This window comes from Cnephaeus nilssonii (genome assembly GCF_951640355.1).
Source record: "Cnephaeus nilssonii genome assembly, chromosome: 4".
NCBI classification, from domain to species: domain Eukaryota; kingdom Metazoa; phylum Chordata; class Mammalia; order Chiroptera; family Vespertilionidae; genus Cnephaeus; species Cnephaeus nilssonii.
Window position 1 is genome coordinate 108,782,662 of NC_137075.1, and position 65,613 is coordinate 108,848,274.

The window sequence follows — 65,613 nt, forward strand, 5'->3', positions numbered from 1 at the left end:
CCTGCCCTCCGCCTACACGTGCTCCGTCCACAGTGGCCTCCAGCGGCCCCCCAGGAGGCCCCAGGGGCGGCACCAGCAGCTCGGCCTCCAGGCCTGGTCTCGACGTGGTGGCAGCCAGGCCGCCCCAGGACTGGGACCTCGCGGACGCCACGGCCCCCAGCCCGCGGCCCCCTGCAGACCCGGCGGAGGAGGCCGGCCCCGGGCCCCGGGAGAGGCGGTCCTCCTGGTACGTGGACGCCAGCGATGTCCTGCCCACAGAGGACCCCCTGAGCTCCCCGCCCCCGGCAGCGGCCTGGCCCGTGGTGCTGGGGGACACGCGGGCCCTGGAGCCCCTCCCGTTCTCCAGCGAGAAGCCCCCTGAGGCCCCCACAGCCCCCCGGGGCGTCAGCAGGGCCGAAGCTGACAGCACAGGAGCGGGGCCGGCGGCCACGGCTGCCCTCGGCGGAGGAGGCAGCCCTCCCGCCACAGCGCCCGGCGGGGACGGGGACCGGGAGGACGCCGCCCCAGATTCCGCGCTGGACACGTCCCTGGACAGGTCCTTCTCCGAGGACTCGGTGGCCGACTCCTCGGGGTCCGGCACCCTCCCCAGGGCCCAGGGCCGGGCCGCGAAGGGGACGGGCAGGCGGAGGAAGAAGCGCCCGACTCGGACTCAGGAAGGTGAGGGGGGGCCTCCATCTTGTCCCTGAGCAGGACCGGGTGGGTGGGTCCACGGGGCTCCGGGCTCCGGGCTCCGGCGTGGGGTCCGCTGACCCATTCATGCCCGGACCCGGCCTCTCCCTGCAGCCGGAGGTCCCCCTGCCCCCGAGATGGGGGATGCCCAGGCCCCCGAGCCCTGCAGGTGAGGGGTCAGCGGCGCCTCCGCCCCGGGAGGGGCAGGTGTGGGGCACCGCCTGCTCGCTGCACCCTAACCCGCTGAGCCCTGCCACACCGCCCGCCAGGGAGGCTGCCCGGCGGGGGGCGGGGCGCAGCCACGCCGCAGCTCAGCGCCCACGCAGCCCGGCTCCGCTCAGGGCGCCCGGCGGGGGGGGACAGGCGGCTGAGTGTGTTTGTTTTATTTGAAAGCAGAGGTTGCCCCTGACCCTGATGATAATAAGTCAAAAAGGTTCTGTGTGATCCAGTAAGGTAGGTCCACGCCCGCCTCGCACTAACGCTGGTGGCCCTGGTGGTGGCGCTGGTGGCCGTGGAGGTGGCGAGGACGGCCCTGCCCGGCCGCCCAGACACTAACTAACCCGCTTCGCCCCTCGGCAGCACCCTCTCCCGCCCCCCGCCTGGGCCGCTTGAGGGGGGCATCACCCCACCGTCCCCGGGAGGGCAGGGCCATGCCGCGTGGCTGGTAACCCTCTGCTGTGGCTGGTGCGGCCTCAGAGCTGCCCGCTGGGCACGCAGCCTCGCGAGGGCGGGGGGGGCGGGGCCTCCTGGGTGCCGGTGGGAGCCAGGCTCCTGGGCGGGGGGCGGGGGGCGCCGGGGCCTCCCGGGCCTGGCGAACCGGCTGAGGTTGCCCTGTGCCTAACCCACCTAATCCTGGGCTTTACTGACACCCACCCCACCCCCTGTGTCCCCCAGGGCGACACCTTCACTCTGGGTCCGTCCGCAGGGCATACCCCACCCTCCTTGGCCCTGGGCTGGCCACTCCTGTCCGCGGGGAGGGAGGCAGAGCGGGACGGGGACAGGCTGCCAGGCACCTCGGTGGGGTCTGCGGCACCCCCTCCCTGGAGGCCGGTTGTCTGCTGAGAGCAGGGGCCTCCCCAGATCTCCCCCCTCCCCCCCGCCCCCCGGACAGGCAGGGGCTTTGTCGGGCCCAAGAGGCTACCACATGCAGCCACACGGTCGGGCTGGTCCCTGCTGAGTCCTGGCCTGGCCAGGTGGGGACCCAGTGCAGGGAACCCCGCCCCCTCCCCACCTGAGCTCAGGGCCGTCTGTCCCCACACGCCTCCAGTCGAGGGGCCCAGGGCGCAGAGGTGAGGCCCAGTGGGTGCCAGGGAGCGGGAGCGGGAGCAGGGGAGGGGGCGAGGGTGAGGCGAGCGCACCTCTGCCCAACTCGGCTCCGGCTCCAGGCCACACACCCAGAGCAGCGAGTCCCTTAGGGGCCAGGGTGTGACCTCGTGACCCCATTGCGGGTGCAAAGGTTGGCTGCACCTCCCCCCCCCCCGCCCCCGTGGCTGAGGGCAGGAGCCCCACTTTAATAAAAACAAAAACGTATCTTTATTGCTGTCAGAGAGGAGGGGAGAGGGAGAGAGCGATGGAAACACGGTGATGAGAGAGACGCCCCCTACCGGGGATCCAGCCCGCAAACCGTGACCTCCTGGTTCATAGGTCAACGCTTAACCACTGAGCCATCCCGGCCAGAATCCCACTTTTTATTTGGAAAAACGTCAACCTGACAGGAAATTTGCAAGGAGGTTAAGATGAACACCCCCTGCCTTTCACCCTGGAACGGCCCAAACTTGCAAAATACAGCAACGTGTTCCTTTTTGGTGCCCCCCCGCCCCCCACTTCACTGAGTGACCTCACCGAGCTGCCCCCCGTGTGTCTCCCAAGCACAAGGCCTGTCCCTGGACCAGAGAGTGCCAGGGCATTGACGGGCAGGGGGACAGGTGGGCGGGGGTGGGGGCAGGGGGCGGGGACCGGGGCCCTCAGGCAGCAGCTGAGGAAGGAGGGGAGGAGGTGGCATGGGACCGATGGGCGTGGACGTGGCAGCGAGGGTCTGAGGCACGACCCGGGGAATAGGACACAGGACCCCCCCCCAGGGGAGAGCAGCCTAGACCGGGGGGGGGGAGGGGGAGGGCGCCAGCCCCTGCCCCGGGAAGCCCCGCTGCCGGGGAAGGGCCGGGACTCGGGACGCGGCCCAGCCCTGGGCGGTGGTGACAGAGGGCAGCTGGGGAGCGGGGCCGGGGACCCCGCCGCGGGCCCGGGCGCTGCCCAGCGGGGCTCCTCCTCACCGTCACTCCTGTCCCTCCCGCAGGCCTCAGGCCCAAGCCCAGAGCCAAGTGAGGGCCGCGGGCGGCCTCCACGCAGCAGCCTGGGCGCGCTGCTGAGCCGGGAGCGCAGGGCCGGGCTGGGACTGGGCCTGGGACAACGGAGCTCGTGCCTTACCCAGCCAGGGGCGTGGTCCCCAAACCTCAGGGGCGCGGGGGCCGCCTGGCATCTGGACTTCCCGCCTGGCACCTGGACTGCCCGCCTGGCACCTAGACTGCCTGCCTGGCACCTGGACTGCCCGCCTGGCACCTTGACTGCCCGCCTGGCACCTGGACTGCCCGCCTGGCACCTTGACTGCCCGCCTGGCACCTGGACTGCCCGCCTGGCACCTGGACTGCCCACCTCGCACACCTGGACTGCCTGCCTGGCACCTGGACTGCCCGCCTGGCACCCCTGGACTGCCCGCCTGGCACCCGGACTGCCCGCCTGGCACTTCTGGACTGCCCGCCTCGCACCCCTGGACTGCCCACCTCGCACACCTGGACTGCCCGCCTGGCACCCCTGGACTGCCCACCTCGCACACCTGGACTGCCCGCCTGGCACCCCTGGACTGCCCACCTGGCACCCCTGGACTGCCCGCCTGGCACCCTGGACTGCCCGCCTGGCACCTTGACTGCCCGCCTGGCACCTGGACTGCCCACCTCGCACACCTGGACTGCCTGCCTGGCACCTGGACTGCCCGCCTGGCACCCCTGGACTGCCCGCCTGGCACCCGGACTGCCCGCCTGGCACTTCTGGACTGCCCGCCTCGCACCCCTGGACTGCCCACCTCGCACACCTGGACTGCCCGCCTGGCACCCCTGGACTGCCCACCTCGCACACCTGGACTGCCCGCCTGGCACCCCTGGACTGCCCGCCTGGCGCCCTGGACTGCCCACCTCGCACACCTGGACTGCCCGCCTGGCACCCCTGGACTGCCCGCCTGGCGCCCTGGACTGCCCACCTCGCACACCTGGACTGCCCGCCTGGCGCCCTGGACTGCCCACCTCGCACCCCTGGACTGCCCGCCTGGCACCTGGACTGCCCGCCTGGCACCCTGGACTGCCCGCCTGGCACCCTGGACTGCCCACCTGGTCCTCGTGGTCCAGCTCTAACGCTAGTGCCGCCCCCGCATGCACCAGGCACCCACCGGGAAGGGGTACTGGCTCACCCCCAGGCACCTCAGCTGGCACCTACTTCCCAGTGACCTGGCACCCAGATTCCTCTGGAGACAGCCCGTTACAGACCCCCAAACCAGGGGAGCCAGGCGGGGCTGGAGCCCCCGATGCCCTGTTGCTCCCCAGCTCGGCCCGCTGCGTGCTCAGCTGGAACAGAGTGATTTTAACAAAACATGATTGTGGGCGCATTGCTTCCATTCGTGGTGCCTTGGGGGAGGGGGGGGCTCTGGAGCCCTGGGAGGAGCAGGCTGGCGGGCACTGCTTGGGGCAGGACAGGGTCCCCTTACTCAGGGGAGGGGAGGGGGCCCATGGAGTGTCCCCCCCCGTGTGTCTAGGCCTGAGGGTGGGAGGTGCCTGCCCACCCCGCAGCCCGGACCTGGCGCCTTGTCCACGGATCTCCCACCCGCTGCTCCGGGGCCGCCTTCCCTCTGGACAGAGGAGGCCAAGGGCCCCGGGAGGATGCGGCCGGAGGGGGGGGGAGGCCTGCTGCCTGTGCTGGCTGCCCGCTGAGGCTAGAAGTGGGGGTGTGGACCAGGACAGCCCAGAGCTGGCCCGGCGCGGGCGTGGGCGTGGGCCTGCGGTGCTCAGAAGCTGCGGGTGGACGTGGTGGGGCCTGGCCCTGGTGGGGGGTGACTGGATGACGGACAGGCGGAGGGAGGGAGGGACAGAGGGCTGGGCCCGAGCCACTGAGCGCTCAGGACGGGGGCAGAGCAGGTGGCACACGGCCCACATCGGCCCTCGGGGGGCACCGTGCGCATCCACAAGCCCCGTGTGACCTCAGCAGACGTACCAGGTCATACAATCCTAACCGTGGTCCAGTTTTAAGATACTCCCATCCGCCCTAGCCAGACTGGCTCAGTGGATAGAGCATCAGCCTGCAGACTGAAGGGTCCCGGGTTCGATTCTGGTAGAGCAGGTACCTCGGTTGCAGGCTCGATCCCGGGCCCTCGGTGGGGTGTGTGTGGGAGGCAACCATTCGATGTTTCTGTCTCTCCCTCCCTCTCTCTAAAAATCAATGGGGAAATACCCTCAGGTGAGGATTAGCCAAAAAACAATAAGATACTTCCATCCTCCACAAGCAGCCATTCCCAGCGCCCCCCCGCCCGCCCCCCCCCCCCCCGGCCCTGTCTGTCCATCTGCTTCCTGGACACTTCCTGTGGCCTGCGTCACGCCTTCATTCTGCATGTTTCCGAGATGCCCGGCGGGAGGGTCCCCCGGCGCCGCTGCCTGGCCTCCTGCGCGGGCCTGCGTGGGCCCGGCCGCTCCGTGAGGCTCGGAGACGCTGTGGCGCTGCTCGCTGGCCTTCGCGGGCACCGGTGGTCGGTTCTCCGGGATTCAAGCCAGGGTCAGAGGCCACGTTTATGTTTAACTTTTTTAATTGATTTTTTTTGTTGTTGTTGCTTTCAGAGAGGAAGGGAGAGGGAGGGGAGATAGAAACATCAATGATGAGAGAGAATCATTGATGGGCTGCCTCCTGCACGCCCCACACTGGGGATCGAGCCCGCAACCCGGCCTGTGCCCTCATGGGGAATCGAACCCGGGACCCTTCAGTCTGCAGGCCGGCGCTCTACCCACTGAGCCACACCGGCCGGGGCTGCGTTTAACTTTTTAAGAAACTGCCAAACTGGCTTCCAAAGCGGCTGCACTTCTCATTCCCGCGCACACTTCCGAGCTCCAGGTGAGGCGCCGGCGGGCGTCCGTCCTGGTCGCCGGGTGCAATGCCCCACGTGAGCTGTGGCCCCCAGTGGCCGGGCCCACTGCTCCCTGATGGCAACTGGAGGTCACACAGCCAGGTAGGGGGGTCACACAGCCAGGTGGGGGGGTCACACAGCCCAGGTGGGGGGTCACACAGCCAGGTGGGGGTCACACAGCCAGGTGGGGGGGTCACACAGCCAGGTGGGGGTCACACAGCCAGGTGGGGGGTCACACAGCCAGGTGGGGGTCACACAGCCAGGTGGGGGGGTCACACAGCCAGGTGGGGGGGTCACACAGCCAGATGGGGGGTCACACAGCCAGGTGGGGGGTCACACAGCCAGGTGGGGGTCACACAGCCAGGTGGGGGTCACAGCCAGGTGGGGGTCACACAGCCAGGTGGGGGTCACACAGCCAGGTGGGGGGTCACACAGCCAGGTGGGGGTCACACAGCCAGGTGGGGGTCACACAGCTATGCTAGGGGTCATACTGCCAAGCCGGAGTCACACGGGCCCCAAGCTCGGTGACCTGTAGTGCGTGCCCCTGCGCAGGGCCGCGGGGGGGGGGGGGGGCCTAATTCAGGCTGCGCGTGTGACCGCCAGCTGCTGGCGCCAGGGCTGTTTATGGGCGGCCGGCTCCCGGCTGCTATTTATAGACACGCTCGGCCGGCTGCCACAGCCTCGGCCCGCTGAGCCCGTCCACCCCCGCGGTGTCTCCGTGGTCCCCACCGGGGTCTTCCTCGGGAGGGCTCAGAGCCAGCGCCCCAGGAGTGGGCAGAGGGAAGCGCCCCTCAGCTGCCGCCACCCCAGCAAATCCCTCTGCGTGGCCCCGGCGGCATGCAAAGCACACAAACAGGAACCTCTGGCTCCCTCCTGCTACCCCAGCCCCTTCCTCGGCCACACAGCCAGCTATTGCGCCCCAAATCCCTACCCCCTGGATCCCCGAGCCCCCGGCACGGCCCCCCGGGGCCCCCGCCTCACCGCTCGGCCTTTGGTGGGTTCGGAGCCTCACGCCCGGCCCTCCGGCCCTGCTCCACTGCCCCCAGGGCTGGTCCCGGGACCCCCCCCCCCCCCGCCACCGTCACCAGGAAGCTGTGGACGGGAAGCCGACCCGCACACGGCGGTGTTGATCCCCGACATACTGAGGGCGGGAACCATTGGTGTCCCCGTGCGAGCAGAGGGCTAGGCCCCGAGGGGCCGAGAGACCAGCCAGGGTCAGCCGGCTCCACCTGGAGGACGGCAGGAGCGGGGAGAGGCGCTGGGCAGTGCAGCCCTCTGCGGGCTGACCTTATGCCCATGAGTGACCATGTGTGACCGCCCGGTCCCCGCCCTTCTTCCTGGGAGTGCCGTCCCCTTCCGCCTTGGAGCACCAGGGGCCCCCAACTCTCCGAGCCCTGGCCAGGGGTGAGTGGAGGGGCTCCGGGCCCCTCTGCAGGGACAGAGCCCAGGGAGGAAGAGGGTCTCAGGGTGTCTCCAGGGCCCATCGCTGCCCCTTCTCCATACCCAAGCAAGGGTCCATTTGGGGCCCTGGCCGCCGTGGCTCAGTGAATAGAGCGTCGGCCTGCGGACTGAAGGGTCCCGGGTTCGATTCCTGTCAAGGGCATGTACCTTGGCTGCGGGCACATCCCCAGTAGGGGGTGTGCAAGAGGCAGCTGATCGGTGTTTCTCTCTCATCGATGTTTCTAACTCTATCCCTCTCCCTTCCTCTCTGTAAAAAATCAATAAAATATATTTTTTAAAAAAAGAGTCCATTTGGGCCCGGCCGCGGTGGCTAGGTGGTTGAGCGACGACCTATGAACCAGGAGGTCATGTCCATTCCCAGTCAGGGCACAGGCCGGCTCCCCCCATGGTTGTGGGCTTGGTCCCCAAGTGGGCTGTGCAGGAGGCAGCCCATCGATGATTCTCTCTCATCACTGATGTTTCTCTCTCTCGCTCTCCCTTCCTCTCTGAAATCGATACTAGTAAAAACATACATTTTTAAAAGAGTCCCTTGGGGAGTGGGGAGTGGGGGGTTGGGGGATTGGGGGGGGGGTTTGCCCAGGCAGTGCACCCAGCTCGGAACTCAGCTGATGGTCACACAGCCCGTCCGGGCACCCAGTCCCTCCACAGGCCGGAGGGGGAAGAGGTCTGGCGTGGGGCCTCCCCAGAGTCCCTGGCCCTGCGCATCCTGCCCGCCCCCCCAGCCCCCTGCCCCGCCAGGTTGCCCTGCGAGCACCGGTGGGAGGGACCGAGGCAGCCCGGACGGAGCCCACGTGTGACACCGCACGGGCAGGCACCGCCGCACAGTGTGTCCGGCGCTGGACGCCTGGCCCCGCGCGTGGAGGGGCGCTGTCCTCTCCGCGGCCACCAGAGGGCGCGCGCCAGTCCAGGGGCCGGGCTCGCCGCGGGCAGGTGCGCGCCCCCCCGCCCGGGGAGGCGGGCCCGCCAGGTGGGGCGCAGGGACCAGGCTCGCCTTTTGCAGCCGCACCCCGCGCTGGAGGGGACCCCGCCGTTTCCGGGTCCCCCAGGTCCGGCTCCATGGGGTGGGTGCGCAGCGCCCAGGCCTGCCCGCGGCCGGGAGGGGTGGGGGGAAGCGGACGCCCTCGTGACATTCCCGGGGCGCCCGCGGGAGGGACCCCGCAGCGCGCCGCCTGTCCGTGCGCGCCGTCCGTCCGTGCGCCCCGAAGTGCCCGCGGGCCAACCCGACTCCTGGCGGCGGCGGGGGCGGGACCGGGGCCGGAGGTCACGAGCGTCACGGGCCCGCCCCCCGCCCGGGGCGGCGCCTTTTAACGGCGGGCGGGCGGCCCTCGGCGGGCGGGCTCTCGGGCAGCCCAGCGCCAGCGCCGGACGGGCCCAGCCAGCGGCATGGCTGCGACCCGCGCCTCCAACGACCGGCCCCCGGGCGCCGGCGGCGTCAAGCGGGGGCGGCAGCAGCAGGAGGCGGCGGCGACCGGGTCCCGCGTGACGGTGGTGCTGGGCGCGCAGTGGGGGGACGAGGGCAAAGGCAAGGTGGTGGACCTGCTGGCCACGGACGCCGACATCATCAGCCGCTGCCAGGTGCGCGGGCCTCCCCCCCCCGGGGCCCCCCCACGACCCAGACTCCACGGGGGGGGGGGCTGAGCCCTTCCTCCCAGGGACACCTTCCCAGCGCCACCCCCACCCGCTCACACACGCTCCCCTTCCTGCGCGGGACACCCCTGCCCCAGGGACCCCGCCTTCCCCACCCAGCCCCACCCCCACCCCACCCCGCCGTGGGCCGGGGCAGAGCTATAAATACAAGTCCTGCTGAGTTGGGGACACCGGATCCTCAGGGGGTGGGGTGTGCCGTGGGCATGCCGCTCGCCCTCCAGGGGGGGAGGAGGCGGGGACCCCAGCTCCTGGGTGGTTTGAGGACACCTGGAGACACCCCATTCCTCATTCTGTCTGGGTCTGGGATTGGGCTGGCTGACCCCACACAGGGGTCCTGACACGGAGGGGGCTGGGTGCTGGGAGCCCCGGGGGAAGCCGGAAGGAGGGGGTGACCCTGGGCCAAGAGGAGGCGCAGGGAGGGCAGGCCAGCGAGAACCTGAGGCAGGCAGGGCGGGAGGGCGGGGGAGGGAGGAGCCGGACTTCTGGCCTGGGTGCCCGCGGCTGGCAGTGCCACCGGGAGGCAGCGCAGTCTTTGCCCCCGAGGGCCAGGGCGGGCCTCTGCGCGCTGCTGGGTGACGCTGGGCGCTCCCCCGGGCACTGCCCAGGCCAGGCCGGGGCCGCTGCGCGGAGGCTGGCAGGCAGGGCGCGGAGGGGCGCACACTGCGCTGCCAGGGCCGGAGCCGCCGGGGATGCTGCCGCACGAGGGGCGGGGTGCCGGCTCCCCCGGCCTGTGCCTCTCCGGAGCACCCAGAGGCACCAGCGCTGCGCCCGGGACCGGCTGCGCTGGGCTGGGGGCCGCTGCGAGGGGCGCCGCCTTCCTGCGCTCCCGCCGGAGGCTGGGCTGCGCTGAGCGGGCGGCCTGGCGCCCTGGGTCAGGGAACCTCAGCAGCGGGACCAGCTCTGCCGCGCTGACCCTGGACGCCTGGAGCTGCCGGCCTGGCAGGTCCCCCGCTCTCCGTCCTAAGCCATGGGGACCCCCACCTCCCCCAGGCCCCTCCCCCAAGCCCCTCCCCCAGGCCCCTCCCCCCAGGCCCTGCTGTGTGAGCCAGGAGCCCTGCCCCTCTGTAGCCTGGGGGGTGTGGCCTGAGGGCTGCTCCTCCCTCCCGCTCCAGCAGGGGGCACCCTCCGGGGCACCCCTCCTCCTGCTGTCTGCTCCAGGGACGCAGGCGGGCCCACGGGGGCCTCTCCCTTCACGAAGCGCCTTTGCAGTTACGTGGACACCCTCCTCCTGGCGCGTGGGCTCCCCCACCAGCTGCAGAGATGGCTCTGGAGGGAGCTGGGTCTGCAGGCCGCGCCCACCACGCCCCTCGCTCCCAAGTGCCTCGGACACAACAGGCGGGGCCAGAGTCTGTCTGGGCGGCTCCTGAAAGGGCGACGGCAGGCCAGCCTCCCCCGGCCTGTCCCCGGCTGGGCCTTCCCTCGCGCCAGCTGCATCCCACAGCTGGGACCCTACCGTTGTACCCACAGCTGCACCCACAGCTGGGACCCCATGGCTGTACCCACAGCTGCACCCACAGCTGGGATCCCACAGCTGCACCCCACAGCTGGGACCCCACAGCTGCACCCCACAGGTGCATCCCCCACAGCTGCACCCCACAGCTGCACCCCACAGCTGGGACCCCACAGCTGCACCCCACAGCTGCATCCCCCACAGCTGCACCCCACAGCTGGGACCCCACAGCTGCACCCCACAGGTGCATCCCCCACAGCTGCACCCCACAGCTGCACCCCACAGCTGGGACCCCACAGCTGCACCCCACAGCTGGGACCCCACAGCTGCACCCCACGGCTGGGACCCCACAGCTGCACCCACAGCTGCGCGTGCTTTGCTCTCATCAGTCCTCTGGGCCGTGGTCCTGTCTCGGGCTGGGTTCCTCCTGCTGTTTCCTTCGCCTCTGTGACCTGGCGGCCTCCCTTCTCCGGCCCAAAGGCCTGATGGCCTATGACCCCAGGACTCCTTTGTCCCAGGCCTTGCTCCAGGGCCTGGGGGCTGGGGGTGGGGGGTGGGGAGCAGCTCTTGGTTGGGGTTGAATGAATGGATGGATGGAACCTGCCAGCGGGTCCCACAGGAGAGAAGCCTTGCACAGGTGGGGGGCTCCCCGCTTCCCCCGGACCCAGGTCACCTGTCCCCACCCTGAGCGCCGCCCGGCTGCGCGCTGTTTGCGATCTTGTAAATCCCGCTGCTGCCCCAGCCCAGCAGGCTCCCTGACCAGGGCCACGGCCGCGGCCACGCCGGGCTGGCGGCGGCACAGACGGGGGAGCTGGGGGCGCCCCTCCCCGCCCCATGCTCACTCGCTCCTCCCTCTGTCCACTCGTCCTGCACACGGGCCAGGGCTGGGGGTGGACCCAGGCTGCAGAGCTGGTTCCTGTCCTGAGTGAGTGGGTGCGGACATCGGGGATGGGGGGCAGGGCTGCATCCCAGAGGAGACAGGCCAGGCGGGCGCACTTTGTGGCCTAAGTTGCCGTCCCAAGATCGAGGAGACCTGTGTGGGGTCAGAGAAGGAATGGGGGGTGGGGGCAGCTGAGTGGGTGAGGAGAGGTGGGGAGCCTGGTAGATCAGAGAAGGCCTCCACGCCGATAGTGGGGTACGCAGGGCCAGGACAGACACGAGAGGGCAAGGCTGGGGGCACGGGTGGGTGGCAAGACTCGCACTGCTGCTGCATCCAGGGACCCCCCCCCCCCCCGTGCAATGTGGAACATGGGGGTGAGGAGGGGTGTGGCCAGGTGCCCCCAGCAGGGACATCAGGGCTGGGTGTCAGGGCTGCATGAGCCTTGGGGTGCCAAGGAGGGTGCAGAGGCCACACAGGGCGGGTAGATGCGGGCGGGCGGGGGGGGGGGGGGGCCTGGGGCGTGTGGCATGGTCCAGGGTCACCACTGCTGCTCCCTGGGGACAGGCTGTGCCCGTGGCTGCGCCGCCGGCTGGATGCCTGCAGGCCCGGCAAAGGTCAGGCTGGTCAGATTCCCGAGTGGCCGGCCTGGCCCTGGCCCTGGTCTGGTCCCCAGGTCTGAGAGTGAGGTGGCGCCTTTTCTTAGATCCCTGACGCCAGGGAGGCAGCTGTGTCCATCAGGGACTTTGAGCGGCAGGGACGGGGGGCGTGGCCTCAGCGCCCGGGGAGCCTGTATGGGGCGGGGCCTGAGGGGCCGGGCCGACTGCCAGTCCGGGGCGGAGGGGGGGCGGCAGGCTCCAGGGCGCTGCTGGGCGGCGGGAAGTCAGGGGTGGGAGTCCCCAGGGCTGCCCAGGTCCAGGACGGTCCGGCTCACGCAGCTGGGACCGGGAGACGGAGACGGAGACGGAGAGCAGCCCAGGAGGCAAGGGCCGAGGCCTGGAGGCCAGGTTGGGCCGGGGCGGGCCATCGCCTGTCCCTCCTGCGGCCCCGGGGCAGGCACCCTCTCCACGTGGCTTTCGGAGCCAGGCTGCCGGCTGAGCAAGCAGCCTCGGCCCCTGCTCCGCGGCCTGCCGATGCCCCTGCGGCCAGCGGGCCCTGGCTCTGCACCCGCGGCTCCTGCGAGGGCGGGCTGGGCGGTTGGCCGCAGTGGGCGCCTGTTCCAGGCCCCTGTTTACCCCAGAGGGGCGGTCACGTGGGCACTGGGCCGGGAGGGAGGCGGCTGCCCTGGCCCTGCTGCCAGCTCCCTTCTCTGGGGACCTCAGTCTCCCCATCTGTCCTGGGGACCACGCCCCTCCCCCAGGCTGCCCCTCTGGTGGCAGAGACGGCTGTGGGTGTGGCCTCGTGTGCAGAGAAGCCCCCTGAGGGGGTGACTGTCCCTGTGGGGAGACAGGGCAGAGCCAGGACGCACCCTGGAAGGTAGAGGGACCCCACAACCCGGGTCTGTCAGTCACCCCTCCTGGGGGGCTGAACCAGCACCCAGGCCAGGACCCCCGGCCCCCCTCCCGGCATCTGCGTCTCCCTCCCCCGGTCCCCTAGGAGGCTCACCCAGTTCCCCTCCCAACACGGGCTCCACCTGGAGCCCCCAAGGCCTGGCGCCCTGTCCCCTCTCACTCAGACCCTCCTCGGTCCCAGGCCCCCGGCACCCCCTTTCTCCTCCCATCCCCTGCACATGCGCGGTCCCCACAGCCAGCACTTGGGGGTCCCAGGGACGCCCCGGGCCTGGGAGGCAGCCGGCCGGCCTCGGGTTGAGCTGTGGGACAGGCGGGGCCCCGGGGTGCACACCTGGACAGCTTTGCTGACCTGGGCTGGGTGGCAGGGAAGGTCACACCACGGGGAGGCCCGGCCTCCACACCCGGGCCGGCGGCGTGGGGGCCGTGAGCGGGATGCCCTGCGCCCGGGACGCCTGCGGGATGGGCTCTGGCCGGTGGAGGGCCAGGGCTCCAGCCGTTCATTTAGTGGTTCGGGGGCTGTCCCCCATCTGCCCCTCGCAGCCCCAGTTGCCCCCCCCCCATGTTGGAGGAACTTGGAGACGGGCCAGGAAAGCGAGTGAGGCTCCCCGCTGCTGGGCCCTGCAGGGGGGTGTCGGGGGCTGGGGGATGCAGGGGCCTCAGAGTCTTAGCCCATGACCCCCGCGGTCAGATAGCGTGTGGAGCGGGGCCCACGGTAAGCCTGTCTTGGGGAGATGGAGGCAGGAAGGGGGGGGCCAGCGGGGCTCAGGGTCCGGGGACGGAGTGGACACAAGGGACCGGTCACCGGCTGGGCACCAGCGGGCATGGGCCCCTCCCTGGGCTCTGCTCATCCCTGGGGACCCAGGAGGGAGGGGCAGCCGGGAGGGGTCCCCACCCAGGCCCTGGGGACCCCGGGGCCCTCCAGTGGCAGGACATGGGGCTGCGGCCCGGCCTCCCCCCCCCCACGTGACCTTCCCTGCCAGCCCGCGCCCAGGTCAGCAAGACTCCCAGAAAGAAGGGATCCCTGGCTGCACCCCCAGAACAGGGCTGGCCTCCAAACTGCCTTTTCCTTTTCACTCTTACGTGGAAGGCGTGGACCTCAAGGGGGCACCGGTCCCCTCCCCGTCCACGGCGTTTGGGCCGTGGGGGCTGAGCCTGTGCGGGGGAGGGGTTGGACCCTCCTTCCCATCAGAGGAGGGCCCGGCGTCAGGGACTGCACTGAGCCCCCGGGGGGCATCGGGGGCCCCTGAGATAGTGTGGGTGTTGGGCCCCGCCTCCTTGGGGGAGCAGGCCGCCACCCAGCTCACCCCAGACACGCAGAGCCCACGCCCCAGGGCCAGGTGTGGGCGGCACCTCCCACCCTGGGGGGCAGGGCTGGCGTGAGGCGGGCTCCCCGGGCGGTCCGAGCCCCGGGGCCCTGGGCGCTCAGCGGGTCTCCGTCCCCAGGGGGGCAACAACGCGGGCCACACCGTGGTGGTGGACGGCAAGGAGTACGACTTCCACCTGCTGCCCAGCGGCATCATCAACACCAAGGCCGTGTCCTTCATCGGTGAGTGCCCGCCGCCGGGACCGTCAGCCCGGCTGCCTTGGGGCTGGGCCTCCCTGCACAACCCGCTCAGCACAGCCCCCAGGTCCCAGTCACCCCCAGGAGCCCTGGCCCGACTGTCTGACCTTGGAGCCTGCCTGCAGCCTGAGGGACGGGGGTGACCAGGACTGGACCAGCCTGGCCAGAGGGAGCGAGGTGCCGGCTCCCTGAGCTCCCCCTCCCAGGTGCTGAGCAAGCCCATGTGCACGCGTGGGCGAGTGTGCTGTGCGTGTGCACACCGGTGATGGAGCATGCCTGTTCAGCTGTGCGTGTGTGTGAGCGTGTGTGTGTGTGTGTGTGTGTGTGTGTGCGCGCGCGTGTGTGTGAGCGTGCGTGTACAGGCCTGGCTTCCTGCTGTGGCGGAGCCGAGCCCGTGGGAAGGCTGAGCTTTGCCCAGCGCCCGCCTCGCTCCCCCTGCAGTTTCCTGCCCCCCAGCCCTTGCCCTCCCTGCAGGCGCCTGCCCTTTTAGTGCCCCCGAGAGACAGAGCCACCTCCAGGGCCCTGTGGATCTCCCCTCCCCGCGTGGTCTCTCTCCCTCCCCCCCCCCCGCCCCCGCCAGGCCGCTCCGGGACAGGCTCTCTGAGCTCCCAGTACTTTTCCTTCCGGCTCTTTCTGTGACTGAGCCACACTCGTGACTCATCTGCTCCCACCCTCCCCGGTCAGGAAGCGGGGGAGCAGCAGCCGGCGTGTGCCCAGCGATGGCACCGGTGGCCCCGGGAAGGGAAGCGGGGGTCGGGGGTGGGGGGTGGGGCTGCGAGCAGGGGGCGGAGCAGGAGGTCGCCAGCGCCCCTCACGCGGGAGCAGACCCAGGCCCAGCCGTGGCTCAGGACCCGCGGACGCCCCAGTCTGCGCCCCAGCCTGGCCGGCGGGAGTCCCTGCAGGAAGCCCTCTCAGCACCAGCCTGCCCCCGCCCCCCCCCCTCCCCGCTCCGCAGGAAGCAAGGCCAAGGAGGCGCCCTGGAGGGGTGGGGCGCTTGGTCAGGGCCTCGGGGAGCCCAGGCTGCAGTCCGGGGCGGGGCAGGGGCAGCTGTCAGCGGGCGCCCGGACTCACACTCAGCCAGGGCCCCGGGCGCGGGGTCAGACTGTGCCCTCCGCTCGCCACACTCCCCGGCCCTGCCACCTGGTCCGTTCAGGACGCCCGGCATTTAGTGACCTTTCGCGCTCGGCATGGCTCACGGAGCGTCTGAGTCACTCCCACCTGCACCGGCACCGTCTCCTCGCTGAGCCCCCGATGCCCACCCGGGGGAGGGGCGCCCCGAGACGGTGGCCCTGGTTCAGGGCCTGGGGTCCTGGAGGAAGGGGCCAGCGTCCGGCTTCACCTGGACCCTGACCCGGGCCGCCTGCCGTGCTGGGAAGCTGGTTCCGCGCGCTGGGAAGCTGGTTCCGCGCGCCAGCCGACCCTGGAGGGTTCGGGCCCAAGTTCCCGTTCCCAGGCCGTTAGACATTAAATAACCCTGCGGCGCTCTCCAGGCATAATATGTGTGCCGTGAAGTGTACCCACAGGGTCACCCCAATCACGAACACTTGTCACCCCAGAAGTTCCCGTGCCGTCTGCTGCCCGCCCCCCCACAGCCCAGCCCCGCCCCGCCCCTCGGCTGTCTCTGCACATGCTTCGGGCTGGGCTTGTTTTGATTTGTTTGTGTGTTTTTTTTAATATATTTTACTGATTTCAGAGAGGAAGGGAGAGGGAGAGAGAGAAACATCCATGATGAGAGGGAATCACTGATCACCCGCCTCCCGCACGCCCCCCCACTGGCCTGCAGCCCGGGCCTGTGCCCTGACTGGGAGTCAAACCGTGACCTCCTGGTTCATAGGTGGACGCTCCCCCACGGAGCCCCGCGGGCCGGCCGGGCGGGCTTGCTGTGTTTATATATAGAATACAGGCAGATGAGCGTGCCGTCTCAGCCTCTGCGTGCACAGCCCAGAGGTGTGAAGTACGTCGCAGTGCTGTGCAGCCCTCCCACCATCGTCCCCAGGACTTCCCCATCTTCCCCGACGGGGCCTCTGTCCCATTAAACGCCCCCCCCCCAGCCCCGGGCCCCACCATCGCTGTCTGTCCCCTGGGTCTGACTCCTCCAGGGCCTGTGAGTGGGTCCCACAGCGCAGGGCCTGTGTCTGCCTGTTTCCCTCCGCGCGGCGTCCTCGCGGTCCATCCACGTTGTAGCAGGTGTCAGCGTCTGTCCTCTTCAGGCTGAGTGGCATTCCACGGCGTGGATGGGCCACGTCAGGGGACCCACTCCTCATGAGGACACTGGCTTGTGTCCACGTCTCAGTGGCTGTGACTGTTGCCCCTGGAACGTGGCCGTGCCAATTTCTTTCTCTCTATTTTAAAATATATTTATACTAGAGGCCCAGTGCACAAAATTCGTGCACTTGGGAGGGGGGTCCCTCAGCCTAGCTTGCACCCTTTCGCAGTCTGGGAGCCCTTGGGGGATGTCTCATGCTGCTGCAAAGGCGGGAGAGGCTCCCACCAGCCGTGAGCCTGGCTTCTGGCTGAGCGCGCTCCCCCTGTGGAAGCGCACTGACCACCAGGAGGCAGCTCCTGCATTGAGCGTCTGCCCCCGGTGGTCAGTGTGTGTCATAGCAACCGGTCGTTCCATCGTTCGGTCGATTTGCATATTAGCCTTTAATTACACACTGAGTGGCCAGATGATGATGACCTCTGAACGCATAGTAATCTGGCCACTCAGTGTACATCCTATATAATAAAAGGCTAATATGCAAATTGTCCCCTCCACCAGGAGTTCAACCAGCCAGCAGGCCGGCCAACTGCCCATGTCCCCTCCCCCTGGCCAGGCTGGCTGGACCCCACCCATGCACGAATTCATGCACCGGGCCTCTAATATATATTGAGTGGCCAGATTATTATGCTTTCAGAGATCATCATAATCTGGCCACTCAGTGTATAGGATTGATTTCAGAGAATTGGGGAGAGAGAGAAACATCAATGATGAGAGACTCATTGATTGGCTGCCTCCTGCAGGCCCCCTGCTGGGGATCAAGCCCACAACCTGGACATGTGCCCTGACTGGGAATCAGCCTCCTGGTTCATAGGTCGACAGTCACCCACTGAGCCATGCCGGCCAAGCCGCAGTGCCAATTTCGTGTCGTTGTAACCCTGAGTCCCGGCGTCCGTCTCACTCCTGTCCATGTGTTGCAGGCAACGGAGTGGTTGTCCACTTACCGGGCTTGTTTGAAGAAGCAGAAAAGAATGAGAAGAAAGGTAGGTCCGATCCCGCAGACCCGCCCGCCTGGTCCCGACGCCCGCGGGTCCCTAGTGGCCGTGCTGGCTGGCGCCTCCTGTGGGTTTTCTCTGGTGGCCGGCCACGCCTTCGGGGAGAGTTGTGGTTCCTGGGGGCCCCTCGGGGACTGGAGGCCGGTGGGCAGTGCCCGGGGCCACAGCCAGGGCGTCTGGCGAGGGAGCCCCGTGAGGGTGACCAGGACGCCGCCCCGAGGCCCGAGAGGGTCGGGAAGGAAGCAGAGCTGGGGCCTCCGGCTGCAGTTCAGGCCTCAGGGTCAGGGCAGGTGCAGCACGGACTCGTGGGAAACGGGCGAGAAGCGGGGCCAGCAGGGAGGCCCTGGGGGACATAGGTGCGGGGCGGCTGTGGGTGGGCGCCCCTCGGGTGCGGGTCTGGGACCCCCGCAGGCGGAGAGGCCCTGAGGGGAGGGCCCGTCACTTGCCCAGCACCGGGGACGATCCTGGTGGCTCTGGCAGGAGGGGGTGCACCGGGGAGCCAGCCCCTCAGCCCCCTCTGCGCCCCCTCTGCGCCCCGCAGGCCTCAGGGACTGGGAGAAGAGGCTCATCATCTCCGACCGAGCCCACCTGGGTGAGTGACCCTCTGCCCGCGCCTTCCCGGAGCTCAGGGCGGCCGGGCTCGCAGTCCGGGCAGGTGGGGAGACCTAAGCCCGGGGCCATGGTCCCACGTGTTAGGAGTGGAGCCCCAATTCCAATTGACCCCTTTCTTGTTCCTGATCCTCACCGAGGGTCTGTTTTTATTGACGCGAGCGAGAGAGACGTCGTCGATGGGTTGCCTCCCGTACCCGCCCCGCCCAGGGATCGAGCCTGCAGCCTGGGGGTGCCCTGACGGGAGTGAGCACAAGACCCTTCGCTCACTGGGCGACGCTCCAGCCACCTGAGCCACTCTGAGCCACTTGCCACACCCATGTGCCCCTTCCCGCTGGACCACCTTCCCATGGAGGCCGCGCTGTGGGGGTGCAGCGGGGTCTGTGGGGCCAGCGGGGTCTGTGGGGGGCAGCGGGGTCTGTGGGGCCAGCGGGGTCTGTGGGGGGCAGCGGGGTCTGTGGGGGTGCAGCGGGGTCTGTGGGGGGCAGCGGGGTCTGTGGGGGTGCAGCGGGGTCTGTGGGGGGCAGTGGGGTCTGTGGGGTGCAGCGGGGTCTGTGGGGGTGCAGCAGGGTGTGTGGGGGCAGCGGGTGTGGCTCTGACTCCAGGCCTGTCTCGCCCGGTGCCGCCCGCAGTGTTCGACTTCCACCAGGCGGTGGACGGGCTGCAGGAGGTGCAGCGGCAGGCACAGGAGGGGAAGAAGTGAGTGCGGGCCTGCTGCGGGGGCTCGGCCACGGGCTGGGGTCCTGGGGCCACGGGCTGGGGTCCTGGGCGTGTCCTGGGCAGCACGACGGGTGGGGTCCTGGACCCAGAGCCCCTGGGGAGCAGCCCTCGGTTGCCCCGGCCTCTCTCTGGGATCCCTCACGGGCTGCCACCCCAGGCGTGCACCTGCTGTCCATCCAACATGTCACCGGGGCCCCCGCGGCCTTGACCCCACACAAAGGCCATGCCCGCCCTGGGCCGGGGAGGTGCCCTCCACAGACCCTGTCAGCAGGAGGCGGGATTGGTTCTCACATTCGCACACACGGGAACGCACACTCGCGCACACATGCTGACATGCGTACACACGCACACGCACAAGTACACACACAGCTTGGCCGGACACAGGTGGCGGGCTGAGCCTGGGCCCGGCAAGGGGGGGGGGTGCAGGCGGGCTCGGGGGACCCCGGGCCCCACCACGGAGCTTGGCTCGGCTGCCCTGCCCAGCCCCGTCCCTGAGCGGCCGCGGGAGGAGTCCAGTCGCTCCTCACAGCTGGGAGGCCCTTCCCTGGCATCCGGGGTGGAGTGGGTCTGGGTGCGGCGGGACCCGCGTTCCTGGCGGGCTCCCCGTGCTCACCCGCCCGCCCCTCAGCATCGGCACCACCCGCAAGGGCATCGGCCCCGCCTACTCGTCCAAGGCGGCCCGCACGGGCCTGCGCATCTGCGACCTGCTGGCCGACTTCGACGAGTTCTCCGCCAGGTACCCGGCCGCCCAGCCTGGCGGGGGGGTGTGGGGGGGGTGGGGTGGGGACCGGCTGGTGGGGGCTTGGGACCCAGCAGGGCCGGGACCCGTCGCTGTCCCTCTGCAGGTTCAAGAACCTGGCCCACCAGCACCAGTCCATGTTCCCCTCCTTGGAGATCGACGTCGACGGCCAGCTCAAGAAGCTCAAGGTAGAGGGAGGGCTCCCTCGTGGGGTGCGCCCGTTCCGGGGTGAGCATGGGGTGGAGGCCGGGCTCACCCAGGGCTGGGCCCACGTCCGCTCTGGGGACCCGCCCTGACGAGCTGGGGCGGGAGGTGGAGGTGGCGCTGTCCCAGCCGCGGCAGGAGGTGCAGTGGCCCCCTGCTCACCTGAGGGGGGCAGGGTGGGGGGACAGGGCGATGTCAGCACAGAGCCCTTCTGGAAGTTTCCGGCGGGGATCCCGCTCCTCCCGCCGTCTCTGGGCGGTAGATGAGGACAGAGCGGGGCGCGCAGGGACGCAGTCCCTGGATCAGGGCCACCCGGGACCTCATTGAGCTTAATTCCCCCGCCCGGCCCCACCCGAGGTCCTGGGGGTCGGGCGCCAGAGGATGACCTGGGGGACGCACCTCCTCCCCCGACCCCGCCCGTCACCGAGGAGGCGCTGAGTCTTGCAGACACCCTGGGGGGTCAGGCTAGAGCCCAGGCCCCACTGGGGTGGGGGGATGTCTGGGTGAGCCGGGCGGTCGGGAGCGCTGGGAGCTGGGAGCTGCCGGGGACCCCCCCCCCCGCAGGGCTTTGCACAGCCGCCCCCCCCCCCCCCCCCCCCCCGCGCAGGGCTTTGCCGAGAGGATCCGGCCCATGGTCCGGGACGGCGTGCACTTCATGTACGAGGCGCTGCACGGCCCCCCCAAGAAGATCCTGGTGGAGGGCGCCAACGCCGCCCTGCTGGACATCGACTTCGGTGCGGCCCCAGCGCACACTCCGTCCTGTCTGCGGGGGGGGGGGGGGGGGGGGCTTACCCACCATGCCCTCTGCCCGGAGGGCCCGGGCTGGGGTGATCTGGGGGGGAGGGTCCCGGGCTGGGGTGACCTGGGGGGGAAGGCCCCAGGCTGGGTGATCTGGGGGGGAGGGTCCTGGGCTGGGAGGCCCCAGGCTGGGGTGATCTGGGGGGGCCCTGACCAGTTGTGTCTTGCAGGGACCTACCCCTTTGTGACGTCCTCCAACTGCACGGTGGGCGGCGTGTGCACGGGGCTGGGCATCCCGCCCCAGAACGTGGGCGACGTGTACGGCGTGGTGAAGGCCTACACCACACGCGTGGGCATCGGCGCCTTCCCCACGGAGCAGATCAACGTGAGTCCCCGGCGCAGGCGGGACGCGGAGGGAGGCCGTGCCTGGGTGTGCGACGCGTGTGAGGCTGTGGGCCTGGCAGCGTGGCACCTCGTGGCCTGGTGCTGAGGATGTGCGGTGCACACGCGTGTCCACGCAGCCCTGCTCCCCGGGGGTGCTGCAGGCAGGCGAGTGGGGTCAGGGCCCCCCTTGGCTCAGAGAGGGGTCCTCAGGGGCCCCCAGCCTGCCTGGCCTGGTGTCTGGTGGCCTGAGGACAGGAGGCCCTTGTCCTGAGCTGGGGTGTGAGGGCGGGAGGTGGGGGCGGCGAGGGGTGCCGCGTCCGGAAGAATCTGGCAGCTTTGAGGGGCAGGGGACCCAGCGATAGGGAAGGGACCCCAGGAGAAGTCACCTCAGACCGCAGGCCCCAGCAGAGCGACAGGACAGGCCGCCTGCCCTCCCACCTGCCCCCGAGCGCTAAGGGGAGGGGGTGCGCCGATGTGAGTGCGGGCCCCCCACAGGCCTTCCCCCCCAGATCACCCTGGCCTCCCGACAGAGCCCTCTGGCCCGCTGCCTGCAGGGCGCCCCCGCGGGGGCACGAGGCCTAGGAGGAGGGAGTCCGTAGCGGGGGCAGCTGCCAGCGTGGCCCTGAGCCGGGGGAGGTCGGGCTGAGGGAAGGTGCCCAGAGGTGCCAGGCTCCGTCCTCATGCAGGAGATCGGCGACCTGCTGCAGAACCGCGGCCACGAGTGGGGGGTGACCACCGGCCGGAAGCGGCGCTGCGGCTGGCTGGACCTAATGATCCTGCGCTACGCCCACATGGTCAACGGCTTCACCGCGTGAGCGCCTGTCACCGGGGCCATGCGGGCGCCGTCCACGTGGGCTGACATGGACTCCCAGACCCCACGGTGCCCCTGGACTCCCAGACCTCACGGGGCCCCGGACTCCCAGACCCCACCCGCACCCCCGGACTCCCAGGCCCTACCCGGACACCCGGACTCCCAGACCCCACCGGGGCCCCCGCAGCTGGGCATCAGGGCTCAGGGCCAGCCTTCCCCAGTGGGCGTCCCTCCACCCAGACCCTCCGCACAGCGGGGCCACAGCGGGTGGAGATGGGAGTCCTGTCCGGCCGATGGGGCTGCTGGCGGGCTGATGGGAGGAAGGAAGGGGAGCAGCGGGTGTGGGTGCGGGTGAGGGCCTGTGGGGGGAAGATCCACGAAGCGGGTGCCGCTGTGGCATCGGGGTGCAGGGCTGGGTCTGCATGGCAGCCCAGGGGGCGCAGAGCGGGTGCATGAGCCTGGGCACAGGCGCTGGGCTGAGACCCCAGACAAGGCAGGTGAGGGCAGGAGGGCACAGTGCCGCCCGGGTGCTGAGTGTGCCCGCCTGCCCGCGGAGCCGCCCCACTGCTCGCTGCCCCCTGAGGCGGGGAGCGTGGAGGAGGCCAACAGCCGTGAGCACGGGGCCCACAGCCCCTCACTGAGTCCCCGGTCCCGACAGGCTGGCCCTGACCAAGCTGGACATCTTGGACGCCCTGGACGAGATCAAGGTCGGCATCTCCTACAAGCTGAACGGGAAGAGGATCCCCTATTTCCCAGGTACGAGGGGAGGGGCTTCCCGCCCTGGCGCCCGCGGACGGCCCGGGGCCGGTGAGAGGGGAGTTGCTCGCCCCCGAAGCAGCGCTTGTCTGACCCCTGGCTGCCAGGTCCGCAGCTGAGGGCGCGGCCGGGGCTGGGGGGGCTGCAGGTGCGTCCCACGCGTCGGGAAGGGCTCAGAGGGACCGGCCTGGTGGCAGGTGGGAGGCAACTGGGACCCACCCCAGGCCCTGGGGATCCGTGGGTCCCTGGGTGCCAAAGCCCAGCTCCTGTTAGCAGTGGTGACCCTAAAACTCTGCGAATGTGACCCTAAGAAAATGTGACCTAAGGAAACCCTTCACCCGGCTGTGGAAGGCCTGGCTGGGCTCCCCTGCCCCCCGCCCCCGAAAAGCACGGTTTCCGGATGTCACATGACTTATGCGGCCGGGTCCCAGCTCGCACTCGGGCCCACGGCACCAGCGGCTCCTCCCGCGCTGGCCATGGGCCGCCCTCCCTCCCCCGTCTGTGTAGACCCACCGGCGACTCCAGGGCCCCGGCTCACCCTACTGAGCCTGGCCTTGGAGAGGGCGCAGCAGAAGTGTGGTGTGACCCCAGGGTCAGGGCCAGGGGTAGCCAGCTTGTTCCAGCGTCTTCCATCAGTAACAGATGGCTGGTACCTCTGAGCCCAGGGGTCCCGTTGCGTGGGGCCCCCGCCCGGGAGGGGCGGGGCATAGCTCCTTCAGGAGGTCTTAACACGTTCAAGTCTCAGAGCCACCTCAGTGGCTGAGCGTCGACCTGTGACCCAGGAAGTCACGGTTCGATTCCTGGTCAGGGCACAGGCCTGGGTTTCAGGCTCGGTCCCCAGTGGGGGGCGTGCAGGGGGCGGCCGATCACTGCTTCTCTCTCACCATTGGTGCTTCGACTGCTCTCCCTCTCCCTTCCTCTCTGACATCAATAAGAACATGTTTTTAAAATAAAATAAATAAAATCTCAGAGCCACCGAGCCACCGGCCGGGCGCCCGCTAGAATTTCCAAGCGGCGTCCGTGGCCTCCTCAGCTGAGTCAGCCGGGGTCGTCCAGCAGAGCCCACGGCGAATCCACGTGCGGGTGGAGGTGGCACCATTTGGAAGGGGTACATGTCCCAGGACCCCTCCCGGACCCTGAGGAAACCAAGTGGGGCGACTGGTCGCTGAGCCCCCAGGGAAGAGGCCCCGGGCTGGGGGTCCCAGCTACCCAGCCTCTGCCGGCGACGGAGCAAGGTCTGAGGGGCCTGGCCACCCCGTGTGTGTCCCCAGCAAACCAGGAGATCCTGCAGAAGGTGGAGGTGGAGTACGAGACGCTGCCCGGCTGGAAGGCGGACACCACGGGCGCCAGGAAGTGGGAGGACCTGCCCCCGCAGGCCCAGAACTACGTGCGGTTTGTGGAGAATCATGTGGGCGTGGCAGGTGGGTGCCCTGTGCCCTGCGCCCGGCCCCCCGCCCCTCCCCGCGTGCCCAGCCTGAACAACCTTTCCCTTTCAGTGAAATGGGTTGGTGTCGGCAAGTCCCGGGACTCGATCATCCAGCTGTTTTAGCCGGTGACGGCGGCCGCGGTGCCGTGACATAAGACACAGGAGAGGACTGGGTGGCTTCCTGCTCCTCCTGACGCTGTGGGCGACGCTGACCCTCTTACACGTCGGGACACCGGCCGTGCGCACCGCCCGACCCTGCTGTTTGCAATGAGCCGCGGTGCTCGGGTGCACGGACGTGGGTGGCTCCTTCCTGTCACATGTTGTGTGTCCGATTGGAGCAGGTCAGCAATAAACATCCGGGAGCCACTGAGCGGGAGTGGTCATGCATGCTCTGTTCTCACTTTGTCTTTTATGATTTTTAAAAACATATATTTTTATTGATTTCAGAGAGGAAGGGAGAGAGAGAAACATCCATGATGAGAGAGAATCATGGATTGGCTGCCTCCTGCACACCCCCCACTGGGGACCGAGCCTGCAACCCGGGCATGTGCACTGACCACAGAATCAAATCGTGACCTCCTGGTTCATAAGTCAACACTCAACCACTGAGACACGCTGGCTGGCTGACTTTGTCATTTTGTTTTGACTTTTATATATATACTAGAGGCCCGTTGCACGAAGATTCGTGCAATAGGCCTTCCTTCCCCTGGCTGCCAGGACCCAGGCCTTCGCTCTGGCCGCCACCTTCCATCTTTGCTCCGGCCGGAGCCTTCAGTCTTCTTTGCTCCAGCCAGAGCGCTGCTCCTGTAGCTTCCTCCGCTCCCCGCCCCCGCCGCCCTTTCCCTCATAGCAGGCGTCCCGCCCTGCCCAGCCTCTCCCCACCTGTGTATGCAAATTAACCTGCCATCTTTGTTGGGTTAATTTGCATACTCACTCCTGATTGGCTGCTGGGTGTCGCCGAGGTATGGTCAATTTGCATATTTCTCTTTTATTTGTGTGTAGATATATTTTTTTATTGATTTCAGAGAGGAAGGGAGAGGGAGAGATAGAAACATCCATGATGAGAGAGGATCATGGATTGGCTGCCTCCTGTGCACCCCCACTAGGGATCAAGCCCACAACCCAGGCATGTGCCCCTGGTTTTGACTTTTATTTTATTTTATTTTTTAAATATATTTTATTGATTTTTTACAGAGAGGAAGAGAGAGGGATAGAGAGTTAGAAACATTGATGAGAGAGAAACATCGATCACCTGCCTCCTGCACACCCCCTACTGGGGATGTGCCCATAACCAAGGTACATGCCCTTGACCGGAATCGAACCTGGGACCTTTCAGTCCGCAGGCCAGCGCTCTATCCACTGAGCCAAACAGGTTTCGGCATGGTTTTGACTTTTAAACACTAGACGTCACCAGCCATGCTTTGCTGTGACAGTGGTCTGGGTGACACACATGTTTGATGTCACCAAGCCAAACGGTTTATTTGCTCAGAACCAGCCCGTGTAAGAGAGACCATGGCAGTAAACGTGTTTTCCAAACATTTAGAGGGTTTCGCTCTAGAGCCTGAGTCCACCCTCCCCCCGCCCCTCCACTGGGTGATGGACCCGCCCGCCCGCCCGTGTGTCAGCAGGTGCTGCCTGGCCCTGTGGGTCTCGGCGGGTGGACCGAGCGCTGGTCACGGGCTGTCCCGGCTGTGCCTCTGGCCTGGCTGAGCAGCCCCTTCACAGCTCCTTAGGGTTTGGGGTACACTGAGAGCCGCCTGCCCTCCCGCTGTCAGGGAGAGGGAAGGGACTCCGTGGAGCGGCCCCGAGTCAGCCGGGTGAGACGGGCTTTTCGCGCTGAGCATGTCAGCTGGGTCCTCTGGCGCGGGTCCGAGCCGCGGTGCGGCCGGCTCACCGGCGGAGACGGGACCCTGGGACTTATCATCCCCCACCGCGCCCGGGCCGGCTGGGGGCCTTGCAAGGGGCCAGGAAAACGCGTCTGCGCCCGCGTCCTCGGGCCTCCCCGTCCCAGCAGCTCGGCCCGGGGGGACTTTTTTAAAACGCCGTGGGACGCGGGACAAATTGTTAAAAATCGGTTTTGTCCGGCCAAAAGCAGGACGATCTGGTCACCTTAATGGAGGGGCGACTGAGCCGCCCAGGCTGGAACTGCACACCTGCCCCCGGGCATCCCACGGTGTGAATACATACCATGTCCCCATGTAGATGACACCCCCACTTAGACGTGACCCCAGGAATACAGGGCCCGGCGCTGTCCCTCAGTGGGACCAACCTCTCCCCACCACGCCCACCCCAGCCCCCACTGGCCCCTCCCCTGGCCCCTCCCCCACTGGTCCCTCCCCTAACCTCTCCCCAGCCCCTCCCTTGGTCCCGCTCCTAGCTCCTCCTCTACTGGCCCCCCAGCCCCGCCCCCGTTCCCTCCCCCACCCCCTGGGGACCACCTTCTACCCTCTGCTTCTGGGTTCCGTGACTTCAGATGCCACGTGTAAGTGGTTCAGTTTTACACTTGATCTTAGCCAAAAGGCTGAGAAGCGATAAGTAAGTGGTTCAGTTTTAGAAAGGTCATACGGGTTGGGTCCTAAGCAGGCTGGTTGGTGACCTTATTGTTGTGGGGTCGAACCCTGGAGTCAAAAATAAAACCACCGGAGGCTGCTGATTGATTAAAAAGCAGGCAAGGATTTATTGAGCTGGCCAGGACGGCCGCGGGGCACCACACGCAGGTGGCCACCCTCACGACCGCACCGTCCCAGGTGTAGGCAGCGTCAGGAAAAGTCCTTTTAAAGGTCCAGACCACAAGAATTTTCCTTTGTTCCAAATCCCAGCCACATCCTGCTGGACGTTGGAAAGAAGCAGCAGAACTGAGCAGGGTTAATGATCTCTAAAGGCCATCTGCAGCCTCAGCTCCTGGAGCCTCTGGGTCCGCGGGAATCAGCCCCTGTGGTCCTGGTCCTCAGGCAGGGAGGGTCACCTCTGTGACGTGGGGGAGCCTCCAGGTCCCAGTCTGGGGCTCAGGGAGCTACCCCATTGCTCCAGCGAGCGAGCGGTGCAGGAGCCGGGACGGCAGGGTTAAAATCCAAACAGCAGTGTTTACCTACCATGCTTCACTCCTAAGAAGAGGAGACGGGGACACAGGCACCCGAGGGGCGGCCAGTGAGGACCCGGGAGGAGGTGGCCGTCCCCCCGCCCAGGAGAGAGGCCTCGGGGAGCCAGCCTGTGAGACGGGCTCCGGGCCCAGGACCGGGGCCGTGCCCTGAGAGCCTCCCTGCGGGCCAGGCCGGGGCGCAGCAGCGCCGGCGGACGAGTCGACACCCAACGGGCAAATAGGGCTTCACGTTCGGCTGAACCGTCAGCGCGGAACCCTTTAAATTAAGCGCATTGGGGTGACACGGTTAACAGATCACCGGCGTCTCGCGTCGACTGCGGTATCACAACACACCACCCGCGTGACACACCGACCGCCCGGGGGCGGACACCCCGGCGGACGGGACGTCACCTGTGAGGTGCACTCCGACCCAGGCGGCAGCCCTCGTCACCGGAAGTGCCTGACGGAGGGGCCGGACGGCGCGGCTGTGGGGAGGCACTTCCGGATCAGAGCCCGGGAGGCCGCGCGCGCCTCGCGGCTCTGTCGGAACCGCCGCGCCGGCGTCGCAGGGCCGGACGTCGCGTCAGGCCTTCCCCAGGGACGTCCCGGGCGTGCGCACGTCACTCTCCACCTCCGTGATTCCGACGGAGTGAAAATGAGGAGAAAGGGAAGCACCCTCTAACTCTGGTGGCGTAAACCAGGACCCATAACCAGTTCCCACAGGTGTTTACCAACAAAATGGAAAGAGCTGACATCCTGCCCCGCCCACGCCGAGCTCGCCTCTGCCCAATCACGCGCCGCGCCTCTCGCGAGTCCCGCCCCCAAGTCGCCTTCGGCCTATCCCGCGCCGCGCCCCACGCAGGGACCGCCCCCCGGCTCGAGTCTGGCCCCCAACCGGCCTATCCCGCGCCGCGTGCTCACGACACCGCCCTCTCCCAGCCCCGGCGCGCCCACTCGCCCAGCTTTTTCCCGCGCCGCGCACCAGCCCCGCCCCCCGTGCGTCCCCGGCCTATCCTGCGCCGCGCTGCATCGGAGCCCCGCCCCTTCCCTCGCTCTGGGCCTATTCCCCGCAGCGCCGCGCGCGAGGGTTGGCGCGCGTCTGTGACGTCAGGAGGGCGGCCGGGCGCGGACGCGAACTCCCTGGCCTGCGGCGATGCCCAAGCGGGGCTGCCCCTTCGGGGTCGCGGCCCCGCTGCAGCTCAAGGTCCGCGTGGGCTGGAAGGAGCTGGGCCGCGGCGTGTGCTCCGAGCGTTACTCGCGGGAGATCTACGGTGAGTGCGGCGTCGGGCTTCCTCCCTGCGACGCGGGGCTGGGACGGGCGGTCCCCACAGGCCGCGCCCCCGGGAGGCCGGGGGCCAGCGGGGGCGCCGGGGGACCGGAGTTGGAGCTTTGAGCGGGACGGGAATGCGCCCACGCCCACCTGCGGTGGCCACAGCTCGCACGACGCGTCCCTGCCTCCCCACACGAGCGGCCTCTGCGCGGTGCCGCCTCCCGGCTCGGTCCTGCGGGGATGCCGAACTCGCGCACTAGCCGGTCTGCCTGGCACTGGGGCCCCTCGGGCCCAGCGGGAGGTCCGGGAGGGGGACGTCCTGGGGGCACTCAGCTCCCAGAAGTCCCGTTCCCACGGGGAGGTATTTGAGGAGCGTGCCCTCCCGGCCAGGCCCTGCGGCTGCGCGAGGCGCCGCCTCCGGGAGCGCGGGCCCCGGGGGGAGCCGCAGGGGGAGGGCAGGGGGCCCGGCCGGCGCTAGTCCCCGCAGGCCACTGCGCGGGCGTCCGGGGCCCGCGGAGGAAGAGTTGAGCTGAGTCCCGCAGGGGAGAGGTGGGCGGCGGGGAGGGAGGAGAGGAGGGACGCCGCCGCGGCCCGGAAGCGGGAGGTCAGGAGGACTGCGCGTGGCCGGAAGGTCCAGTTCAGGGTGGTCTGCGAGGGCCGCGAGCTATCGGAGGCCCCCTCCCCGGGCGCTGGTGCAGATGATGCTGTGGACCGTCCGTTGGGGCGGTTGGTGGTGTGGGGCAGCTACAACGTGGCGCTTACCTTACCGAGGGGTCGGGGGCGCAAATTTGTACCCGCTGAGCAGTTAGGAAGTGGCCCTGGTGTTTGTGATGGAATGGGGAGAGGCCTCCCCTCCTGCCGCCGGTCCCCCCAGCCACCAGCGTCCGCGCTGCTCTGCCCTCGCTTCCTGTGCGGGGCTGTGAGCACCGCTGCTGGCCCAGGCCCATGCCTCCCCGTGTGCGTGCAGGGGTCACAGGAGAGCGGGGAGGAGGAGCCGACAAGCTGTCAGCAGCCCCTGCATTTGAGTTCCCTGGTAACTGTTGTGGCCCATTCCACGGAAAGTCACCCGCTTCCCGCAGCTCCACCCCGCTCTGTTGGGGCTCTGGAGGGAGGACGAAGTCTTTGGGGGGCTGGCCCCTGGCGCTTGATCTTGTGAAAGCCCCTGGGTGACCGGCGTGAGGCCTGGTGGGAAGCCACTGCTCCGGGTGCTGAGCAGCCACTTCGGCTCCGGGGTGTCCAGGGCCCCCAGAGGCCTGGAAAGTTCTGAGGCCTCTGGCAGGAGCCGCTCCGCAGTGAGTGACGGGGGTGCACAGGGCCGGGTGGGAGGCCAGCTCGGAGCCTCCGCCTGTGGACGTGGGCCCCATAGCACGCAGCTCTGCCAGTGCTGGACAGGGCTGGCTGGTGGGCGCTGGGAGCAGGGGGGCAGCAGGGAGGCGAGGCCACCTCGAGAGAGGGGGGAGGAAGATGGGCGGGGGGGGGGCTGCAGGTCCGAAACCCCCCTGTGGGCGATGGCGGCTGAGCCTGGGGAAGGAAGGGCGGGAGGCAGAGTGGGCCCAGGTCACGGGGAGCAGCGGCGCCTCCACACCTGGCCTGCAGGACGGCGGGGGGAGGGGGGACGGGACGGGAGGGGGCTGTGCAAAGGCCCCCAGGCTGCGAAGGTGTCACAGGATGGCTCTGTCTCCCCAGAGAAGACCAGGCAGCTCCTGTTCCGCGGGGCCAAGGCCTACATGGACCACGCGTGGGAGGAAGGCTGCGCTGTGGTTGACCTGCCAGAGTCCCCGAAGCCGGGCCCCATGGAGGCCCCTCGGGCCACACGTGGGCAGATGCTGATCGGACCAGACGGCCGACTGACCAGGAGGGGAGCCCAGGCCTTCGAAGCCGGTGAGTGGTGCGCTGGAGATGGACATGGCAGGGGCCGTCCCGCCATCAGGGACGCTATCTGCCCAGCAGGGGCTGGAGCTGGGCGATCCTGGGAGGCCCGCCTTGTGGAGCCTGCCCCCGCTGCCACTCAAACCGGGAGCTGTGACAGCTCCTGACTGCCGGCGGAAGGGGCAGCACCCCACCCCCCGGGGCCCGCAGGAGCGTCCCCCTGCTTCCCCTGCAGCTCCCGTCTGATCTGAGTGGGACAGCCTGGCCGCCTGTTGCTGTGCGCCTCAGGCTGTCGCCTGTGTTGCTGCTCATGGTCCCCGGCCACCCCTGGGTCTGGGCGGGACCCAGGACTCTGTTAACCTGTGACATGGGTCACACATTGAGACGCACGGGACGAAAGCCGAGACCCCCAGGACACGCAGGGCGAAGCCGGCCCTTCAGCACAGGCACCCAGAGTCGGGGGTTCAGTAGCAGGAGTCCCAGACCCCCGGAGCTCCCTCAGGGAGCAGCGCTGTGTGCCGGACCTGCGCAGGGGGCCGTGAGGGTGCAGGGCGGTCAGGTGCGTGAGGAGGTCGAGCAGTGCCCGCAGCCCCGCACTGCGCGGCCCCTGCCCGCTGACCACTGGCATTTCTTCTCACAGACGCGCCTGGGGCGGCGTGCCGGGCCTGCTCCTCGTGCGTGCGAGCGGTGGACGGACCGGCGGCCTGCGGCCAGTGTGAGCGCGCCCTGTGCGGGCACTGCGTGCGCACCTGCGGCAGCTGCGGGGCTGTGGCCTGCACCCTGTGCGCGCTCGTGGAGTAAGTGTTGGATGTCGGAGGGGGCAGGGCGGGCACAGCCAGGGTCGGGGCGTGTGAAGACTGGTCCGTCGTCGGGAAGCCCACGTCACGGGGCCGGCTCTGTTCCCAGTGCAGCCCGTGGCCTGGCCGGGTCTGAGGCAGCGCAGTCAGTCCTTCCAGCCTGGCATCAGGGCCGCGTGGCTCCACTCGGTCTCCCCGCCGAGCACCCCGGCCCAGGCCGCAGGCGCGCGGTGCCTGTCGCCGCCTCTGAGGGCGTGGGCGGCAGAGCAGGACATGGAGGGTGTGCTCGGCCCGTTCCTCGAGTGTGTGGCTGAGTGAGTCCCTCCCCGGCAGCTGTGCTGCAGGAAGACACGTCCCCCAGCCTCGGAGCAGGTCCGTAGAACTGTGAGCAGCTTCGACCCCACAGCCTGGCAGCCAGCCTCGGGGAGCCAGGGGCTGTCTGACGGCTCAGAAAGCCGGGGTGGCCCGGGAAGGGCCCAGGCCCCAAGGCGGCTCCCAGGGACGGGGACCAGAGACGGGGCCCTGGCTGGTGTGCTCAGTGGATAGAGCGTCGCCTGTGGACTGAAGGGTCCCAGGATCGATTCCGGTCTGGGCACAGGCCTGGGTTGTGGGCTCAATCCCCAGTAGGGGGCGTGCAGGAGGCAGCAGATCAATGGTTCTCTCATCGTTGATGTTTCTATCCCTCTCCCTTCCTCTCTGACACCAATAAAAACAAGAGAGATTGGGGGATACTGCGCCGTCCAGTGTGGAGGCTGTGCTGGGAGTCACGCACGTGACTGAGATGCGCCGCTTCCTCCTGCTTGTGTGTGAGCCAGTGGGCAGGGCCTCGTGGCCAGTGGCCGCCTCGCTGAGGACAGGAGCCCGGCAGGAGGGCAGGTAGAGGGCGACCCCTGGGCTGGAACCTTCCTCCTGCCTGCAGTGTCCTCGCCGGACCCCTTGTGCGTGCCCCGCCAGCCTCTGCTTCCCCTCCCGCTGCCCACAGCATTCACGCTGCCCGGACAGCAGGCCTCGGGCCACAGCCAGGGCTGGGCTCTGCTCCCGGCCGTGAGGCCAACTGCCGTCCCCAGGCTCGGGAGCCAGACCATGGGTCTCCACCACCGCCTTCCGCCCCTCGCCAGCTGCTCAGGCATGGCCCTGGCTCCCGGGTGCGGGCGTGTCCCGCCCACACCTACTAGTCGCTGTTCTGGGGCTCCCAGCGAGAACCAGCCAGCTCGCGGCTCTGAGTTCTCGGTGAAGCCTTGGACCCCACGGCCCTCCTTGGTGTCCGGTAGCGCGTTGCCAGTCTCCCGGCCTTTCGGGACCTCTCTGATGAGTTCCCCGCGAATCCCTGGATGCCTCACCGTACCTTACATGATTGATGTGAGCCATCGTGGCCAGTAACCCTCGCTGGACTCCTGGAGGTTCTGTGGGGCCTCCATCCAATTAGACACACAGGTGGGACCCCAGGCAGCTCATTGGCTGTCTCGGTCCACATACCTGCTGGTCGTCGTCCTCACACTCTGGGCGCGAAGTCTGGGATGGGTGTCACGGTGGTTCCTTCAGAGGCCGCGGGAAGGACCTGCTCCCCACCTGTCCCCCCTCCCGGGCTGCCGCACGCTGGGGGCTCCCGCGTCCTGGCGTCATCCCCTCTGCATGTCCTTCTCCCGTGTGTTTACTCAGGACACCCGCCCACAGGGGGGCCCCCTCCTAACTCTACGTCTGCAGCGAACGGCCCCATCTCCAGTCAGGTCTCTGGCCTGGGGGTAGCACCTGCATATGTGAACTTGGGGGACACAACTTAGCCCCTAACGCCAGCTCTTCTCTCCTCCCTGCGATGTTGCAGCTGCAGCGACGTCCACGAGAAAGTGCTCTGCGCCAGCTGTGCCGTGTTCGAGGCCTGAGGGCCGCGCGGACGTGGCCTTCCCGGCAGTGGCCGCCCGTGTCGACGCAGAGGGACCCGGGGGGCAGCTTTCTGTGTGATGTTTTGTACTGATGACTGAATAAATCCTGTATATTTGGACGAGAGGACTTGCTTATGTTAACAGTCCTGGGGGTGCGCCTCCGGGTCCTGGGACCAGCAGGTGCTGGAGGGGCCCACGGAGGAGGCGGGGCCTCCATGCCACTCTGCCAGCTCACTCAGCGCCCGCTGAGCTTCACGCAAGCTGCGTGCCTGGTCACCCAGCGTTACAGACGGGAAATGGAGGTCAAAGTGCATCACCTATCCACCCCCCCACCCCCCCCCGCCAGTCCTGGTGAGAAAAGCTTTATCTGACTCCAGGGCGGGTGACATTGTGCCAGCACAGCCCGGAGAGGGGGTGGGTAACGTCCAGACTTCTGAGATGTCACCGTGACAGCCCCTGGGTGGCCCCGTCAACCCACTTCCTGCCCCTCGAGGCCAGCCTTGGGGAGGGCAGGTTGGGTGGGGACACAGGAGGGACGCACCCTGCTGGCCCTCGCTGCCCAACAGCCCCAGGCCACAGTCAGCAGGCCTGGCCCTGGCAGGACAGTGCCCAGGAGTTCTCTCCCCCAGGTGCCTGTCTCCTGCACCCAAACTCTCCCCGGACAGTGCTGCAGGAGGGTCCTGCCTGGGAGGGGACACAGATCAGGTCATGCTTGTGTCCGTGCCTGTGACCTGGAATATCCCCAAGGCATCTCCCCACCCATCAATCACAAAAGGGGGTCCTGTGGGAGGGAGCCGATCGCACCCTTGGCCTGGCCAGCACCCCCACCTGACACCCCCGCTCCGGCTCTGAAGGCTCCTCCCACTTGCACACCTCACCTGCCCCGCGGAGCCTGAAGCTCATGGGCGGTGTGGCAGTATTTCCTGGTGTCTGCAGTGTGTGGTGTTTCCCGTCTGATGGTGTGACAATACGAAGTGCCATCTTACCCATCCGTCAGCGCACAGCTCGGGGCCTTGAGCACATTCAGTCATGCTCCCAGCACCACACCGTCCCCGAGCTCCCGTCCTGCACAGCTGACCTGTCCCCATTACCCCCCACCCCCGCCCAGCCCAGCGCCACCACCTGCTGTGTCCCAATGGGTCTGACTCCTCCAGGGACCTCAGTGGGTCCCACAGTGCAGAGCCCGCCCTCCCGTGTCTGGCTTATTTCACTGAGCACGACACGGCCCATCTGTGGTAGCAGCTGTCCGCGTGTCCGTCCTGAGGCTGAGCACTGTCTCTGCTGCGGGTGGGCCAGTTACGTCCTCGCCCTGGACACCGAGCTGCATCCACATCTCAGCTGCTGAGGCCGCTGCCGCTGTGAACGTGGGCTGCAGTGTCTCGGAGCCCCCCTTCAGTTCTTCGGGGGGGGCGGTGGCCAGAGGTGGGACTGCTGGGCGGGTGGTCGTTGTGGTCCTTGCCTGAGGGTCCTCGCTGTTCTCCGTGGCACAGGCCCCGGCTGACACGTGGCTCTTCCCTGACCCTGGCCTCCCCTCAGCTGTGACGTGCTGCTCGTGGTGGCATTGTTGCTGCTGTGGTGTGATCCACGGCCCGTCAAAGCCGAGGGAAGAGGACCACCGAGGCCTGAGACACCCCCACCCAGGGCACCGGAGAGTGGGGGGCCGGTGCCAAGTCCGTACCCGTCCGGGAACGCTAGCACCCCTGCAGGGGGCACCCACCCACTTAAGGTGAGGAGCCAGGTCCTCTGGGCCCTGCCAAGTGCTGACCAGTGTTTAGGGCTGGGTGGCGGTTCCTCTCCTCGCCACCAGGTGGCGCCCGAAGCCCGCGTGGCCCCCTCAGCCCCGCATGACCTCCCCCAGCTCTGGGTCCTGCAGGGTCCGTCCTGGCCGTCAGATGACCCCTGGGCCTGGAGCCAGGGGGGCCAGGGACACCCCCTCCAGCAAGTCTAGGTGAGCTGGGGAGTCACCTCCCCTCAGAAGCTGTCCTGGGTGCCAGGGCCAGGACGGGGAGCTCCTCACAATAAAACCAGCCACCAAGTTGAAAAGCCGTTTTTATTGAGGAGTTTGGAGGGAGTCTCGTAATAGTAAAAATACTAAAGTTGATGTAAAAAAACGCCATGGTGCAACGCGGTGTCTGGCCAGGCGGGCGGCGGGAGAGAAGCTTCTAGGACAGGACAGGCGCTACAGGGGAAGCGTGGGGTGGGGCGTCGGGGGGGGTGGGGGGCTCTTCTCTAAGATTAGCCCCGACGCACATGAACAGCAACACAGCGACGGGCTCAGCCGCCTGCTCGGCACTCCTGGCCCATCCTGGTGCCTCCGGGCGGGCGGGGACAGCGGGCAGCCAGGGACAGGTGGCGAGGGGGGCCGAGGGGCGCGGGCAGGGGCCACCGGACCCCAAATTGCACATGGCTGCTGCAGTCCTCAGCGTTTCCTACGTGAATCTCGTCCGAAGGCGAGGCCACGCCTGGAGAACTGGGTGAAATAAATTAAGAAAAACCGCAGGACGGCCTCCCCTCGGCGTGCGTGAGGGCAGCCCTGCCCAGGGCACGAGCGTCTTCCCGCACGTGCTGGGGAGCGTGTTCCCCCATCGCCTCCAGAGAGACATCCACTGAAGGTGGGCGCTGCGGGCTCCCTCCCGCCCCACGGAGGCGGCGGCCAGCCTGTGGCGCCCACGCGGGTCACCAGCACCGGGCTGGCCGCCTCAGGCCGTGCCGCTGGCCGAGTAGGAGAACTGCGGGAAGTGGGGCCTCCGCTCGCTGTCCACACACTCCATGTTGTCGTCTGCGGGCAGGCAGGACAGGGAGACTGAGGCAGGCCCTGGGGGCTCCAGGCGCATCGACCCCGACCCTCCAGTGCCGGGCACCGGGGACAGTGGCCCGCCCTCCCGCCCTGATCAGCACCCGCCAAAGGGGACCTTTCCGGTCAAGGCCCAGGCCCGGGCAGGGGACCCTGGTTCTGTTGTTTCGCGGGGGAGTCGGGGAGCGGGGCCCTCACCTTGGTCCGGGGGCGTGATAGTGATCATCTGGGCTGTGAATTCCTCGTCAAAATACCTGGTGTCCGTCTCCGAGGTGACCTGGGGCTTGAAGGGCGGGCTGAGCTGCGGGCGGAGGCAGGGGCAGGTGGGGAGGGCGGGCAGGTCACAGACTGGCCCTGCACCCCACCGCCACCCCAGGGAGCTGAGCCCACGCACAGTCTCCAGGGGTGTAAACTGTCGCCCACCCACAACAGGACTCTGGGAGGGAGACTGCGGGGAGGGTGGCTGTCTAGGCCCAGGAACCCTCTGACAAGGGTAGGGTGAGACTGCTCACTGCGGCCCCTGCAGGCGACAGGAGGTAGTGCAGCCTAGCTCTGCAGCCCCCACACCCCCACACCCCCTCCCCCAGGCTCTCAGGCGAGAGAAGACACCTCCACTTTTCTTTTTCCTAACTTTCTTGCTCTCCTTCCTGGTTGTCTTATAAACTGGGGAGAAGGGCACCCTGGAAAAGGTGTGCAGGGGACGGCCTGCTCGGCCCGGCTGCTGGGGCTCCCCCTTTGATAACTCAGGGTGGAGGGAGTCACATCCCGTAGCCCTTGGCCCACTCGGGCTGTGGAGCGGCATTCCCGCGGGGGGCCTTGCCGCCCCCAGGCCCAGGGACCAGTGGGCGTCCCAGGCCCCACCGCCACCTTCAGCGTGGGGACCCGGTGCCCAGACCTGACGGCGCCCCGCGCAGGAGCACAGGCACACGCTCCTCCGGGGAACACGGGGCCGCACAGCCATCGGGGAGCGAGGGCAGCCACCCGCCCCGGAGGCCTGGGCTGTGAGCGGGGCTGTGAGCGGGGGTGTGAGCATGTGTGTGAGCACGTGTGTGAGCGGTGACCGCGGCGGGGGTGGGCGTGCACCTTCTTCTCGTACACGTCCTGCCACACGATGCTGGCAAAGAAGCGGTGCTGCATGATCTCCTTGGCGTCCTCGGAGCCCCCTCCAAGCCTGCAGGGACACGGCCGGGTGAGGACACCCGCCACGCCCTCCCGTGGTGAGGCTGGGCCCAGGGACCCCCCCGGCCTCACCTCTGCTTGGGGTCCTTCCTGAGCAGCCCCGACAGCAGGGCCTTGGCCTCGGGGCTGAGCGTGCGCGGGAAGCGGATCTCCTCCATGAGGATGAGCTCGAAGAGCTTCTCGTGGTCCTGGTTGTAGAAGGGCAGGCGGCCGCACAGCATCTCGTACATGACCACGCCCAGCCCCCACCAGTCCACGGCGCGGCCGTAGTCGTTGTCCTCCAGCACCTGCCGGACGCGGCGGTCACGGTCACGGGCGCCCGGAAGGCACCGGTGGGGCTTGGGCAGGAGGGGGCGGGGCTGGGGCTGGGGCGGGCACGGGAGGGGAGGGGAGGGGGCGCGCGCACCTCCGGGGCCAGGTACTCGGGGGTCCCGCAGAAGGTCTTCATGGTGGCCCCGTCCTTGATGCCCTCCTTGCACAGCCCGAAGTCCGTGATCTTGATGTGCCCGTCCTTGTCCAGCATCAGGTTCTCCAGCTGCGGGTGGGCGGGGCCTCCGGTCAGCACCCGCCGCCCGGCCCCGGCCCTCCCGCCCGAGGCCCGGCCCACCTTGAGGTCCCGGTAGACCACGTTCTTCTCCGAGTGCAGGTAGTCCAGGGCCGACACGATCTCGGCGCCGTAGAAGCGGGCCCGGTCCTCGGGGAACACGCGCTCGCGAGACAAGTGGAAGAAGAGCTGCGGGGGAGCCAAGCCTCGCACCACGCCCACCGCCGGGAGGGGCGGGCCCTGAGGGCCCCCCCCCCCCCCCCCGCACTGGGAAGGGACGGCGGAGCCTACCTCGCCGCCGTTGGCGTACTCCATGACGAAGCAGAGGCGGTCGTGCGTCTGGAAGGAGTACTTCAGGGCCTGCAAGGGGCACAGGCTGGAACCAGGCCCCCGCCCTCAGGCCCCCTCGCAGGATGGGCGGTGTGGGCGGGGCCAGGTGTGGGGGGGTCTCAGAGGCTGGCAAGCTCCCTGGACTCCGAGGCTCCCCAACAGGGCCCGCCTGGCCAGACCTGGGGAGGATGCGCCCTCCGGGCACCGCTGCCTCCGCTCCCGCCTCCAGCCACGTGGGCAGCCTGGCTCTGAAGGACGGCCCGTGCCCACCTCTCACCCACAGGCGCCGCCCTGGACCCAGTCAGTGCCAATGACAGAGGCCAGCATAGGACTGAGCGGAGGGCCGGGGCCGGAGCTGGGGTCCTGGTGGGGAGCTGGGCCCCCGGGCTGTGCGCCCACAGACCCTGGAGGAGAGGGGCCGCCCGTGCCCCAGGAGCTGGCTGAGCTGGGAAACCAACTTCCAGCTGATTCCTGTCCCAAAGGCTAAGGATTTCCCCCAAACGCACCCAGCACAGGGGCCCTGGCTTGGACCCCCCCCCCCCCCCCCGCCGGCCCGGGCAGAGCAAAGGGAGCCAGGTCACCTGCCCCTTCTGCACACGGGGCTCCCCGCGACCCCAGAGGCCTGCCCGCTGCTGCCCACGCTGCAGCCTGGAGGCCCGGGCTCCCCGGCCAGTCCTCAGTCCGGGCACAGAGGGCCAAGCTCTGCCCTGGTGCCCAGGCAGCCTGGGGGGGGGACTCACCGTCAGGAAGGGGTGCCGCGAGTTCTGCAGGACGCGGTTCTCCGTGAGCGTGTGCGCCACCTCGTCCTGGAAGACGGGCTGTGAGTGCCGCCCGCCTCTGCCCCGCCCCGCCCTCCCCCCACCCCCGCCCGGGCAGCACGGACCTTGGCCACGATGACCTCCTTCTTGAGGATCTTCATGGCGTAGTAGCGGCCCGTGGCCTTCTCCTTCACCAGGATCACCTTCCCGAAGGTGCCCTTGCCCAGCAGCTTCAGGTACTCAAACTCGTTCATGGTCTGCAGGGGCGGTGGGGTCAGGGCACTGGGTGACGGCCGGGGCCACTCGGCCGACCCCGGGCTCGCGGGAGGATGGGGGCTCTGCACCCCAACTCCGAACACTGGGGTTCGGGGGGATGGTGGGAGTGAGCGCCAAGGCCTTCTGGAACGGCAGCGTCCCCACCCTCTGACCCGGGCTTCTGGTGGTCAGACTGTACTGTGCACAGGAGGAAGGGGGTCCCAGGGCATCTGCCTGCAGAGGGGAGCGGGCCTCACCACGCGGTGCTTGGGTTTGGCCAGGGACACCTCCATCTCCTCGGCCCCCGAGTTGTCGCTGGGCGAGCCCGACCGGAAATCCATCATCTCCTCCTCCTGCCTCTTGAGCCCGTCGGCCACCGTCTGGATGGCCGTCGTCCACTCCTCCCTGCGGGCGGTCAGGGACGGTCTCGCCCGACCCAGCTGGGCCTCGGCCCCAGCCCAGCCCCGAGGCCCCAGGAGGCGGCTGGCCCTGAGGTCTGGCCTCGGGCCCGGCAGGACTGCACCCCCCTTCCCCCGCCTGGGAACACAGGGAGCGAGGGGCCAGCACCCACCTCGCCCACCCCCCTCCTCCCCGGGCCCCCCTCCGGCCTGCGCCCCGCCCCGCCCCACCCTACCGCTCCTCGGGGGTCTCCACGTGGAAGGTGCGCTCGATGACCGTGGTCCACTGCAGGCATCGGATGATGAAGGTGTTGGGCCGGGGCCTCTCGGTCTTCATCAGCTGGCATTCTGGGGGTGGGGGGAGGCAGGTGAGCCCAGACCTCCCCCCCCCGAGAACTGGGAAGCTCTAGCCCATGCCCTCTCGGTGCCTCAGTCCCCTCCCACTCAGACGGGCTCTGGAGCTGCCCGCCAGGCGTTGGCTGGGTGCGCCCACCCCACAGTCCCTCCTTCGGTGCCGGAGCGCCCTGCCCGCCAGGCCACGGCCCTGACTGCCGCAGGGAGAGGGGTCAGGGGTCCCAGGAGGGGCCGCAGGGTGGGAACTGGTGAGAGCTGCCGGTCCCATCTCCCCCCTCCCCTCGGCCAGCCCCAGCGGGGAGGCTGCCCGTCCTGAAGGCGGCTGGGGGACACCACCCCGCGGTGCTGCACGTGCCTCTGCCCCAGCTGTGGTGGGGAGCGGGGGTACGGCTGGCCCGGGAAAGCTCGCAAAGCCGGGCAACTGGCCTCATTCCACCCGGGAGGGGCGGGCGGAGGATGGCAGGTGTGACCCGACCCATGGGGCTGGGGGGCTGGACTCACACAGGGGTGCAGACAGGCTGGCAGGCCTGGAGCACAGCCACCTGGGGCACACGCATGCTGGGCCACACACCCTACACCCCAGCACAGCTGGAGAGCACACACCTGGGCCGTGCACACCCCAGGATCACACACCTGGAGCCAGGCACCTGCTGTGCAGAACTGTGGGCGTGGTCAGGCCCGAGAGGGGCATGAGTGAGTGTGGGGGTCGCTGAGGCCTCCGAGGGCAGACCCTGGCCCGGCCTGTGAGGCCGGCGGGGTGAGGGGCCAGTGCGGGGCTCCTACCACCCCAGCATCTGGGCCCTGGCGACAGGGGGCTCAGCCGAGCCCAGGCAGCGAGCGGTCTGCCAGGCTGGGGCCAGGGCAGGGCTCCGGGCTGGCCGGTGAGGAGTGGCCGCCGTCACCACGGGCCGGGGACAGACAGGCCTCCCGGGCGTCGGCACACGCACCTCCCACTCACTGTCCCAAGCACCTGGGCCCCCCCAGGGCCTGGCTCCTCGTCCCCACTCCTGACTCCATCCCCAGAGGCCCGGCACCACCCCCACTCGGGCAGCCCCTCTGGCCAGTGCCCCCCTCCACGTGCCTCCGAGGTCACCCCCACCCTCGTGCGCTCAGCCTGGGGTGCACTCCTGAGGGGTGTCATCTCCAGCCAGGCCGCCCGCACAGTCATGGGGGTGCCAAGGTGGGATGTCTGCCTCCTGGGTCTCCCCTCCCTTGGGCCCCCTCCTCTGCCCACTGGGGAGACCCACTAGGCGGCAGCTCTGCTCCCCACCCCAGATGCCCTCGGTGGGCGCGCTGGCCATGCCCGGCCCCTGCAGCAGGCGCAGGGCAGCGAGGCGGCCCCACCTCCACACACCTGCAGGCAGGGAGCCCACCTGAGCCACATCCCCCGAGACCTGGGGTCGGCGAGGCTGGAGGCTGGAAGGCAGAGCTGGCCGGCGGGTGGGAACGTGTATAGAGAAACCTGGGGTGAATCTGGGACCCCCACAGTAGGCACTGCACCCCGAACCCCAGCCAGCAGCCCGAGACGGACTTGGGGCTCAGTTAATGAGCCCATCACTCACTCACCCCCTGACTGTTGGGGGCCAGCCTCCGGGCAGAGCACAGGGAAGGGGGGCCGGGCTAGAAGGCCCACCTGGCTCAGCCTCCTCCACCCCCTCCCCCTGCTTCCCCAGCCCCATGGGCCGGGTCACACCCGCCGTCCTCCGCCCGCCCCTCCCCGGTGGAATGAGGCCAGCTTGCCCGGCTTTGCCAGCTTTCCTGGGCCAGCGTACCCCCTTTCCCCACCAAAGCTGGGGCAGAGGCACGTGCAGCACCGCGGGGGCCCAGGGCCTCTGGCAGCCTTTGCGGGGGGGGGGGGGGGGGCAGCCACAGGCTCTCCCTGGGGGTGACAGAGGCTCCCAGAGCTGGGTGCCCCTCACGCACTCTCATCCTGCCCCCCACCCTGCTGGGCTCCCCCCGGCCCCCGCTGGCCGCTCCAAACCAGCACCTGCCCTGTCTCAGCCAGGCCTTCGACCTGCCGAGCAGGCGTGCCTGGGACCGCTCCGGCGTCACAGCCTTGAACTCGGCACAGAGACACCCACCGGCCAGGGACGGCCGCCGACAGGCCCCGAGGTGACGCGGAGCCAGCGCTGCCCACCCTGGTCCGGAGCTGCTGGTCCCAGACACAGAGGCCGGGGGTCACGGGGGCGGGGGGCGGGGGCGCGGGCTCACTCACGCGCCACGGAGAAGTTGTTGAGGGGCGACTCGCGCTGCTCCACGTCCTGTGGCCGCTCCTTGTAGCCGATGAAGGTGCCGTCATTCTTGAGCAGGAAGTAGCGGGGCCGCCAGGTCTTGATGTACTCCCCTGGGACACAGGCTGTGAGGCTGCGCCGGCCCGCTGCCGCCCCTCGGACCCCAGCCCGCAGCCAACAGGCAACTGCCGGTGCCGGGCCAGAGGCACCCAGGACCCCCCAATGCGTGAGCACTGACCCCAATTCCCACAGGAGCGGGGGGGGGAGGGGAAGGGGCCAGGTGGGCACCTGGACTTGGGGGAAGGGCACGGCTGTGGGGAGGCTGTTCCAATCTAGAGGGCCTTCCTGGAGGAGGTGGCACCAGGCCAGTGTGTGTCTCAGCAGCCACCAGCACAGTTCCAGCACTAGCTACCGCCTCCGGCTGGGGCTGCAGGGCCAAGACCTCGCCCCGACCCGGGGTCCGGCCATGGGTTGGCCGGAACAGTTACTGCAGCCACAGGGCAAGTGGGCAGCTCCCGCGGCCGACCCCGGCCAAGGGGACGGAGCCTGGCATCCAGGTGAGGGGGCAGCCCCACACGCAGGGAGACGCGGGCCGGCGGCAACACGCCCCCTGGACAGAGCCCCCCCCCCCGCCCACGTGACGACGTCAGCATCGGGGCCCAGAGGCGAGACCTGCGGCCCCGGACCCGCATCCCACCGCGGGTCACCCGGGAGCACGGGGGAGGTTCCCCCGAGTCTGGCGACATCAGCCACACACAGGCCTCGCGCAGAAGCGAGCAGATGTCCTCTGCGCTGTGCCGGCGACCGTCATTTTTCATACTGACACCCGGAAAAAACGGCTCATTTACATTCTGCAGAGCAAGGGGTTTGGGCCTCAGCGAAGGACTCACTAATGAGGCGGCGGCTTCCGCAGGGGCGCCGGCGGGCGGGGCGGCCCGGGCCCTGAGCGCCCAGGACAAGAGCAAAGGCCCCACACCACCGCCAGTGGGTCCCACCCTCCTCCCCGCCGCCCGCCCTCCCGATCCCGTGTGGAGGTCCAGGCGGGCGGCCACCAGGGGCCCCAGCTGTGGCCTCGGGGGTGGCCGCCAAGGCCCCTCGCCTCCAGGACCCGGGGCTGCTGGGGAGAGGGGGCTCTAGCCACCAGGCCTTTCCCAGGGAGCCCACCCGCAGGCCGTCCACCGGCCCCCGCCCCGCCCCGGCCCCGCCCCCACGGCATTGAGCAGCGTCTCCAGCCAGTCCCCCCCCCCCCCCGAGCCCCGGGGACAGGCGCTGTGGTCGCCCCACGCCCGGGCCCACGAGGTGCCCCCGCCCCACGGTGCCAGGCCGGACAGCAAGCAGAGCCGGCTCGGGTGCGCGCCTCCGCCCACGCCGTGCGGCACCCGCTGCGCCTCCCTCCCGCCTGCGCGCCAGTCTGGAGCTGTCGGCCCCTGATGGAGAGCCTCGCCTCCCGCCAGCTGCCGCTCCCCGGGACGCTGGCTGAGCGGGACGCTGGCTGAGCGGGGAGAGTGATGAGCCCTCGCCCGCACAGCCGAAAATCCATCTTGAGGCACCAACTGTGCCGGCCCCCGCCGCGCCCAGCGCCACCCACATAGGCAGTGGGCACGTGTCCCGTGCTCCACAGCCCACAGCAGACCGGGCCTCAGTTTCCCCACAGTGGGACTCCCTGGAACAGCTGGTGGCAGAGTTCCCAGCACCCAGGGCCCACTCCAGCCACGTGACCGTGCACCTGCCCTCCAGGCCCCCAGGGCCGGGAAGGTTCTGGAACCCAGAGCTGGGGGGGCCCACAGGAACGACACCCTACCCGGCTGAGCCATGGGGAGGGGTCCAGGGGGATGGGCCCTGAGCCAGCCCCACCCACACCCCACCCGGCTGAGCTCAGAGCCAGGCGGCACCCTGTGGGGGCTCCCCGTGCAGCCCAGACCCCTCCAGGGGGGGAACCCCGGGGCCTCGGAAGGCCGGGCTGAGGCGCGAGGCACACAGAGCCCTTGTCCGCGCGCAGGCGCTCCGCCCAGAGTCCAGGCGGCGGCCACCAGGGGCCAGGCCGTGGCCGAGTGTGAGTGAGCTCAGCGCAGACCGGACAGCAGGCAGGCGGCCGCCCAGACAGACGGGTGGAGGTGACCGGGAGCGGCGGGCAGGAGGCGGCCCCTCTGCCGGCCACCGCTGTCCTCGCGGCCACAGGATACCTGTGGGCCGGCATCTGTCCGAGGCCCTGGGGCAGGGGGGCCAGACACATCGGGGTGCCGGCCACGGAGGCGCGGAGCCCCCACTCCGGCACAGACACGGGCAGGCAACAAACAGAAAGCCCGAGTCTGCCCTCAGGACGCAGCTCCCTAAGCGGGGTCCTCGCTCCCCGCTCCCCGGGGCCGCACGCCTGCCCACAGGCAGGGGGACCTCCGGGCAGTCGGTGGGCAGTGAGACCTGGCCACCACCGTCCCGGGGGGGGTCCCTGCCACCCGCCGTGCAAACACTTGGACGCCCTGCGGCCCACACGGGCCTGGGCACACACAGCGCTGGGACCACCACGGGGCCCAGGTGCCCCCGCTCAGCTCCCAGCCGACTGCCTGCCCAACCGGAGCCATGGCTGCCCCGGGACGGAGCTGCAGCAGGCGGGCAGGATGGGGCACGGCGCCCCCCCCCCCCCCCCCCCGGGCTCTCTCAGAGGCCCAGCCCTGGGCGGGCGGGAGGGCAGCACAGCTCCGAGACCGGGTCCTGCCCTGCCACCAGGGGGGACTGTGCCCCGACCTTCCCCCACCCAGCCCCCGGCAGCTCAGCCAGGCCCGCGTCAGGACCAGGGCCACCACCTCTTCCCCGTCCCCACCAGGGGTCCCTCCCACTACCTGGGGAGCCAGCTCCGTCCCACGATGCCCCGGGGCTGCAGGACTCCTGAGGGAAGGGCTCCTTGCCGGCAGCCCTGACCTGCCACAGCCAACGTCACCTACGGCCACGCGGCCAGGGCTGGGGGGGGGGGGGGGGGGCAGGCATCCTGGGCGCGTCATGGGTCAGGTGGGCAGCCTGGGGCAGCCGTGAGCGGCTCCTGGCACAGGGCGGAGGGCACGGGGCCACGGCCATGCAGCCCGGCGCCCGGGGCCTGTGCAAGTGCTCGGCGAGCCGGGCGCCCGGGAAGCCGCTGGCTGCGCACTTTGCCGCAGTGCTGGTGGCGGCACGGGCGCTGGCGGAGCGCCAGGCGGGGCCGGGCTGCTTCTCCACAGCCAAGTGCACCCCAGCAGGCCCGGGGAGCGCCGCCAGCTGACAGCGGCGACCGCGCGGTCCCCCGCCGACCACACAGCCATCCGCCGACAGCTGCCGGGCGCCCATTTACCTTCCCCGGCGCAGCGAGCAAACGGCCTCGCTGACAGCGGCCCATCCATCGCCGCCCGCCACAGGGGTCACCTCGAGGGGCCCCCCGCCTGGGCCCAGGCGGCTTCCCGGGTCCCCGTCCCCCCAGCAGGGCGCTGGACCACTGCCCTGGAGCGGGTGGCGAGGGAGGGAGGGGGAGGGGGAGGGGAGGAGAGGACAGAGCGGCAGCCTCTCCACCCGGCGAGGGAAGATGCTCCCGTGCGGCTCCCGGTCCCTCCCGGGCACAGGTGGGACCCGACTCCCGTGGACACGCCGGGACGGACAGCAGGTGCCCCCCCCCCCCCCCGGGGCCGGGCTGTCATGAGCTGCAGGACAGTGACAGTTGGAGTCCCCACGGGGCCGGCCACACCACGCCCTCCCTGCGAACCCTGGGAGGCAGAGCCACACCCCTGCATCTCGTGCCCCAGCCCGTCCCAGGCAGGGACCTTCATCCCCAACACCCACAGCGAAAAGCCCCCTGCACAGGGGGAGTGTGGGGGCCAGGCCAGGGGACCCTGTCCTCCAGGCAGCGCCCCCATCTCGCAGGGCCCGCGTCTCAGTGATTTCTGCTCTAACTCGGCCACACCCACCGCGGCGCTCTCTCCCCGCCATCTCTCCCCTGGTGACATGGTGGCCGGCCGTGCGCCCCAATCCCCAGCCGCATCACCCCACGTCCCTGGCCACACCCACCCTTGCCACCCCTCACGCCCCCAAACCCAGGCTGGCCGCATGCCCTTGCCCCGGCCCCTCCCCAGCGGAGGGCTCCCCATGGAGTGCGGTGAGGGGCCCGCCTGGGCTCCCTCCCAAAGCCCCACCCCCGCCCCTCGCTCTGAGCTGCAGGCCCCCCCGTTTCCTGCGTCCGTCCGAGGGCGGGAGTGAGGGCTGGGGTGCCCTGCAGGAGCGCCCATACCAGCCTGCAGCCCCAGCCCCCTGCCAGCCTGTCTGGGGCCAGGCCTGGGCTGGGCCCTTCTGCTGGGCAGGGCCCAGGCGGGCACAGCACGGGCGTGGAAGAGACAGCGTGTGCCCACTGTGGGGTGACCCGGGAGTGGGCAGGTCGTCAGCAGCGGCTCCGGTTACAGGCCGGCTCCCAGGAGGTGCGGGCTGGCACCCGCTGGGTGTGCCCAGCAGAAGGGCCGCCAGCGAGACCGAGCAGCGCCCTGCCCTCGCCTCGCGGCACTTCTAGGAACCAGCCTGATGCAACCCGGGCCCCTGAGCGCTCGCGGCCAGGACCGCACGCCGCGCCCGCCCCTTGTCGTCCGAGGCCTCAGTTTCCCTTCTGCACACCACGCGCTCTGCTGCCCGAGGCGGCGGGTGGTGGCAGAGGCTGTCCGGGGCCTGGGCCCGCCCTCCTGTGCCCCATCGAGTCTGCCCCGCGCAGGGCGGCTGGGCTGACAGCACCCGGCACCCAGGAAGGAGACAGGGCACAGCCCACGAGGGGCCACCTGGGACGGGCCAGGAGGCAGTGCCCCCGCCCCACCCCCACCCCCACCCCCTGGGAGGCCCGTGCTTCCTCTTTTCTCACATCCATATGTGCTGCTGCTGCTGCTGTTGTTTTAGTTCAGAAAGGGAGAAAGAGAGAAACATCAGTGACGAGAGAGCATCACGGAGCGGCTGCCTCCTGCACGCCCCCCACTGGGGGTCAAGCCCACAACCCGGGCCTTGACCGGAATCGAACCTGGGACCCTTCAGTCCACAGGCCGATGCCCTATCCACTGAGCCACACCGGCCAGGGCCCAGCTTCCTCTTTTGTTGTTTTGAAGGGAGAACTCAACAACACACTCACAAAACAGGAAACTCAGCCCCATGTAGGCCGGCCCGGCCACGGCCACGGCCACGGCCACGGCTACGGCCACGGCCACGGCCCAGGAGCCGCCTCCCAGGCCCGTCCTTAGAGCCAAGCCCCACCTGCCCCGCCGCGGGCCTGACCGCCCGCGCGGACCTGCCCCAGGGCCAGTGCCGGGCCCTCGGATGTGGGCATTGCACAAGCCGCCCCGTGAACCGAGGCGCTGCGGGACCCTGACAGCAGGGGGACAGCAGGCCCCCCGTGGCCCGCGGAGCCCGCACGCGGGAGGCAAGGCAGCACCGTCAACCACGCCAGCCCCTGGGCCTCCACGCAGCTGGCGCTCAGAAGTGGGGTGCACGGCCCCCCAGGCCTGGCCCCCGCCGTGCCGGCTGCCGCTCCACAGGGGCCTGGCTGCACTCCGCCCCTCGCCCCCCAGGGACCCCAGGCCCGGGACGGAAAGGGGATGTCAGCAACACGGAGCCTCTATCTCCCATCTCGCGGCCACGCCTGAGGGAGGGGGAGGGAGGGCCCAGGATGCACTCCCCCGGGTGCCGGGACCCCGCGGCCGGAGGCGAGGCGCCCTTCTCTGGCCGGGAGCTGGGGAGGCCGCGCCAGGAATGGGCTCAGGGCGAGGGCCCCGCAAGGCCTAAGACCCACCGGGGATCCGACCCGGAGCCGGGGCAGCAGGCCCTCCCGGCGCAGCTCCGGGGTGAAGGCACACAGGTGACCGCTTCCCGCAGGGACCTCCGCCCACGGGGGGCTCCCCTCGCGCCACCCGCCACCCTGGCTTGCGGGACCGTGGCCCGGTGAGGTCACCCAGGCCCGTCCTCCACTGGGTCACGGGCCAGCAGCGGCCTGCACCAGCCCGGGTGCCCCCCCCCGCCCCTCCTCTCCAGCCGCGGCCTCTCCCTCACCCTGGGCCCCCATCTGGCTGCCCCTGCCCCTTCCTGGCCCCCTGGCCCGGGCGGCCCGTCCCTGGGTCGGGCACACACCATGGGCTCTGAGGGTGGGACCCGGGGGGCATCAGGGACAGCGGGCAGGAGGGCAGCCTCAGGGCGCGACCCGGCCACAGCCTTAGCGCGGGGCACAGTCCAGACAAGGCCGAGGCCCCCGCCGGGCTCAGCCGGGCCTGCTCCTGACGAGGGCAGCCTCAGCCTCCCGAAGCCAGGGGGGCGCACAGGCAGACCACAGCTCGGCACGCAGTGGGCGAAGGCAGCCCACCAGCCCCCACGCGGACGGCTGGGGGTCTGCCCACCCCTCGGGGGTCGCCGTCACTCAGGATGTCCAGCTCATGCTCAGGACGTCGGCCCGTCACTGGGGACACACACTCGGGGGCTCAGGAGGTCCCCTCCCCACAAGGGGCGCCTGCCCGCCTGCCCCCCCCCCCCCCCCCGCAGCCGGAGCCTCCAGCAGAGGGAGCTCTTTCCGGGAACAGCTCCCCGCGGGACACCCCGACAGGAGGCCGAGGGTGCACCTGGACCCCACGGTCAGTGCAGGCCCAGACGGGGGCTCTCCCCACAGCTGCTCTGGTAAAGCAGTGTCCGGACCCCGGAACACAGCCCAGGTCACTCCTAACAGATGGGAGCCCCCAAGGGGTGTCAGGAGCCCGGCCCAGGGTCTGCCCCGCACCCCCAGCCACCTGCCCCTCTGCGGGGCCCACACCGCCCTGGGTCTGGAGGCGGCCGTGTGCCGTGTGCCCAGCCCGCAGGACGCAGAGGGACAGGTGTGGCCGCGCCCTAACCTCCGGCAGCTTCCTAACCTCCGGCCCGGGAGGGGGAGGGGGCGGGCTGGGCCCGGGAGGACAGTCGGCTCCACCCCCTCCCCTGCTCTGACTCTCACCGCCCCCCCCCCCCAGCCAGGCCTTGCAGGTGGGGCCCTCTGCCCACCCCGGGCCAGACGTGGAACCCTCCCAGCCCAGAGGTCCCCCACTCCACCCAGAGCTACCCCCCTCCGCCCCCGAGAGGCGGCAGGCAGGGCAGAGGGTCAGCCAGGAGCTGGAGGGGAAGCCTGGGGGGCTTCTCGCAGGGGGTGGCAGGGAAGCCCTTCGTGAACCGCTGGGTGCGGCAAGGAAACGTGGCCGGTGCCCCGGCTCGGCAGGCCCACGCCGCTCCCCACCCCCACCCGGCCATCATGCCTCTGTGCTGAGTGGAGCTCAGACCTGCCCGGGACCCGCCTCCTCCTCCGTCACAGCCCGGACCAATCCTGACCCTCCCCGTCCAATGGCTCCCTGTACCTCAGCCCCACACTGGGGGTCCCGATTCCCCCAACAACCCCCCGAAAGTCACCCATTTCCCAGGACCTCCGCCCTCTCACCGGGTCGCCCCAAAGCCCAGCACCCAGGAAGCGCCCAAACACTTGTGGGGAGCAGACCGGCAAAAGGACAGAGCGACGCAGAGAATACGACAGCGAGCGCTTGGGGGAGCAGCTGGGGAACATCCGAGGTCCCGGGGTCCCCAGGAAAGGGGAGCGGGGGCGGGGGGTGAGGGCACCCGTGTTACAGACCTTCCTCCGTGAGCAGGGCAGGCGGGACCGGGGCCTGGGAGGAGCGGGCATGCACTGCACAGGGCAGGGCCCTCCCGCCCCCCCCCCTGCCCTCACCACCCCCACCCAGAAGAGGAAGAGCTTGTGTGGGGGACACAGCCCCTCTCCTGCGCTGGAGGCCGAGGGCCTGGCTGCACCCCGGGTCAGGCCCCCACAAACCACATGCCCTACTCCAGGCCTCCCCTGCCACCCTCCCATTACACAGATGGGGAAACCAAGGCCGAGGAGCCCCACGGGCCGGCCCTCGGAGAGGGACACAGGTCGGCACCGGGATCAGACGCCCCTCCGGGCTGACTCAGGCCCCCGGCCTTCAGAAGGCACCACCCTGACAGACGCACCGGCCCGTGGGGGCAGGCCCCCCAAGCACCTCCTGGGCCAGCTCCTGATCTAGCATTCAGTCAACAAACGTTTGCCGAGGTCGAGAGGCACTGGTCCCGGGCGGGGAGGGGCGGGTGGGGCGTGGCTGTGTGAGGCCCCCAGCAGGACCGGACGGTGAACAAGGAGTGGTGAGCCTTGGGGAGGGGACCGGGAAGGCAGGCGGGTGCCAGGGGCCTTGGGGGGAGCCAGGCAGAGGTCTCCCCACAGACCACAGGTTCCTCCGCCTCCTTCTCAAGGCCCAGCGAGGACTGTGCCCCCGCAGCTGCCCCGGGAGCTCTAACGCTGACCACACCCCCCACGCCAAGCTCTGCAGCCCCGCGTCACACTGCCATCCCCCTGCCTCCACCCCAGAGCGGCGGCCTCCCTGACCCCTGACCCTGTGGGGAGCTCCTATGCATCCCACAAAACCCTCCCAGACGCACGCTTTTCCCCGCCCTGGCCCTGAGCGTGCGAGTTCTCTCCCATCAGAGTCTGAGGTCCCGCCCCCCCACACAGCCGGTGGGACCTGGGGTGGGGAGAGGGACCCCCTCGCCCATCTGCGAGAGAGCTAGCGTGAGAGGTGGCTGGGGCTGGGGGTGTGGGGCCACCAGGACTTTGGGAGGGACGAGGACGGAGGAGGGAGTGACTCGCCAGGGCACCGGGGTGGCAGGCCTGTCACCCCCCCTGCCTGGCCCTGAGCAGCAGAGGCCTCGGGTGGGGGCGGGGGCAGGGGCGTGGGCAGGGCTGGGAGGTGAGGGGCCAGGGCCTCAGCTCCCATCCCCACAGCTCCTGTCCGCGCACCGCCCGGGGCACAGGGCCAAGGGAGTGAGGGGGGAGGCTGGGCGGGCACCGGGCTGCAGCCCAAACATGCCCGCGCCCGGGCCCCAGTGTGCGAGCTCTCCCACAGCCCGTGCCCAGCCCAGGCCCGGGGCAGGCACCGGGCCAGGCCACGCCGCCCTGCCCTGCCCTCAGGAGCCCTTGGGCAGTGCCCCGGGCCACCAGTGCGCCAGGCCTGGCCGGGCCCCAACGTCCTCACCGCCTTCCAGGAAAGTGGGGCGGGAGGTGGCGTGGCTGTCCCGCCAACAGGGCCCCGCCAGGCGGCCACTCACCGCCGGCTGCACGCCAGCCCCGTCTCACCTCCCCCGACCCAGGGGCCCACCGGGCCGTGCCCTGAACACCACGGAGACATTGTGCCCGGGACGCTCACCGGCCACCCAGCAGCCTTGGGCTCCCAGCCACCGGGCTGCCAGGCCCCTGCCCCTGAGGGGAGCCCGGCGGCTCCGGCCCGCCCGCCCCGGCCCAGCCGGGCACTCACCTCGCTTGTGCAGCCAGCCCTCCTTCACGATGGCCACGTCGGTCATGGTGCCCGGGGGCGCTCACGTCCGCTCGCCGCAGGGTCTCCCCGAGCCGGCACTGCCACAGCCTCTGGGGGGAGCGGAGGGACGGGTGAGGCCGTGCCCGCCGGGGCCCCTCTCAGACCCAGCGGCGAGCCCAGGAGGCCCGTCCCACCCGGGCTCAAGGCCTGGGCCCACCTTCCCGCGCAGCCTGCCCTCACTGAGCCCTCGGAGCCATGGCTGCCCGCAGTCTCTGCCCCTCACTCTCGTCCCCGCCACGGCACCTGCTCCCTGGGACTAGGTCTCCCCGCCCTCCTGGACCCCAGGCCCTCGAAGCCTCCTGGGCACCTCCCCTGCCCAGACCCACTTCCCTGCTCTTTGTACAAACCACTCACATTCCCCAAGGCCCTCCCGAACCTGCCAACCCAGCAAACGCCACCTCCTCCAGGCAGCCCCCCCGGCTGCATCAGCCCAAGGCACTTGACCTCCCGACCCCCTGGTGAGGATGCCTGCTGCCCCTTTCCCTGGTGTTCCCGCCCACGGGGGGGGGGGGGGCCGGGACAGGGCACAGAGCCCCTCCCCGGCCCCCGACTGGGAACGGGAGCCGTTCAAACACAGAAGGCAGGGCCAGGGTGTGGGTGGCTGGCGCAGGCACTGGGCGCCCTCTGGGTGGTGTTGTGAACCCTCCCGAAACCCCAGGCCCCTCCTAACCCACAGCCCCCCCACCAGCCTGAATCTCAGTCATTCATCGGGCCTGTGGGCCAGCACCTCTGGTTTAGCCGGGTTCGGCCTGCGCGCCGGCGACAAAGAGGCTCAGACAGGTCCCGTCTGTAGGGAACCCCCGTCCAGGGTGGTTGCAGACCCATAATTACAGGGTCCAGGCGGCGACAAACGGGGGGCTGTATGAATGCAGGACAGACACCCGCCCCGCGGGGCCCACCGGCAGCCCTCTCTTGAGCAGACACGCCAGCCATTCACCTTGCATGGCCCTCCCCACTGCTCCCCTGCTGGGCAAACTCCTAGGCATCCCTCAAAACCCAATGCCCACATCACCCATTCCTGGCATCCCAGTCCCCTGTGACCCTCCAGACAGGGACTCCAGAGGGCAGGCCCTGAACAGGCCCCCCAGGCCAGGCAGACCCCCGAGGACCCTGGAATGGATCCCAATGTGGGTCTTTAGCCGCCGGGCTTCACTGGCCCCCTGCGGCGGGGGCTGGGCACCCAGAGGAGGTGGCTTTGCACTGTCTGCGGCTAAATGCTGATGGGCAGCTAGACCCCGGTCTGACGCCATGACAGGGAAGACACCCTTTGCCCGAGAAAGTGCCCGCGTGCCCAGCCGGCCCTGGGCACAGAGCTCTGAGCCCCAGCGCGTTGGGCACGGGGGCTCTGGTGACTCGGGTGGGCGTGGCCTGGAGGCAGAGGGCTGGCCTCCGGGTGCCCCCTACCCCCACCAGGGCCCGAGCAGGGCTGTGCTGACAGAGCCGGACAGCTGTCGGGAGCCCATGTGTAAAAATACATCTGTGCGCACACGGGGCGTGCGTCCGCAGACACGCAGGCAGCGCCCGCGCCCACCTGCCTCCGCACAGCACGCGGGCCGGGACCCCTGCGCCCGGGGCCTTCGCCGTAGCCGCACACGCCTGCTGTTGTTATAAAATCTCAGCTTTTCTAAACGGTCCCCGAAAAGCCCTTTCCTCCCCCGGAACGCGGGGCTGCGGACTGTGCCCTGGATTGTGCCCTCCGCCGCGGGGCAGGGAGCCCAGGCTGCTGGGACCAGGCCGGCAGGAGGGGAGGAAGAGGCCCTCTGGCCCCAGGGCACAGGCCATGCCCGATCCTCCCACCTCCCCGCAACCTCGGAGGAGACCTAGCCGCCCTCCAGGCCCAGCCTCCGGGCGGGGTGGGCAGCCCCCCGAGCCCACCCGCACAGGAAGCCGTGGGGGCCGGGAGGGGCGGCGTCCTTTGTGGGCCGCCTGGGCCCTCGGACAACTTGTCTGCGGGAGGGCGAGGGCTCCGTCCAGGCCCCCCTCCAGCTGGCACCGCGGCCGGGCCGGCCTCTTCCGAAGGCCCCTGCGCCTCCGGGACACCGGGCAGCTCTGGCCTGGCGCCTGGGGAGCCCGGCCTCGGGGCGCCCCCGGCCCCGGCCGCGCCCCTGCGCCCCAGCCTGGGCCTCGCGGGCCGGCGGCCGCCTCCCAAGGTCAAGAGGGAGCCCGGCCGGCCCGCACCCCCGGCCCCCGGCCCGCGCCTCCCCGCCCCGGCGCCCGCGGCCACTTCCTGCTCCCGCGCCTCCATTCCGGCTGCGCGGCCCGGCGGCCGGGAACAAAGCGGCGGCGCGGGGAGGAAATCCGGGCCCCGGCGGGCGGCGGGCGGGACTCACCGGGCGCTGCGTCCGGGCGAGCGCGGGCCTAGCCGGGCCGCGGCCTCCGGCGCCCGCCGCTCCGCATCCCCGCGGGCCGGGCCGGGCGGGCGCTGTCGGGCGGGCCTCGCGCCGGGCCCGGTATCGTGCGCGGCCGCGGCTCGCGTCCCCGGTGCCTGCTGCGCGCGCGCTGGGCCGGCCGCCGCCGCTCCGTCCCGCCGCCGGCCCGCCCCGTCCCCGCCCCGCGCACCCCGCCCGGCCGCCCGCCCACATCCGCCTCCGCCGCCGGCGCCCCCACCCGGGCCGGGAGGGAGGGTGGGGGCCGGGCCGGGGCCGGGGTGGGCCCACGACCCAGCGTGCGCCGCCGGCCAGTCCCGGCCACGCCCTCCCGGCCTCAGTTTCCCGGTTTGTTCCGGGAGCCGCACTTCTCGGCTCCGCGCTGCGGCAACCGGGACGCATCCAGCTGCTGCCTCCCAGGGGGCGGGGGCATGGGGGGCGGGTTAGTTTGACACTAGAATGCGCCCCAAGTGGGGAGCCCCCCGCGGGGGGCAGGGAGGGCGCGCGCCGCGAGGACCCTGGAAGACCAGCCCGGGACCCTGCCCGCGGCGCCGGGAGGCCGGCGGGCGGCGTGGAGGCCGCCGCATTGCGGACCTGGAAGGGAACACCGCCCGGGGGCTGAAGGCCCGGCTGCGGGGACGGCCCGGCCCTCCGTGGGGGCTTCCAGGAACTCCCCGCCCCCCAGGAGGACACGGACACGTGGCAGCTGTGAAAGGGACGGGGCGAGGGCCAGGGGCTGGCGGAGGGGCATGCCTGGGCCTCGGTGCCCCGAGCGGGGCGGACACGGCAGGAGCTGGGGTGGGGCTGCCAGGACCCCCACGGACCGCTAGGGGGCAGCCGAGGGGCCAGAGGCAGAGGGACCCTAACTCCCTGCAGACACGCCCTCTGACCCCTCCCGCAGGCGAGGCCCCGGGCGGACAGCACCCTTTCGTAGCGGGAAGACCACGAGGTATCTTCCCGGAGGTGGTGTGTGTTGGGGGGAGGGGCATTTTTGTTCTTCAAGGGTCAGAGTTCAGCGTGGGGGTATAGACACGTCATCTGGGGCAGGGGCAGTCCCCCCACCTTCTCCCTCCCACAGAGGAAACTGAGGCTCAATCCCAGCCTCTGGGCGGACAGAAGGACGGCCGGACGCTCCCCAGGGAAGGACTGTCTCTCCTGCTGGGGGACCCGCACTCCTGGGCAAGGGGACTCCCAGGTCCCGCCCTGCCTGTCCCTGCAGCCCCTCCGGCCGCACCCCACCCATGTGGCTGTCCCAGCGTGACTGTGTACCCCCAGGCAGCGCCCTGCCTCCAGGGGCCCGGCGAGAGGCCTGGCCAGACACCTGACCTGAGGTCGCCCCACAAACGTCCGACTCTGTCCATCACTCACCCCGCAGACCTCCCTGGGGACCCCCCGGAACGGTCCCACCCACCCACACTCTCCCTGGAGGGGTTTCATCCCCACACTTTGGAGAGGGCAGGGGGAGGCAGAGGCCAAGAGACTGGGCTGGGGTGGCAGCCAGTGGCCTCAGGGGCCCCGGAGGGCGCCCTCTCGTGGAAGACGTGGGGCCTGCGGCCGATTTGAGGACTAGCATCCTGGCCAGGAGGTGGCCCAGGTCCCCTGGCTCACTCACTGGGACCCTCTGAGCCCCACATCCCACTCGGGGCCGCGCCCCTGTGAGCCTGCCCTGTGACGGGCACCCCGCAGGCAGGGCCAGCCCTCCCCCAGGGCCTCCCCCCGGGGACCCCCTTCCTGCCCCCAGACAGGATGGTGGGCGGCCCAGCCTGTCGCCCGCCCGGCCACGGCGGCAGCCGCTCCGGGGTCCCATGGCCAGATGTTTCCCTGCTCGCCCGGGGAGCGCGGGCGACGCCGGCCCTGTCACCGCAGCTGCCGCATCGCCCTCGCGCGGGGCTCCTGGCCTGGCACCGGCCGCCTGGTCCCCGCAGCAGCTGCGGGGCGGGGCCCCGGGGCCGCTCCTGGCCAGATGGCCGCCTGGCCCGCGGCACCGGGAGGCACTGCCCGCACCGCGGATGCCTCCTGTCATCCCGGCGCCCGAGACCTTGCCGGGCAGGCCGGGCACCGAGGGCCGTGGGACAGGCAGCTCGTGTGCCATCTGGGGGCTGCCCGGGACAGCGCCTCGAGACCAGAGGGCTTAGCTCAGACCTGGCGACTGCAGAGGCCCAGGCCCCTCTCCGAGCCGTCCCTCCTCTAGCCCATCCCCCCTCCCCCCCCCCCCGGGGCTGGCCTCCAGCTCCTGCTGGCAGTGTCCTGGCCGGACGGCTCCTCCGTGCCCCACGGCCCCTCCGTGCCCCACGGCCTCTGCCAGGTGCCTCAGGAGCACTCTGCCCGCCCCGGGCCTCGCCCCACCTAGCGCCCCGAGGGGCTGGCCCCCGCTCCCTGCTCCGAGGGCTCAGGACCAAGCCAGGGGAGCAGGGGTGGGCAGGTGGGCACCACAGAGCATCGGAGATGAGGATGGGGGCGCCAGGATGCACTCATTCTCGAGGCGTTACTGCGGCCCCACTAGGTGCCAGGAGCCCTGTCCCCCCATAGTCACCCCGCACGCCGGGCTCTGGAGGTGGGAAGCTGGGCGTGGGCAGGGGGCTGAGCTGGGGTGCCCACTGCTACAGGCAGGATTGGGGGCCCCCGGGGAGGGCTCTGGGGAGGAGCCCGAGTGGCCAGGGAAGGCCCCGGTCCTGCGGCTTAGCCCACGAGGACATGGAGGTTCAGGGAAGCTAAAGGTCACGCGGAGGTTGGGAGGCCAGACCCTGGGGCCGCCCCTCTGGGTCGCTCAGACCGGACTTGAATCCCGCTCCCCTGCAGGGCGCTGGGCCAGGGGGCAGCGGGCTGGCCCTCTTCAGGGAGGCTCCCGCCGTGGACGGGGCCATGGGGGGCCAAGCCGCCCTGCGGATTTAGGGGAGAAGGAAGGATGTCCCGGCGGGTGTGGCTTCAGACAAACAAGGGCTCGTGTTTCAGTGCAGGAGGTGCTGTTACTCCAGACTGGGGGACTAGCGGTGGTCCCGGGGCCTCTGACCGGGACGCCCCACCCTGCCCGGCTCAGGCGGCTCCCCTGCTCTGCCCAGGATACCTGGCAGCGAGGGCCCCGTCCTTTGGACCAGTGCTCCCCGGCTCCACCCCCGCTCCACCCTAGTCAAGGCCTCTTTCCTACCCCACTCCTGGCCGGGGCTCCGCCTCCCTGCCCCCCCTGTGTCTGCCCCCCTGTGTCTGGACCCCCCTGTGTCTGCCCGCCCCTATCTGGGCCCCCCTGTATCTGGGCCCCCCCCCCTATCTGGGAGGTGCGGGTGCAGGTTCAGCAGGAGCCTTCGGGGTGGAATCCTGGGGCAGCCCCTTGCTGCCTGCCGGGGGGTGGTGGGCTCCGTACCTAACGCCCCCGAGGGTGTAACCCCTCCAGCATCTCCCTCGGAGGAGGAGGTGGAGCTGAGCTGTGGGCAGCCCCTGAGGTCACGCCCCGGGGGTGAGGGCCCCTCCAAACCATGTCCGTTTCTCTCGGGGTTTCCTTCTGGCGCAGGACGGGGTGTCCCCTCACGCCTCTAGCTCTTGCAGGTGAAGCCCGGGGTCCTCAGACCCCAGCCAGGCGCCTCCACGCGCCTCTCCCTCCCTGAACACTTCCCCACCTGCGCTGGCTCCACGGCCATCCGCCCCCCGTTTCCCCCCACACACACACCCCATCTGCTGGTGCGCGCCCTGTCCCAGGCCTCGGACACACAGCTCCCCCGCCAGCGCCGAGCTGGGTCCCTGGGAGAGCGGGAGGCCCCGGTTCTGGACTCCAAGGTCCAGTACCACTTGGGTTTTGCAGAGGGTCCCACTTAATTTAAACAGTGGCTTTCAACGGCAGGGGGTGTCATCTTTTCCAAATGTACGCCCCCCCCCCCTCCGCGCCCCGTCCTCCATCCCACAGCCGGGTCCCCGCGGCGGCAGGAGGCCGGGGTCCCCAGCGCGGACCCGGAGCGGCGCTGGTCCTCCGAAGGGGTCTCTTAGCAGACGGGCGCAGTGGGGACCCCATCGGGCGGGAGGGGGGGACACCGAGAGGGAGCCGGCAAGTATCGCGAGAGACCCCCTCCCCCGCCGCACCCCGCATCGCCTCCCACCCAGCGCCCCAGCTGGCGGCACGCGGGGCCCAGCCGGGCGGGGCGGACAGGGAAGGGGCGGCGAGGGTGACCTCAGCGGCTCCGCGCTCCGGGAAGTCGCCGCGGCCCGCCCCCTCCAGCCCCCGCCCGAGTTTCGCTCTCTCCGGGGCGGGGCGAGCGGCAGGCGGTGCCGGGCCGGCCAAGTTGGAGGGCGCCCCGCCCGCCCGGCGCCCTCCCCGCCGGGGCGCGCTGCCCCAGCTCCGCGCTCCGGGCCACCCCGGGGAGGGCGCGCGGCGCGGGCGCAGCGGAGGGGAGCTCCGGACCGCGAGGTGAGCGCGGGGGGCGGGCGCCGGCTCTGTCCGCCCCGCCCGCCGGCCCGCTCCCCCGGCCGCGCTGCCATAAATGGGGCCCGCGGCGGCGGCGGCGGCGGCATCTGGCGGCAGCTGGAGGCGCGGACCGGGGCGGCGACGGCGCGCAGACTCGGCGTCGGGGGAGCGGCGGGCGGCCGCCCCGGAGTGAAGTTCAGGGGCGCCCCGGGCGGGGACGCGTGCGGGTCCGCGCGGCTGTGCCCCCTCCGCCCGCGCCCGGACCCGCCCCCGCGGCGGAGCGGCTTCTGTTGACTTTCGGTCGAGTTTTTCCTGCCGGGCTCCGGGCAGGTGCGGGGCGGCTCCGGAGGGAGGGCGCGCGCCCCTCTGCCCGCGGCCGGCCCGGGGAGGGAGGGCGCGTCGGGGCCGGGGCGGGGGGGGGGGGGGCGGCGGCGGCGGCCCGGCGCGCTCACGGCGTCCGTTTGTCCAGGGGATGCCGGCGGCGGCATGGAGTTCCCGGGCCACGGCGGGCGGCTGCTGGGCCGCCTGAGGCAGCAGCGCGAGCTCGGCTTCCTGTGCGACTGCACCGTCCTGGTGGGCGCCGCGCGCTTCCCCGCGCACCGCGCCGTGCTGGCCGCGTGCAGCGTCTACTTCCACCTCTTCTACCGGGAGCGGCCGGCGGGCGGGCGCCACGCGGTGCGGCTCAACGGCGGCGTCGTCACGGCGCCCGCGTTCGCGCGGCTGCTGGACTTCATGTACGAGGGCCGCCTGGACCTGCGCGGGCTCCCCGTCGAGGACGTGCTGGCCGCCGCCAGCTACCTGCACATGGACGACGTCGTCGGCGTCTGCAAGGGCCGCCTCCGGGGGCAGGGCCGCGCGCCGCCGCTGGGGACCCCCGCCCCCGGCGCAGAGCCGGCGCGCCCGCCGCCCCGCCCCGTGCCCGCCGGGACCCCCGAGCTGCGCGCGGCTGCCCAGAGGACCAGGCTTCCTGCGACCGGGCTCAAGGCCGCCATCCCTGCAGGGGCGCGGGGGCCCCCTCCCTGGCAGGTCCCGGTGGAGTCGGACCGGGCTCTGGACCTGTCGCTGAAGCCCGGCCGGAGGCGGGAGCCGGGCCGCCCGCCCGCTGTCCTCCAGACCCCGCCCTGCGCTCCGAGGCAGCGAGGGGCCGCGCCTCCGGCGAGGGGCCCGCAGGACTCACCGTCGGGGCCGGACAGCGTGGGCCCCCTGAGCCCCCCCAGCCCCCTGCAGTCCCCCCGCGTCCCTGCAGCCCGGCGCCTGGCGGGGGGCCTGGAGCTGCTGCCCGTGGGGCCGGGCAGCGGGGAGCTGGAGCGGGACGCCGAGCGGGAGGCCGCGGGGGACACGCTGGCGCCGGGCGGCCGCCTCTGCACGTGTCCGCTGTGCAGCCAGCCCTTCCCCAGCGCCCACGCACTGCAGCGGCACCTCAGCGCCCACTTCCGCGAGCGGGACGGTGCCCGCGCCCGGCTCTCGCCCGACGGCGCCGTGCCCACCTGCCCGCTCTGCGGGAAGACCTTCTCCTGCGCCTACACGCTGAAGCGCCACGAGCGCACCCACTCGGGCGAGAAGCCCTACGCGTGCGCGCAGTGCGGCAAGAGCTTCCAGTACTCGCACAACCTGAGCCGCCACGCCGTGGTGCACACGCGCGAGAAGCCCCACGCCTGCCGCTGGTGCGCGCGCCGCTTCACGCAGTCCGGGGACCTCTACCGCCACGTGCGCAAGTTCCACTGCGGGCTGCTGTGACCCTCCGCCGCCGTGGGGCTGGGGGTGGCGCTGGGGTGCTGTGTGGAAGCCCCAGGCTGCCCCTGCTCCCACCTGGTACCCTGTCTGTGACACTGTCTTCCTCTCCTTCCCGTTCTGGGGGTGTCGCAAGGGCCCCCGAACTGGCCCAGGCACCTCGCGTGGGGCAGCCCTTAGGGGACCCTTGTGCATCTGGCCCCACTTGGCGAAGGACGCACATCACAGAAGCCGTCAGCGAGGCCCCTGCGGGGGGGGGGGGCATGGGCGCAGCTGGAAGCTGAGGGCTGTGGGGCTCCAGGCGGGCGGGGGTGGTGGGAGAGGGTGACGTGGCGCAGGCGCAGGAGGCTGGAATTTGGAAAGGGTTCTCTTTAGACGTAGGGCCTGCCAGCTGTCTGCCCGGGCCCTGGGCCGTGCCTCTTCCCGCCCGAGCTCGGGGTCCAGGGCCTCAGCCTCCCCGGCGGCCGCTGCTGGGCCACCTGCTCACACCCCAGCGGCTGGTCACTTCCAGAGCACAGAGAGGGGGCGAGGCTGCACCCCACCTGGGGCAGTGCCCGGAGGGGTACGGGCAGGGTGTGCAGGCTGCCGGCCTGGGGCAGGGTCCCAGCCCCCAGCCCCCAGCCCTGGCCCGTGGACGTTGCTGTGTCTGCGGCTGCCTGAGCCACCCTCCCTGCTCGCTGAGCACCTGCAGCTGCTGGAACCTCGGGCCATGGCGGGCGGCAGCCCCAGGCTCGGGGTCCTGCGGGTGGTGGAGCCGCCTGGACTCCTGGTCCCCAGGCCGCAGGGCTGTGCTGCTGGGACTGGACGTGGCAGGAGCGCAGCCCAGCAGCTTTAAGTTATTCTCCCTCCTCCTGGCAACACTTGATGTCGTATTTATTGTCTTCCTGGTCCCGACCGAGCCCGGCCCCCTGCCGGCCCTCGGCGCCCGTGTGGCTCCCCGTGTGGCACCCCGTGTGGCTGGCCTCTGCTGACCCCTAGCGCTGGGGGCCCTGGACCACGCGGAGACCAGGGACTGGGTGAAGGGGACCCCTGCTTCCGACTGCCCTGCCCCCAGCCCCCCACCTGCGGAAAGGCCAGTGTGACTGCCCACTGGGTGTGAAGTGCTCCGTGGCCCAGTTCCCCTGTGTGTGTGTGGGGGGGGGGTGCGCACGTATGGGGTGTACATGTGTGTGTACATATGTGTGTGTGTGGTCATGCGAGCCCCGCCAGCAGCGAGGCGTGCTGGGGAGGGGGCGGGGCCTGGTCCCCCCGGGGTTTCCGTGGGAGAAATGTCCTTTCTGGGGCGGGAGGTGGCCCTGAGCGCTCACACTGGCCACCTGGTCCCCTGCAGCCCTTACGGTGACGTTAACGCGAAGAGCGGTGGCGTCTTCACCGCGCTCACCGACAGTCCGGTGACATGTATTTATATTTATGTGTAAGATGCTAGGTGTGTGGGAGCACGCGGCAGAGGCGTGTGCAGGCGCGTTTGGGGTGGAACCTGCTGTGGGGTCACGCGGGCCGCCCGGCCTCCTTCCTCGCCGCTGCGCTGCCCCTGGAGCGGCCGGGCGCCCGCTGGCCGGAGGTTTGGTTGCACACACGCCCGTCTCTGCGTCCGTCCTTGTCTGTGGTGACCGTGTCAATAAAGCCCACCCCGTGGAGACCTCCGATGACCCCTGGGAAGGGGGTGTGTGCGTCTCCAAGTGTGTGGGCATGCTGGGCTGGGCTGGGGGTGGGGGGTGTACCCCTGGGGGCGTGGGCTCGGGCAGACTGCTGGCCCCTCACCCAGGCTGTCCCACCCACCCTGAGCCTGGGGGAGGGTGCCCAGGGAGGCCGCTGGGTCCCGCCTGGAGGCCTGGCGGCTTCCTGCCCTGGAGGAGGGGGCCTGGCTGAGGGGCCACAGGCCCTGGGACCTGGACCTGAGCCCCCTTCCAGAAGCCCCACACTCCTGCCCTCTGCCCCCCCACCGCCTCTGCCTCCCTCCCCCGCACCCTCTACACCTCATCTGCCTCCTGGCTGCCTCGGTGGATGGGTCCTCAGAGGCTTGGGTTTGGGCCCGAGGTGACCAAGGCTAGGAAGGGGGGTGCCTCCTGCCCCTACCCTCGCCCCGTGGGCCGGCCGGACCTGCAGGGCCCCGAGAGGGGCTGGGGGGCAGACCCCTCACGTATGTCCCGAGCCCAGGCCTGGAACCAAGAGCAGGGGTCCTCCGAGGTCGCCGGGCCGAGCTGCGTGGGTCTGGAGGGGCCCTGAATCTTGGACCAGCCTCCGAGGCCTCCCGTCCTGACCCCAAAGGCGGTCCTTCCTCTGGGGGTGGTGCCGGCCCCTCCCTCCCGCGCCCGCCTGCTCCCTCGGAGCCACCGTCCTGCAGGGAGGCCCTGCCAGGTCCCAGTTGCTCCGAACTGGGAGGAGGCTGTCGTCATGCCAACCTGGCAGGGGCCCCTTGAGGGGAGGGGCTGACCCCGAGAGCGGCCTCCGGGGCCCCATCCCCCTGCCCGGCTCTGCCAGGCTGTGCCCACTCAGCTCAGGGCTGGGCCCGCTCCTGGGCAGGGGAGCCTCTGAGCACCCTCCCTGGAGGACCCCTTGGTTGCCTGGTAAACTGAGGCAGGAAGGGGCTGCTGCCTGGCGGAGCGGGCACGGGCCCTGGCACTCACACCTGGCCCTCCCGGAGCTGGGGCCCTGCAGGGCAGCCAGAAAGAGCCCACAGGGAAAGCAGGGGCGGGCAGAAGGGGTCCCAAAGCCACCCCACCCAGGGGGGCTTGGGAGCGTCCAGGTGGGCACAGAGGTGGCTGCAGGAGCCAGGCAGCTGGCTGGAGGGCAGGGCAGCTGGGGCGGGGGGCGGGGCTGGCTGCGGACAGAAGGCAGTGCAGAGGCCAGCCAGGCTGAGGGGGGGCACGCCCGCCCCCCACCTGGTCCCGCAGAGAGGGCGGGGGCGGGGGGCAGGGCTGGGAGGGATCCGCGACTCACCTCCCCGGTTGGACCCACAGGTTTTCTTTTCTGCAACATGAACAGAAGTTGGTTGAAGAGAACCCGCTCCCAGGCCCCCGGCAGGCACCCCGGCTTGTGATTCAGGCTCTGGGCCCAGCTCCACCAGGCGCGTGTGCGTGCAGGTGTGTGTGTGTGTGTGTGTGTGTGTGTGTGTGCAGGCGTGTGTGTGTGCGCGCATGTGGAGGGGGCGTCCACACACCCAGAAAGCCATTCTGCACCAGCCCGGTGGCCTCCAACTCAGCTCCACTCGGACACGCGCCCAGGGACGGTGCCTGAGCCCACAGGCCGGGGCTCAGCCCGACAGGACCGCCCACCCGGCCCCAGGCCAGCCGCACAGCCAGGCCGTCACCGGGCTTCTGACCAGGTGCCCGGCTGCGGGGGGGGGGGGGGGGGCGGCTCTGTGACCCCTTCCTGGGTTTGACTGATTTGCCGGAGCAGCTCACAGGACGCGGGGAAAGTTACCTCCCAGACCACATGTTAGTATGAGAGGATGCGGCCTAGCTGGTTGGCTCAGTGGATAGAGCGTCGGCCTGCGGCCCGAAGGGGCCCGGGCCCTGGTCAGGGTGCGTGCAGGAGGCAACCGATTGATCTGTTTCTCACATCGATGTCTCTCTCTGTCTTTCCCTCTCTCTCCCACTCTCTCTAAAAATCAGTGGGGAAATATCCTCAGGTGAGGATTTAAAAGAGAGAGAAATAGAGAACTGGGAAAGTGGTCCCTTTGGGGAGGGACCGTGGTGCTCGGACCGAGTGGGGGAGACCAGTTTTATTCGGGTCCCGTCACCAGTGGGTTAGCAATCCGGATGATTCCAGCGAATGGAAACCCCTTCCTTTGCCTCCCCACTTTCCCCGCTCCTCCCCGCACTGCTTCTGGTGGGACTGGTTAGTTCACGCACTTTTACGAATAAATATGTTTTTATTGATTTCTGAGAGGAAGGGAGAGGGAGAGGGAGGAACATCCATGATGAGAGAGAATCACTGATTGGCTCGCCCCCTGCTGGGGATCCAGCCCACAACCTGGGCGTGTGCCCTTGACCGGAATGGAACAAGACCCTTCAGTCCACAGGCCGGCGCTCTATCCACTGAGCCACACCGGCCAGGGCCCATGCGTGCACGTTCTCTGTCTTCCCCCGAGCACTGCGTTTTCTCTTTATTCTTTCCCGTGAAAAGGTGCACGTGGAGCGCGCTCCCTGCCGCTGCGCCCGCCCAGCGCGCCCCTGCCTTCGGTCGCCCCGCTGTTCGTTGCGTGGGCATTTCCCAGCGTCTCCTGCTGTGAATGCAAGCAAACGCCTCCCCCCTCTACCACCCCTGAAAGGTGGCAGACCACCCCAGCCAGTGTGGCTCAGTGGATGGAGCGTCCGCCTGTGGACTGCAGGGTCCGGGTTCGATTCCGGTCAAGGGCATGTACCTTGGCGGTAGGCTGGGTCCCCTGCCCTGGTCGGGGAGGGGGGGGCATGCGCAGGAGACAACTAATCAATGTGACTCTCTCACATCGATGTTTCTCTCTCTCACTCTACCCCTCCTTCTATTCTCTAAAAAAAAAAAAAAATGACTGGATGCCGAAACCAGTGGATAGAGCGTCGGTCTGCGGACTGACGGGTCCCAGGTTTGATTCTGGTCAAGGGCATGCACCTTGGTTGCGGGCACATCCCCAGTAGGGGGTGTGCAGGAGGCAGCTGATTGATGTTTCTCTCTCATTGATGTGTCTAACTCTCTATCCCTCTCCCTTCCTCTCTGTAAAAAAATCAATAAAATATATTTAAAAATAAAAACAAATGACGGGAGAAAGATCCTCGGTGAGGACTAGCAACAAGAAAAGGGGGCATTCCATTCCGTGTGCGCGTTCCGCAGTCACTTTCTTTCACGTAAAAGGAGGTTAGAGACCTTCCCGCCCGCACACAGACACCCCCGTTCCCGCGCCCCGAGGCAGCTGCGCATCTCAGCGCGGCCCCAGCATCGCCGTCTCCGGGGGATGGACGCCTGGCGGTTCCTAGTTCCTAGCTTCTGCCGCCGTCAGCAACGCGACAGCAAATGACCTTGATCCCGCGCCCTTCGGCACAGGGAGGGACGAGACAGACTCCGGGGGAGCCTGTGTGCGGCGTCTCCCCCGCACCTCCCTACCCCCGTGCCCGCCGCAGTGCGCCCCGAGCAGTGGCAGGGAACGACACCCACAGGGACAGCGCTGCCCAGCGTCATTTCTGTTCTAAGCCGGTGACCGGTGCTCCCAAGGGCACGGACTTGCAAGTATTCTTCAGGGAAAAATACTTTTCAAGTATCTTTTTTAAAAATATATTTCTATTGATTTCAGAGAGGAAGGGAGGGGGAGAGATAGAAACATCCATGATGAGAGAGAATCATGGATCGGCTGCCTCCTGCACGCCCCCCACTGGGGATGGAGCCCACAACCCAGGCGTGTGCCCTGACCGGGAATGTAACCTGGGACCCTTCAGTCCGCAGGCGGCGGGCGCTCTGTCCGCTGAGCCACACCAGCCAGGGCTCCAGTGTCATTTTAATGTGCGTTTCTCTCACTGCGAGGGAAGGTGAGTGGCTTTTCCCGTGCCCACGGGTCACTGGGGCTTTGTCTGGGTTGACTCTTGCTCGCGTCTTTTGCCAACATTTTCCTCCTGGGCATTTCCACTCGCACGTTAAAGGCTGCGCCTTCCTTTCTAGCATTTTCTAGTGGTTCTGCGTCTTCCCATTTGCATCTCCGACCTGCTGGCTTACTCTGCCTGTGGTCCCGCTGGGAGGGTCTAACCTGTTCCTCCTTCCGATGGGCAGCACCCCTCTCCCCTTGGCTGCTGGAGAGCGGCCCTGGGTCACAGTCCCGTCGTGTGTGGGGGTGACTTCTCCTCCGGGCTCTGTCCCCTCCTCCCTCGGGGGCCACACCGGCACCGCCTGGGCCTCAGCACACGCCTGGTCCCCGCAGGGCTCCCTCGCACCCTCCTCGGTCCGCTTCCTTGGCTGTTTGTGCTTCTCGCATTTTCCAGGTGAACGCGGGAGCCCCTCCTGCAGCTCCAGCTGCACCCAGGCTGGCTCCGTGGCTGAGCCTCTAGGAACCAGGAGGT

At 69.8% G+C, this 65,613-nt stretch overlaps 5 protein-coding genes across 12 annotated transcripts in view; 4 read left to right on the forward strand and 1 right to left on the reverse strand.

The window, feature by feature from the left end:
* Positions 1-4,306, forward strand: part of INF2 (inverted formin 2) — a 24,640-nt gene extending 20,334 nt beyond the window's left edge. For 4 of the 7 annotated variants that reach the window (XM_079769596.1, XM_079769595.1, XM_079769597.1 and 1 more), the window contains exons 21-24: positions 34-657; positions 784-838; positions 1,066-1,122; positions 2,963-4,306. In XM_079769596.1, coding sequence (XP_079625722.1) covers positions 34-657; positions 784-838; positions 1,066-1,078 — 692 coding nt within the window. In that variant the 3' untranslated portion in view covers positions 1,079-1,122; positions 2,963-4,306. Of the gene's footprint in view, positions 1-33; positions 658-783; positions 839-1,065; positions 1,123-2,962 lie in introns of those variants that run through there. The other 3 variants (XM_079769593.1, XM_079769594.1, XM_079769598.1) reach the window with 3 other exon arrangements.
* A 4,287-nt stretch (positions 4,307-8,593) lies between these two features.
* On the forward strand, positions 8,594-24,354 carry ADSS1 (adenylosuccinate synthase 1). The gene is made up of 13 exons (XM_079768401.1): positions 8,594-8,860; positions 14,214-14,316; positions 17,512-17,574; positions 18,128-18,178; positions 18,828-18,894; positions 19,544-19,651; positions 19,761-19,842; positions 20,466-20,592; positions 20,827-20,981; positions 21,667-21,791; positions 22,450-22,547; positions 23,819-23,968; positions 24,044-24,354. The coding sequence occupies exons 1-13, from the start codon at positions 8,669-8,671 to the stop codon at positions 24,094-24,096; spliced, it is 1,374 nt and encodes a 457-aa protein (XP_079624527.1). The 5' UTR covers positions 8,594-8,668; the 3' UTR covers positions 24,097-24,354.
* Positions 24,355-28,128: 3,774 nt separating this feature from the next.
* On the forward strand, positions 28,129-32,987 carry SIVA1 (SIVA1 apoptosis inducing factor). The gene is made up of 4 exons (XM_079767846.1): positions 28,129-28,323; positions 30,009-30,203; positions 30,832-30,988; positions 32,811-32,987. Exons 1-4 carry the CDS (start codon positions 28,206-28,208, stop codon positions 32,866-32,868), a joined length of 528 nt encoding a protein of 175 aa, XP_079623972.1. The 5' UTR covers positions 28,129-28,205; the 3' UTR covers positions 32,869-32,987.
* Positions 32,988-34,900: 1,913 nt separating this feature from the next.
* Positions 34,901-53,610, reverse strand: AKT1 (AKT serine/threonine kinase 1). Of its 2 annotated transcripts, none has more exons than XM_079768057.1 (14): positions 53,434-53,610; positions 51,044-51,153; positions 41,696-41,824; positions 39,363-39,474; positions 38,986-39,133; positions 38,599-38,730; positions 38,456-38,521; positions 37,677-37,745; positions 37,449-37,574; positions 37,248-37,376; positions 36,914-37,128; positions 36,746-36,833; positions 35,861-35,963; positions 34,901-35,647 (listed from the first exon to the last, which is right to left on the reverse strand). In XM_079768057.1, the coding sequence occupies exons 2-14, from the start codon at positions 51,087-51,089 to the stop codon at positions 35,568-35,570; spliced, it is 1,443 nt and encodes a 480-aa protein (XP_079624183.1). In that variant the 5' UTR covers positions 51,090-51,153; positions 53,434-53,610; the 3' UTR covers positions 34,901-35,567. The 2 variants fall into 2 exon arrangements, with proteins under 2 accessions (XP_079624183.1, XP_079624184.1); XM_079768058.1 differs by lacking the exon at positions 53,434-53,610 and adding an exon at positions 51,831-53,286.
* Positions 53,611-57,732: 4,122 nt separating this feature from the next.
* ZBTB42 (zinc finger and BTB domain containing 42) lies at positions 57,733-59,726 on the forward strand. The gene is made up of 2 exons (XM_079770007.1): positions 57,733-57,862; positions 58,329-59,726. The coding sequence occupies exon 2, from the start codon at positions 58,346-58,348 to the stop codon at positions 59,594-59,596; it is 1,251 nt and encodes a 416-aa protein (XP_079626133.1). The 5' UTR covers positions 57,733-57,862; positions 58,329-58,345; the 3' UTR covers positions 59,597-59,726.
* The last annotated feature ends 5,887 nt before the right edge of the window (positions 59,727-65,613 follow it).

Bases quoted from the DNA above. Each gene is read 5' to 3' on its own strand.
- ZBTB42 (XM_079770007.1), top strand. From the start codon at position 58,346: ATGGAGTTCCCGGGCCACGGCGGGCGGCTGCTGGGCCGCCTGAGGCAG.
- ADSS1 (XM_079768401.1), top strand. From the start codon at position 8,669: ATGGCTGCGACCCGCGCCTCCAACGACCGGCCCCCGGGCGCCGGCGGC. The intron at 8,861-14,213 runs GTGCGCGGGCCT...CTCCGTCCCCAG, and splicing joins ACATCATCAGCCGCTGCCAG to GGGGGCAACAACGCGGGCCA. The intron at 18,895-19,543 runs GTGAGTGCGGGC...CCCGCCCCTCAG, and splicing joins CAGGCACAGGAGGGGAAGAA to CATCGGCACCACCCGCAAGG.
- SIVA1 (XM_079767846.1), top strand. From the start codon at position 28,206: ATGCCCAAGCGGGGCTGCCCCTTCGGGGTCGCGGCCCCGCTGCAGCTC. The intron at 28,324-30,008 runs GTGAGTGCGGCG...CTGTCTCCCCAG, and splicing joins TTACTCGCGGGAGATCTACG to AGAAGACCAGGCAGCTCCTG. The intron at 30,989-32,810 runs GTAAGTGTTGGA...GCGATGTTGCAG, and splicing joins ACCCTGTGCGCGCTCGTGGA to CTGCAGCGACGTCCACGAGA.
- AKT1 (XM_079768057.1), bottom strand. From the start codon at position 51,089: ATGACCGACGTGGCCATCGTGAAGGAGGGCTGGCTGCACAAGCGAG. The intron at 37,377-37,448 runs GTGGGCCGGGCC...GCCCACCCGCAG, and splicing joins TGGTCTACCGGGACCTCAAG to CTGGAGAACCTGATGCTGGA. The intron at 37,129-37,247 runs GTGCGCGCGCCC...CGCGTCCGGCAG, and splicing joins CCGAGTACCTGGCCCCGGAG to GTGCTGGAGGACAACGACTA.